A 72,089-nucleotide genomic window follows, 5' to 3' on the forward strand; every position below is an offset into this window, starting at 1 on the left:
AATTGAGGGGAGGGAGACCGGCCAAAATGGGCAGAGCATGACAATGGATTGCACTCTAAGTAGACACGGGATACTACAGTTATCTTCTACGAATTACCCTCATGAAGACTAAAGAAAATCAATGTGTTATGAAACACATATTAAGGCACAGAGTGGTATCCGCTGTACAGTGTATAAAAACTACAAAGAGGCCTTATAATGAGACATCAACTACGGCATACTGAGGCGAGGAGAGTAGTGAGGCATAATGAAATACACAACACAATGTAATAATGTGGTGTAATGAGATATGAGGTACAGAAAAGCATGAAGAATGATGTAGCAGGAAATACAGGAAGGATAAGATCGAGGGTATAGTCAGAATTATGTTTGCGGGAGTAAGGCGGATGTCGGTAGCAGTACATAATATACATAGCATATATACATAGTACATAGCATGCCAATGTTCTAGTGCCCCTAGTATTGTATTGCCCTTTTCCAGTACTCCACCATTCCTTACCATAGCAGTCAGTGGGATCAGAAGCAAGAACATGTCCTTCCACAATATTGAAAATCACTGGCATTCTAATGAGAATATATACATTACACTTTCTTCCCCCGCTAATCAGGACTGGTGCTTACATAAGGGCAAACTGGGCAATTGCCCAAGCCACAGAGCCTGTAGCCCCCCGCCCCCCATTGGCATAGCTAAGGAGCTATAGGCCCCGGCAGAAATTTTACATTGGGCCCCCCAAGCGCTCTATACATATTGCACCAAAACCTGCAAAGGACAACCACAGTGTCTAAGGTGCACAAAGGGGATGGGGAACAGTTTGATAATGATTGCCACTATTTAAAGCACCTGTAGAAGTGAATATTACCAGCGCAGGACCAATAGAGAGCTAATACTGCGGCTGAGGGAGGGCCCCCTGATGCGGTTGCAACCTCTGCACCCCCAATTACTATCCCACTGCCCCCCCCCCCCCTCCTGTTCCAAGTCACTCCTCTGTCAATGGCTATGGTGGTGCAGCACACACTGGGTGTCACTGTTATAAGGGTGACACCTGGGAGTTAATGCAGAGTAATCACAACATAGTGTAATATTTCACCTGTCTGCCCGGCACACTCTTTGGCCTGGAACCCACTAGCAGCCCTTTTATAAGCTTTTTCTTAACGCTTTGTGGTTTGAAAAGCTCTTGCTAATGTAATGCTATGGGTGTGATTCCACCAGAAGGATGTGATTTTATAAAAATCCCCCATAGCATTGCATTAGCTTTTTCAAATCACTAGCACTTACAAAAGGTTGCTAGTGGATTTGAGCCTCTTCTTCTTACTTCCCTAGTGCGTCCCCTAAACTACATGGTTCCTCGATGTGGCATATCTGCCCACCATGACCTTCCAGCATGATACCATGCTGTGGAAAAGATATGCCAGCGAAGAGATATAGGAGCCTGGAATGCCCTGAGGGAGGAAGAAGTGGGAGCATGGAGCAGGTCAGGTGAGAAATTACACCGCCGTGTTTACTCTGCATTGTTCAGAGTAGGAGCGGGAGGCAAAGACCACCTAATACTGCTATCTAGAGGAGTGTGTGTATGTGTGTGTGTGTGTGTATGGGGGGGAGGGGGCACCTTTCATTGCTATATGAAGGAGGGGCATAAAGGCCAGTAGTGGAGCAAAAAGAAATGTGTTTTTTCCTTTGAATGATATTGATATGTATTACTGTGGTGATGGGGCTACTGACCATAAAGCATAAGGTCCAGGGAGAACTGAGGCATATTGAGGTATGAGGCTCAGAGTTGAATAAAGTATTTGGAGGTATAAGGCACAACGCCTAATGATGTATGATTAGTAATTAATCTGCCCAGATACATTATACAGTAGCTTTGTCACCAGTTATGTAAATTCATCAGCTGCACTGGGAATAGGGAGTGACAGGCTGCAGGCATACACGTCACTGTAAACAGCCTGCAGCGTCATCACCTCCCACTGCCTCCTTACACGTCCCCGACCTGGCTGTCCATGGCCGCCCGCAGCTATGTGCAGCAAACTCAGAAGCAGGGTGGCCGCGGATCGGGTCTGGCCAGAGGCGTAGCTAGGGTTTTCAGCGCCCGGGGACAAAGACTATTAATGCGCCCCCTAAGGTGAAGGGTCGTGACCAAATGTGGTTATGGGTACTCCACATTTGGCCACGCCCCTTCAAATGTACATGGAGGTTAGCAGGCTCACGCTCACCTACCCTCCCTCAGTATGTACCTTCCAGCATGTTCCAAGACAAATTCAGCAATCATGAGCCCCCCCCCCCATCAAGACAAATTCCGCAATCATGAGCAAACATAAGGCCCCCAACAAGACAAATTCAGCAATCCTGAGGCCCCCAACAAGACAAATTCAGCAATCATGAGGCCCCTAACAAGACAAATTCAGCAATCATGAGGCCCCTAACAAGACAAATTCAGCGATCTTGAGGCCCCCAACAAATCATGAGGCCCCCAACAAGACAAATTCAGTAACCATGAGGCCCCCAACAAGACAAATTCAGCAGTCATGAGGCACATAAATAGACAGCATTTCACATAAATAGGCAGAATGTCCCCTTAATATGGTAGACACCTCTCACCTGGCAGCAGTTCCCCAAAATACACTCAATCTGACAGCAGTGCTTGCCCAAAAATATGTAGCCCCAGGTCTATAGGTGTCCCCAGAATAGGTGGCCAGCAGTATAGATGTCCCCAGAACAGGTAGCAAGGGGTAGAGATGTCCACAGAACAGGTAGCCAGGGGTATATGTGACCAGTATATGTAGGCAGGGGTATGTGTCCCCAGTATATGTAGCCAGAGGTATATGTGCCCAGTATATGTAGCCAGGGGTATAAATGCCCAGTATATGTAGCCAGGGGTATATGTACCCAGTATATGTAGTTAGGGGTATATGTGCCCAGTATATGTAGGCAGGGGTATATATGCCCAGAGTAGGTAGCCAGGGGTATATGTGCCCTGAGTAGGTAGCCAGGGGTATATGTGCCCAGAGTAGGTAGCCAGGGGTATATGCCCAGTATATGTAGGCAGGGGTATATGTGCCCAGAGTAGGTAGCCAGGGGTATATGAGCCCAGAGTAGGTAGCCAGGGGTATATGTGCCCAGAGTAGGTAGCCAGGGGTATATGCCCAGTATATGTAGGCAGGGGTATATGTGCCCAGAGTAGGTAGCCAGGGGTATATGAGCCCAGAGTAGGTAGCCAGGGGTATATGTGCCCAGAGTAGGTAGCCAGGGGTATATGTGCCCAGAGTAGGTAGCCAGGGGTATATGTGCCCAGAGTAGGTAGCCAGGGGTATATGCCCAGTATATGTAGGCAGGGGTATATGTGCCCAGAGTAGGTAGCCAGGGGTATATGTGCCCAGAGTAGGTAGCCAGGGGTATATGCCCAGTATATGTAGGCAGGGGTATATGTGCCCAGAGTAGGTAGCCAGGGGTATATGTGCCCAGAGTAGGTAGCCAGGGGTATATGCCCAGTATATGTAGGCAGGGGTATATGTGCCCAGAGTAGGTAGCCAGGGGTATATGTGCCCAGAGTAGGTAGCCAGGGGTATATGTGCCCAGAGTAGGTAGCCAGGGGTATATGCCCAGTATATGTAGGCAGGGGTATATGTGCCCAGAGTAGGTAGCCAGGGGTATATGTGCCCAGAGTAGGTAGCCAGGGGTATATGCCCAGTATATGTAGGCAGGGGTATATGTGCCCAGAGTAGGTAGCCAGGGGTATATGTGCCCAGAGTAGGTAGCCAGGGATGCCCAGTATATGTAGGCAGGGGTATATGTGCCCAGAGTAGGTAGCCAGGGGTATATGTGCCCAGAGTAGGTAGCCAGGGGTATATGTGCCCAGAGTAGGTAGCCAGGGGTATATGCCCAGTATATATAGGCAGGGGTATATGTGCCCAGAGTAGGAAGCCAGGGGTATATGTGCCCAGAGTAGGTAGCCAGGGGTATATGCCCAGTATATGTAGGCAGGGGTATATGTGCCCAGAGTAGGTAGCCAGGGGTATATGTGCCCAGAGTAGGTAGCCAGGGGTATATGCCCAGTATATGTAGGCAGGGGTATATGTGCCCAGAGTAGGTAGCCAGGGGTATATGCCCAGTATATGTAGGCAGGGGTATATGTGCCCAGAGTAGGTAGCCAGGGGTATATGTGCCCAGAGTAGGTAGCCAGGGGTATATGCCCAGTATATGTAGGCAGGGGTATATGTGCCCAGAGTAGGTAGCCAGGGGTATATGCCCAGTATATGTAGGCAGGGGTATATGTGCCCAGAGTAGGTAGCCAGGGGTATATGTGCCCAGAGTAGGTAGCCAGGGGTATATGTGCCCAGAGTAGGTAGCCAGGGGTATATGCCCAGTATATATAGGCAGGGGTATATGTGCCCAGAGTAGGAAGCCAGGGGTATATGTGCCCAGAGTAGGTAGCCAGGGGTATATGCCCAGTATATGTAGGCAGGGGTATATGTGCCCAGAGTAGGTAGCCAGGGGTATATGTGCCCAGAGTAGGTAGCCAGGGGTATATGCCCAGTATATGTAGGCAGGGGTATATGTGCCCAGAGTAGGTAGCCAGGGGTATATGTGCCCAGAGTAGGTAGCCAGGGGTATATGTGCCCAGAGTAGGTAGCCAGGGGTATATGCCCAGTATATGTAGGCAGGGGTATATGTGCCCAGAGTAGGTAGCCAGGGGTATATGTGCCCAGAGTAGGTAGCCAGGGGTATATGTGCCCAGAGTAGGTAGCCAGGGGTATATGCCCAGTATATGTAGGCAGGGGTATATGTGCCCAGAGTAGGTAGCCAGGGGTATATGTGCCCAGAGTAGGTAGCCAGGGGTATATGCCCAGTATATGTAGGCAGGAGTATATGTGCCCAGAGTAGGTAGCCAGGGGTATATGTGCCCAGAGTAGGTAGCCAGGGGTATATGCCCAGTATATGTAGGCAGGGGTATATGTGCCCAGAGTAGGTAGCCAGGGGTATATGTGCCCAGAGTAGGTAGCCAGGGGTATATGTGCCCAGAGTAGGTAGCCAGGGGTATATGTGCCCAGAGTAGGTAGCCAGGGGTATATGCCCAGTATATATAGGCAGGGGTATATGTGCCCAGAGTAGGTAGCCAGGGGTATATGTGCCCAGAGTAGGTAGCCAGGGGTATATGCCCAGTATATGTAGGCAGGGGTATATGTGCCCAGAGTAGGTAGCCAGGGGTATATGTGCCCAGAGTAGGTAGCCAGGGGTATATGTGCCCAGAGTAGGTAGCCAGGGGTATATGCCCATTATATGTAGGCAGGGGTATATGTGCCCAGAGTAGGTAGCCAGGGGTATATGCCCAGTATATGTAGGCAGGGGTATATGTGCCCAGAGTAGGTAGCCAGGGGTATATGTGCCCAGAGTAGGTAGCCAGGGGTATATGCCCAGTATATGTAGGCAGGGGTATATGTGCCCAGAGTAGGTAGCCAGGGGTATATGTGCCCAGAGTAGGTAGCCAGGGGTATATGTGCCCAGAGTAGGTAGCCAGGGGTATATGTGCCCAGAGTAGGTAGCCAGGTCAGGTGTCCCCCTCCCCAGCAGGAGGGGAGCAGCGCAGAGAAGAGCTGCTCTCCCTTCCTCGCTCTCCCCTCCAATGTCCGGGTGGCTCAGGCTGGCAGCGGCGGGCGGAACTTACCTCCGTCTCGTCGCAGCGCCGGATGGATCTGCCACTACTCTGGTCTGGTCCAGACCAGAGCAGCGGCTGCGCACCCGAACTTCTGGCCGGCGCTGGAGCGAGACGGAGGTGAGTTCTGCCCGCCGCTGCCAGGCCAGCCACCCGGAGGACATTGGAGGGGACAGCGAGGGAGGGAGAGCACCTAAGGTGAGGGAAGGAGGGGGGAGATGGCCCCCCTTCCCCACCGTCCGCACAGCTCTCCCTCTTCTCTGCGCTGGCCCCCTTCCCCTCCGCCGCAAAAAAAAAAAACCCCGCAGCTCAGCCAGGCTGAGGGCGCCCTCGGGGACCAGGCGCCCCGGGGCACTTGTCCTACCCCGACCCCCCCTAGCTCCGCGCCTGGGTCTGGCTGGCTGCACAGAACACCCTCCACAGCACACAGACAGGACTATACCGCAGTCAAGCAGTCTCTGCAAGGGTGAAAATCGCCCTTGCTCTTTCAGGCACCCTAGGCCACAGCCTATGTTGGCTAGGCTAAAATCCGGCCCGAGAAGGGGCACACAGGTCACATGGGGAGAAGGGGCACACAGGACACATGGGGAGAAGGGGCACACAGGACACATGAAGGAGACGGGCACACAGGACTTGTGAGCAGACAGGGTACACATGACGAGACGGGGCACACAGGAGGGAGACATGGGGCACACAGAAAGACACATGGGGCATACAGAAGGACAGATGGGGCACACAGAAAGAGACAGGACACATGGGTAGACATGCGGGACACCATTTGGGGGATAACGTGTACAAGACTCTCCAGGTTTAGTATATATTTTTTTCCCTGGTTTTTGCCCTCTAAACCTGGGTGCGTCTTACATTCCAGAGCGTCTTATACGGCAGAAAATACGGTATACAGTACATTCTACATTAACACTGCAATCCTTATTGGGTGCGTTGTCAGCTGTGCATCATTCCAAAGGAATCCGCAGCAAATGATATTGCCCATTGCAACATAACGCAAGTGATGCAGTGTGAAAGTTGCCTTACTGAACTCCAGTACAACAAACCTAGTATTAGCACTTTGCGATCTAATATAGAATAAACTCCAGCCATATGTTTATCATGTATTGTACCTATCCTCTGAGTCTGTATGATCTGAGAGTGTATTGCAATCTGTAATTCTTTCACATTTCATGTTAAATTGTAGCGTGCCACCACAAGAATTAAAGATCACGGCCTTAAAAGGCTATTCGTTTGTGTGCAAGAACCTTGCATGTTTGCTCTTTAAGGAAGTTATAGCTCTATATATTGGAAGGTGGTTTCCTGCCCTATTTAAAACAAATCACTATATGAAACCATAGACATTAGAGGCATTAGAACAGGTAAGGCTATTACTATATGGCAACATCTTTATGACAAATAAATATTTGGTTACTTAATTACCAAAAATAATTATTATCATAACAGAATGTTGTTTATTATTTAAAAGATCTGCATTCTAGGGCTGTTTTCTGATTTGTAACATTATTTATTTTGCTGATTGATCTTGTTGACTTACATTATTTTCTTAAGTTAGAGTGCAGTTAGCACAAATTATATGTCCAGGGATAAAATTTGAATATAGGAATTCCAGAGATTTTTTAACATGGGAGGCAGTTTTGAGTCATTTATAAAGAACTAAAGTTGGTTCTGCTTTCTTTTGTGTATTGCTAGCTATATTTTTGGCACTTTAAAGCGAAGTTTAGAGAAGTCTGAGTGAACAGTACGAGACAATGCCAACATTCTTTTTGCATTAATTTTCATGAAAATAATGTAAAATTCACTTTTTAAGTGAAAATACCTTCAAAATGTTTGTGATTTTTATTGGTTTTCTCGATTTTTCGTTTTGAAAGGTGTGATTTTTTTGCTTTGAAAAGGTGTAATTTGCCCTTAACTCATAAATGACAATTTGCGGTTTTGGCCAAAATTCACATTAAGAAAATATGATGTATTTTTGAGAATATATTTTTGAAATTGAAAATAGCATTTTCAATGCAAAAATTACTTTGGCAAAAATTCACAAGCTACTCTATGAGTGAACTTTAAGTAAGCCATGGATGAAATAAGAACCTGTACTGTAAAGCTAGGTATCCACAAGGCCAACAGAAGATGGATTGGGGAACCTTGGGCAACCAATAATCTACTGTATTAATAAGTGGAGTAATATACCTTGGTATCCTCTTTTTATGTGCCTAACAAATGACATGTTGCCAAAATTAGTTTTAGCCCATAAATGCCAAATAACAATAAACATAGCCCTATATCCCACAACAAGGTTGGCTAATTATTCATATGTAAGAATGGAGAAAGCATTCCTATTTTATGCTGAGATATTTTCCATGATAGATGTGTGATTTTTTTTTTTTTTTAGCATGCTGCTGTACCTGTGTCAGTATATACCACTTTAACCTCTTGAGGACCGCAGTGCTAAACCCCTCTCGTGACCAGGCCATTTTTACTAAAAAAAAAAAGGCCACTGCAGCTTTAAGGCTAAGCTGCAGGGCCGCACAACAAGTGATCCCCCCCCCCCCTTTTTTCCCCACCAACAGAGCTCTCTGTTGGTGGGGTCTGATCGCTCCCCCCATGTTTATTTTTTTTAATAAATGTTATTGTAATTTTTTTTTCATAAAAAAACCCCTGTTTCTTTAAAAATGTTCCCTCCCTCCCTCCTCCCTCCCCACAGCCAGCCAATTATGGCGATCGGCTGTCATAGGCTTCTGCCTATGAGAGCCGATCACTCTCTTGTCCCCCAGGGGGACAGCCGTGTGACACGGCTGTCCCCAGTACAGCGCTGCTGCCGATCGCAGCGCTGTATATGGAAATAGACGGCGATCACACCGTCTAACAGTCTTCCTAGTGGCAATAGCCGCTCGGAGACTGAAGGCGGGGCGGAGCTCCGCCCCCCAAGCAGGAGATGCGCGCGCAGCCTGCGCACGATCTCCTGCAAAACAGAGCCCCAGGACTTTACGCCAATCGGCGTTAGGCGGTCCTGGGGCTGCCGCCGCAGCCACGCGCATCGGCGTGACGCGGTCGGCAAGAGGTTAAGGCATATATGGCCATTGGCCACACAAACACTTTTCTTTATATGTTTATACCAATATCACTTTTACAAAGCAACAGCTAACAATGATTAATATCCAATAAATGTATGTAAAATGTAGCTTGTGGCTGCAATTTTTGTAGGATTTTCAATTCTAGCACCAGAATATATTTCAAAGTTCTACTTAATAATCTGTATACAGTACTATAAAATGCATCAGACTTTCATATGTATATTTATGTTTGGTCTTTTGCTAATGTGGCATTTGCTGATCCTTCTTCTTAGTGGGATCTAACTGATTTCAAGGTATTTTTGAGATAAGCATTCAATGTAAAGCGTTAATAGTGAGAAACAGCAGAAACCATAGCAGCCAACGCAGCTGCTCTGACGTCAGCAGTGTGGGCAGAAAGAACACACTGGGGGAGCAGTTCAGAGGTTTTACTGAAGAAACGGATAACTATTACAATCATGATGAATGAGGAAAATTTGAAAACAAAGAAGAAAATTGCAACGAGTCAGCACTCAGAAAATAGTCTAGCACAGAATATGCAAATAACCAGACTCCAGGTTTTTTTTTCACCCATTCCCCTATGTAAGTGCAGACGCATGACCCACTCGTACTTCACTCTGCTGCTCCACAACACTTGACTGTGGAACCTGCAAGCTACAGAGGTGAGCGACTGCGCTAAGTAGGTCTCCACCTGGGCACCAGGGACATTTTTTGATGACTATGCAGTTAGTGTTTATGGCATGGTGTGCTGTGTAGGTGCCCAACAATGGCCTCAATTCACTAAGATCATGCTGGAGATAATACGGCAAGAGAAAACTTGACAACACACAGTGAGAGAGTTATCTTATCTCTTCATTATTTAATTCACCTCCTCTATAGTTATTTTCACATGCAGTTAATTAACAGCCTATCTATCTTTAACTTTAGAATTCTGGAGTTATTTTAAGGATTGAAGAGTTAACTTAAAGGGACACTTAAGTCAAACAAAAAAAATGAGTTTTACTCACCTAGGGCTTCCAATAGCCCCCTGCAGCTGTCCGGTGCCCTCGCCGTTTCCCTCCGGTCCTCCTGGCCCCGCCAGCAGCCACTTCCTGTTTCGGTGACAGGAGCTGACAGGCTGGGGACGCGAGTGATTCTTCGCGTTCCCAGACACATTAGCACCCTCTATGCTGCTATATGGTATATGATATATGCTATAGCAGCATAGATGGCGCTATTGTGGCCAGGAACGCGAAGAATCACTCGCGTCCCCAGCCTGTCAGCTCCTGTCACCAAAACAGGAAGTGGCTGCCGGCGGGGCCAGGAGGATCGGAGGGAGACGGCGAGGGCACCGGACAGCTGCAGGGGGCTATTGGAAGCCCCAGGTGAGTAAAACTCATTTTTTTTGTTTGACTTAAGTGTCCCTTTAAAGACAGAAGACTTAACTTTAGCTTTGCCTGAGGTAAAATGTTTCCTGAATACTACATGCCTCATCACCATGGTGATAACTATAGAAATGTTATTAAAGACAGGAGATAAGCTTAGTGAATTGAGGCCATTGTCACTAAGGGCTTGTTCACATTAAGGGCGTTTGCGGGTGTTTTTTCAGTGCAGGCGATTTTAGAAATCGCCCTAAAAGCACTTGTGCAATGATTCCCTATGAGAGTGTTCACATACGAGTGGTTCGATTCCGATCTGCTCACCAAAGCGCTGTCTGTACCATTTTCAGGGTGATTTGCCTGTACTGGAAGGTATAGGGAAATCGCAAAAAGCGCTTGAAAAAGCTCTTTGTATAGCGATTTCCCGAGCGCTTTTAAGATTAAATACATTGGGCTTGATTCACAAAGCGGTGCTAACCTAGTTAGCACGCCTAAAGACTTTTGGGCGTGCTCAGCATTGCACTAAGTAGGTTAGCACCGCTTTGAGGGAAAAACTTGCGTGAAAACTTCGGTGCGCGCGAAACGTCGCATAGGGTTTAATGGCGTTGTGCGCATAAACTTTGCGCGCAGAAAAGTTTACGTGCATAAAACTTTACGCGCAAAACTGCGCGTGAGTTTATTTTATCACGCCTAAACTGAGTTTAGGCGTGATAATGGGCTTTTCACCAGCGTGCTAACAGTTAGCACGGCTTTGTGAATCAAGCCCATTATATTTATTCTTTTCCAGGTCAAAGAGTTCACTTCTTGACTGACATCAGGAAGTGAAAAAACAAATCGCTCTTCAAAAGCTCTTAGAAAAGTGCTGTACAAAAAAAAAACCTAACATGCAGGTAAGCGCCAGGAGGCGCTAAAAAAAAATTGTGCACAAAATCGCAAAACGCTGGCGTTTGCGATTTATGATGTGAACAAGGCCTTATGCTACTACTTCAAGAAACCTGAAGTGTGAAGCTATTGCTATTGTTTAATGTGATGTGGCAATGTGTTTGGGTGAATTTGTTTAATAAAATTAAATAAATTAGAATTAAATTGTTGGTATGACCTTTTCTTGGATCGCCTGATCCTGGATACATGTGCTTGCCGGTTGCTTGAGCTGACTGAGGAGGAACGGAGTGGCTGAGGGTGAGCAGTTTGTTTATTGTGTGTTGAGCTGCCGCATGTCATATGAGAAGAACATTAAATGAAACAGAGTAAAATGTTGGGTGCTGTGCGATCAAATCAGGGGGAGGGGGGGGATCCTCACAAGTTTGTCTTAGGAAGCAAAAAGTCTAGAACCGGCCCTTTGTACTGGTAGTAGAGGAAGAGTAAATGCAGTATACTTACAAGGCAGGGTTACCTCTCAGGCAGCCACTGTTTAATGCCGGTGAGGAGATTAGACCTGACCCCACTCAGGCTTAAGAAGTCTCTCTCTCTGTAGATAGGAAAAAATGGGGAAAAACACCCCATCTCCAAGGGTGGACTTGTACAATGTTACAGGTATACAGAGGCGCCAAAAGAATAAAAGTATCTAAAAAGTTTAAAAATGGAGGAGACAGTGGTGGCCTTACATCTCCAAGCAGACACAAGATAATATTGATGTAATATCAATAAAGCAGTTTATTTACATTGGAATGTGAAAGTTTGGACAACCTTGTTAATCGTCATGATTTTCCTGTATAAAACGTTGGTTGTTAAGATAAAAATGTCAGTTAACTATATCATATAGGAGACACACACAGTGATATTTGAGAAGTGAAATGAAGTTTATTGGATTTACAGAAACTGCGCAATAATTGTTTAAATAAAATTAGGCAGGTGCATAACTTTGAGCACTACACAAAAGAAATGAAATCAACCTCTAAACGCTTCCTGTAGGTTCCAATGAGAGTCTGGATTCTGGTTGAAGGTATTTTAGACCATTCCTCTTTACAAAAGATCTTATACAGATTATATGCATATGCATAGGCACAGGATTGAGAGGAAAATAGGAATGAGGACAGCTAGCTGGGAACAATAAAAGGGGGACCATGGTATACATAGCATAGTGAAAGGCAGCCAAAGGTCACCGACAAACATTATGTTGTAAATAGCAGATCTATACACAACTACAAGGAGAAATTCAAATCTAAAATGAGGAACAGCAGTTTACAGGAAACTGGACAAGCCAAAATCTTCGTTGAGACCATGTGGTGCCAAAGTATTCAATCTGAAGATCCGCCCTGCCTCTAGCTGATGTAATTTTTTGTCTATGCCTATGTATAAGAGGATGAAGTCAGCCATCTCCTAGCCACTTCTCCTGCCACCTCCAGCCCCCTAGACCCTGTGCCATCCAACTGCCTCCTGTCCTCACCTCTCTGTTTAACCTCTCCCTCTCCATGGCCACCTTCCCCTCTGACTTCAAACAGGCCACTGTACTTCCCCTACTTAAAAAGCCCTCACTAGACCCCTCACTTCCATCCAGCTACCGCCTTATTTCCCTACTCCCTTTTGCATCTAAACTCCTGGAGCGTCTAGTCCACCAACGCATGACCCATTACCTTGACTCCAATTCCCTGTTTGACCCCCTACAATCAGGATTTTGGTCAGCCCACTCCACCGAGACTGCCCTCACCAAGGTCGTCAATGACCTTACGCTTGCCAAGGCTGAAGGAAAATACACTATCCTTCTCCTCCTAGACCTATCATCAGCATTCAACACTGTCGATCACTCCCTGCTACTCCAGTCCCTGCAATCTGTGGGTATCCAAGACCTTGCCCTAGCATGGTTCTCCTCCTACCTCTCATATCAATCCTTCAAGACCTCCTTCAATGGTTCCTCCTCAACCTCCATCCCACTTTCAGTTGGGGTCCCCCAAGGCTCTGTTCTTGGTCCCCTGCTGTTCTCCATTTACACCACCTCCATCTGAAAACTCATCTCCTCTCTGGGTTTCAACTATCACCTATATGCAGATGATACCCAGATTTACCTCCATACCACCCCGTGCTGCCTCACCCCCCACTGACCTCTACGTCACTGTCAATGGCACAATCATTCATCCAACCACACAAGCCCGCTGCCTGGGTGTCACCCTGGACTCGGCCCTCTCCTTTACCTCCCACATCCAAACCGTAGCTAGGGCCTGCTATTTCCACCTATGCAACATCTCCAAGATCCGGCCTTTTCTGACCCCAGACACTGCCAAACTCCTTGTCCATGCCCTCATCATCTCCCACCTGGACTACTGCAACTCCCTCCTGTCAGGCCTCCCTCAAAACCGCATAGCCCCCCTACAATCCATCATGAACGCAGCAGCCAGAATCATCTACTCCTCCCACCGCTCTGTCTCCACGACTCCCCTACGCAAATCCCTTCATTGGCTTCCAATTCACTTCAGAATTAGCTTCAAGGTCCTATGTTTGGCCTACAAATCCATACACAAGTCCTGCCCAAGCTACATCTCTGACCTGGTCAGCAGATATACACCTGACCGCCCACTTCGCTCATCCAACAACCTCCTCTTAACCACCCCACGCATCTCGCACTCCCATGCACGACTGCAGGACTTCACTAGAGCTGCCCTCATCCTGTGGAACTCTCTCCCACTGCCCATCAGGCTCGCTCCCACCTTCAACACCTTCAAAAAAGCACTCAAAACTCACTTCTTCAAGGAGGCCTACATCAACTCAACACTGCCCTAATCCTTTCTGCCAATAACTTCTTGCTGCACCCCCTCCTTTTGTGTCACCAACCCCTCCCTCTAGATTGTAAGCCTTTGGCAGGGTCCTCTCCCCTTGTGTATCATACTTGACTGTGTGCACTTTACCCAGAATTTGGAACTTGTTACCACTACCACTCCAGTTTATGATCTGGCATTGTACTACTGTCTGCATTGTGTTGTGTATCTTTTTGCTAATACCTGTATTGTTGTATCTTTTGTCTATTACCTGTATTGTTCTGTCACCCCTGTTATCATTGTCTGTAACCTTATTTATTGTACAGCGCTGCGTAATATGTTGGCGCTATATAAATCTAATAAATAATAATAACTTGCAACTCCACTAGCAGACCAAGTGATCAAATAGTGACAAAATCTAGTCACAGTGCACAATAAGGTTAAGACCAAGGGGCAAAGTGTGCAATATACTGTAGGTTTAACTGTACAAAATTATTCAGTGTGTTTTGAGTCATAGTCTGCTTCCTCAGGTCAATACAAAATGCCTTGATAGCATAGGGAATAAAGTGCCGGCGCCTCTAATAGCTATAAGCTAATAGCTATTAGAGGCACCTGCAAAAAAGTTTCCATATTTCTGGTGAAACATGATACACAAAACATGGATAATTCACATCATTTTTAGCTTATCCTTCCGCATGTTACCTGTTTGTTTACATAAGGGAGGTTTACATACTATGTCCCAGTGTACACAGTATGTGGTCATCAATCCTAATTAGCAATTCAATTCAGCAAAGGATCTTCACTGGTGTCAATATGGATTTCTCTGTATACAGAAAGAGCTGATCCTGTTTTAGTATAAAAAAGGAAAAGGCAATACATTTGTGAGCCACTAAGAGTGCTTACGCAGGAATTGGGAAGTTATTAGTGGCACAAATGCTCACAAGGCTGGGTTGCACACTCAGGAAACCGCAAGTGGAGAGATTACTGTCTTCACTCAGACATGGATCCTCAGAGGTTCTCCTGGTAGGTCACTCTCCTAAATATATTTGGCTACATGATCCATTAAGCAGTAGTCATAAATATAAGTGTGTAGGAAGCCCCCCCCCCCCCTCCAAGGCACAATAAGTACCCCTGATGTTGTCACTCCTTTTTCTATTTTAACACTTTCATCATTGTGAGACACATCCTACTAGTGGTTCTGTATATTCGGTCTCCTGTCATGTTTTAAACGTTTTTTTTCTGGTGCAATGTGTATGTTTTAACTCATCTGCAGAGAAAAAAGCATTATTATAGTTGTGGCTGGTACGAAAAGGATTTTAAACTTCTTTTGGGTGTGTATTACTGTCTATATAACCATGTGAAAGAATTTTGCTTATTTGTTCTCCGGACAGGAAGTGGGCAAGTCAGCAGACTCAGGTGGCAGCAATGTTTCAATATTTCTCAATCTCAATGCAGTTAATATTTCATTATCAACAGCTAACATGATCTTTATTTTTTATTCTTGATTGAGATAAAATGAAAGCACACAGGGCTCTCTCATGCCATCCCCAGTGTGTGGGTGTGGGGGGATTATTTTAAAGCCTGCCTAATATGGTATAAAGACTACCACTGGTTCTGACATTCCCATGTCCCTGGGGCTACAAAGGTTTTTACTGAAGTCTTGAGGCAGAAGGAACATTCTCCAGTATAGACATAGACAGCATAGATTCTAACCTCTCTTCAAGATCTTTTGCTCCTCTTATGTAATCCTACTTACTGAAAATGAATTTGGGACTGACCTGGTACCTAGGACTAATCAAATTTGGGATCTGCTCCTTAATAAACCCACAGCTTGATGAGCCTAATTCTGGGAATACACCATACATTTTTTCATCAGATAGATGGTTCGATAGATCATTTCCGACATGTCCGATCTTATTTTCGAATGATTTTCTGATGGATTTCTCATAGAAGTGAATGGCAATAGATAAGAAAAGATAACAAAGTCGAATCGGAAATTGATCAGAAAATCTAATCGGAAATCAATTAAAAGGAAAATCGACCAAAAAAAACGGATCGTGTATACCCAGCATAAAGGTGCATACTCACTCATGAAGATTGTCAGTGTCAGTAATAATTCCCATGTGCTGTAAAAACAGTGCAGGAGATTTGGGGCGCAGAATTTATGGCTATAGCGGCGTTCAGTGAGTAATTTGGGCGCTGTCAAAATACGGAGCACAAATTACTACAGAAACACTGTAATTCGGCCGCCTGCAATAGCTGGAAGCAGAATTACATAATTCCCCCACTATCCATGGTGGCCTGGAGGGGGAAAAGTAATTAACGCAGCCAGGACTTGGGCAGGAGCAGGGTTAGCCGTTCATCGGCTTTACCCTGCAACCAAATTTCCTGACAGCCGTTTAATAGGTACACATAATACTACCTCTGGCAGAACAATAAAAATTGCCAAACTGTCACCAGAGATGGCCCGAACGGTTTGCCGGCGAACGGTTCCCGGCAAACTTTGGTGGTTCGCGTTCGCCAGCGAACGCAAACTTTTCCCAGAAGTTCAGTTCGCCCCCATAATGCACCATTAGGGTCAACTTTGACCCTCTACATCACAGTCAGCAGGCATATTGTAGCCAGTCAGGCTACACTCCCTCCTGGAGCCAATCCCGACCTCATAAAAGGCAGGCAGCACCAGCCATCATACTCACTCGTGTGTCTGCAATAGTGAGAGAAGGGAAAGCTGCTGCAGACTCTCTCATAGGGAAAGATTAGTTAAGCGCTTGTAGGCTTCATAGCTTGCTCCTTGCTGATTCTTATTGCTAAAAAAGCCCCCCACAACAGCTCTTTTGAGAGCTAATCTTGTTCTTGTGATCTATTTTTTTTGTGTGTGTGTGTGTGTGTCCCACTGACACTTGTGTTGCATAGACAGCCTTGCTAATTCATACTGTGTGTGTGCCACTGCCAGGCCCAGCACATTCAGTGACTACCTGTGTGTGTGACAGGTGCACATTGTAATACCCATTACTGCATATACCTACCTACCTGTTCACAATGCACCCACCTACCTACGTGAGTGCACGCAGAGTCACTCTGCCTGTCCGGTATCTGTCTGTGTGTGACAGGTGCACATTGTAATACTCATCACTGCATATACCTACCTGTTGTGTTGAGTGCACAACCTCATCACTGCATATACCTACCTGTTGTGTTCAGTGCACCAACCTCATCACTGCATATACCTACCTGTTCTGTCTAGTGCACCCACCTCATCACTGCATATACGTACCTGTTGTGTTCAGTGCACCCACCTCATCACTGCATATACCTACCTGTTCTGTCTAGTGCACCCACCTCATCACTGCATATACGTACCTGTTGTGTTCAGTGCACCCACCTCATCACTGCATATACCTACCTGTTCTGTCTAGTGCACCCACCTCATCACTGCATATACCTACCTGTTGTGTTCAGTGCACCAACCTCTTCACTGGATATACCTACCTGTTGTGTTCAGTGCACCCACCTCATCACTGCATATACCTACCTGTTCCGTCTAGTGCACCCACCTCATCACTGCATATACGTACCTGTTGTGTTGAGTGCATCCACCTCATCACTGCATATACCTGGCTGTGCAGCGGAACAACTTGTGACACCTCCACGGCTTGCAGGCAGGCCTCCTGTCACCTCCTCTCCACCTGCTACATCCTATTCGCTGTCGTCATCTCCTCCTCCTCCTTGGCTTGTGCCGCAATCTCCTCTCCAGCTACACAGCAGCATCTCCCCAGGGCCTATGCTGCTGTGTAGCTGGAGAGCAGTGAAGACACCATCAGCGACTTGATCCCGTAGGCTTACTTCCTGGAGCGTGCCGTGCGTAGAGTGGTGGATCAAGCTGTGGAGGAGCGTGAAGAGGAACAGTTACTGGTGGAAGCGTTGTGGGATCAATTCACATCAGACCCAGGTGTTTCCTCAACACCTGCGGCAGCACAGAGGGGGAAGGAGGAGGAAGAGTCGTGTGGGGAAGAGGAGTCAGACTCAGATGATGAGGAAGGTGTTTCTTTGGAGGAGGAGGAGGCGGCGACAGAAGAACAACCGCAGCAGGAGTCGCAGGGGGCTTGTGCTGCTCGACGTTCCCATGGTATTGTTCGTGGCTGGGGGGAGGAGGAGGACTTACCTGATGTCACTGAGGAAGAGCGAGAGGAGATGGATAGTAGTCTGGATCCAACTTTGTGCAGATGGCGTCTTTCATGCTGCCCAGCCTGTTGAGGGACCCCCGTATAAAAAAAACTCAAGGGGAATGACCTGTACTGGGTAGTCATGCTACTAGACCCTCGGTATAGGCACAAAGTGGCGGACATGTTACCAACTCACCTGAAAGCAGAAAGGATGCAGCACATGCAGAACAAGCTGTCAACTATGCTTTACAATGCGTTTAAGGGTGATGTCACAGCACAACGCAATAAAGGTACCACTGCCAGTAATCCTTCTCCCATGTCCAAGCAAGTAAGGACAGGACGCTCCAGCAATGTTATGGTGATGTCAGACATGCAGACATTCTTTAGTCCAACGCCTCACCTTAGCCCTTCCGGATCCACCCTCCACCAACGCCTGGACCGGCAGGTGGCCGACTACCTTGCTTTAAGTGTGGATGTAGACACTGTGAGCAGCGATGAACCCTTGGACTACTGGGTGCGCAGACTTGACCTGTGGCCAGAGCTGTCCCAATTTGAAATCCAACTTCTGTCTTGCCCTGCCTCAAGCGTCCTGTCAGAAAGGACCTTCAGTGCAGCTGGAGCCATTGTCACTGAGAAGAGAAGTCGCCTAAGTCACAAAAGTGTTCAGTACCTCACCTTTATCAAAATGAATGAGGCATGGATCCCGGAGGGCTACTGCCCGCCCGAAGACTAAGTCAGTCCCCACACAGCATCTCTGCCTGCATGCCATGTGACTGCCTGCCCCAAGACTAAGTCAGTCCCCACACAGCATCTCTGCCCGCAGGCCGCTTGACTGCCTTCTCCGCCACCACCACCAACAGGGTCCAGGACACCAGGCGGATTCCTGAATTTTTAAGGCCGCTGCTCGCAGCGGCTGCTATAATAATTTTTCTGGTGCGTGTGCATGCCTGCCTAATTGTTCTGCAACAACAAAACAAAAGGTATTTACATGTGCCCATTCCCCTTTGTGATCATTACCTTGCCGCGGTGCAGGGGCTTGCGTATCACAATGAAGCAATGACCGATGGCTAGAGTGTCTCGGGGGGGCGCACACCCAAGATAATAAGGTCATTGCTTCATTGTGGACAGACCAAATTTGATCAGCTGGACAGTCACTTTTCTGTCATTCAGCTACCTCAGCCCGGCGACCATATGGGCTGGAAAGTTGCCTGCACTCTCGCCATGGTGCGCACCAGTCCAGCACGGCCGTCACTACACAAACAGCGGTTTGCGGTGTGTTACACAGTGAGTTTGGTGTGTCAGTGTGAAGCAGTACTCTACACTCTCTGATTGATGTATACACATGCAAGATGTTTTAAAGCACTTTAGGCCTGCAATTTAGCATTCAATGTGATTTCTGCCCTTAAAACGCTGCTTTGCGTCAAATCCAGATTTTCCCCGGGACTTTTGGCATTTATCTCACTCCACCATGCCCTGCTCCAGGTGTTAGACCCCTTGAAACATCTTTTCTATTACTTTTGTGGCCAGCATACATTTTTCTAGTTTTCAAAGTTCGCCTCCCCATTGAAGTATATTGCGGTTCGCGAAAGTTCGCGCAAACCGAACTTTCAAGGAAGTTCGCGAACCGAAAATCGGAGGTTCGGGCCATCTCTAACTGTCACTCTTCTTCTGGCCCTAAGTTCAGTCAACCAACCAAAGAGAACGCTAGTTGCAACATTTCCTCCAAAATATCAGAGTACTGTATATCTGATATACTTTCTCCTGGAAATGCTGAAAAACAATAAGGTTCCCTGTCCTGAAACATGATACATTGTGTAAACTAATTTTACACTTAGAGGCATTTTTAAAGCCCTGAAGACCTCTGACCAGGGCCGAGCCTGGGCGGGTGCTGCGGGTGCAAGGCACCCAGGCGCCTGCCTCTGAGAGGCGCCGCCCGGCCGCCGCTCTCCCCCTGTGGCCACCGCTCGCTCGCTCGCTCGCTCGCTCCCTCCCTCCCTCCATCTAGCCGCCGGCGCCGCGTCAGACCTCGATCAGGCGGGCGGGCGCTAGGACCTAGCACGCCGCACTGATATGCGGAAGTGACATCACTTCCGCATATAGAGCGGGTGCTCCTGGCGCCTTCTTACTGGTCGGGTCGCCCGCTGATTGAGGTCTGAAGCTGCTGCAAGGTGAGGGGGGAGCGGCGGCGGCAGAGGCAGCAGCGGCGGGAGGGGAGGGTTGGGTGCGCTCCTGTCACTACCTAAACGGGGACCCTATACCCCCTGGCTACCTATCCTGGGCACATATTACCCCCTGGCTACCTATCCTGGGCACATATTACCCCCTGGCTACCTATCCTGGGCACATATTACCCCCTGGCTACCTATCCTGGGCACATATTACCCCCTGGCTACCTATCCTGGGCACATATTACCCCCTGGCTACCTATCCTGGGCACATATTACCCCTTGGCTACCTATCCTGGGCACATATTACCCCCTGGCTACCTATCCTGGGCACATATTACCCCCTGGCTACCTATCCTGGGCACATATTACCCCCTGGCTACCTATCCTGGGCACATAATACCCCCTGGCTACCTATCCTGGACACATAATACCCCCTGGCTACCTATCCTGGGCACATATACCCCCTGGCTACCTATCCCGGGCACATATACCCCCTGGCTACCTATCCCGGGCACATATACCCCCTGGCTACCTATCCCGGGCACATATACCCCCTGGCTACCTATCCCGGGCACATATACCCCCTGGCTACCTATCCCGGGCACATATACCCCCTGGCTACCTATCCCGGGCACATATACCCCCTGGCTACCTATCCCGGGCACATATACCCCCTGGCTACCTATCCCGGGCACATATACCCCCTGGCTACCTATCCCGGGCACATATACCCCCTGGCTACCTATCCCGGGCACATATACCCCCTGGCTACCTATCCCGGGCACATATACCCCCTGGCTACCTATCCCGGGCACATATACCCCCTGGCTTCATATCCTGGGGACACTGGCTGTTTGTCATTATGTGCATTTGCTGGTGAAAAGCAGTCTCTTGTTATGTGCATTTGCTGGTGAAAAGCAGTCTCTTGTTATGTGCATTTGCTGGTGAAAAGCAGTCTCTTGTTATGTGCATTTGCTGGTGAAAAGCAGTCTCTTGTTATGTGCATTTGCTGGTGAAAAGCAGTCTCTCGTTATGTGCATTTGCTGGTGAAAAGCAGTCTCTCGTTATGTGCATTTACATGGGGAAAAGCTGTCTCTCGTTATGTGCATTTACATGGGGAAAAGCTGTCTCTTATGTGCATTTAGTGGGGAATTTTTGTCAGTAAAAATAATCTTTTGTCAGTAAATTTTTAGGTATTTGTCAGTAAAAAATAACGTGAAAGGTTGGCAACACTGGCAGGCTGTGTGGCGCAACGGGAAAGATACAGGCAGCCCACCTTGGGCTTGGCAGGGGGGAGGAGCCGACGTCAGCGAGAGTAGGGTGGCCGCAGGCAGCCATAAATACGCAGTGTGTGACTGCGTCGCACTCGCAGAGCCTCTCAGCCTGAGTCAGTCCAGAGACTAGCAGACTCGCAGGAAGCCAAAGCCAGCCAGAAGCAAGCCCATGGAAGAGGGGTAGAAATGGGGTATCACATGCATGCGTAAAGAGGTGGAAGGTGTGGGTGTGATTAGGAAGGACATGGGTGTGGTTATGTGGTTGGGCGTGGTTAATTTAACCACTCCCATAGGCGCCAGAGAAAATCTTGCACCCAGGTGCCAGGCACCCCAGGCTCACCCCTGCTTGTGGTGTTGCCTGATTACGTCCTGTGGTGAGGTTCTCTTCTTACTATCACGTAGATGTGTTTGTGTTTTTTCTTGGTAAAATGATTTGCTTCAGTCCTTAATATATTTAAAGTCACATTAGTTCCTCTGTAAAGGAAGCTTAAGTCCTTATTATATTTAAGATCACATCAGTTCCTCTGTAAAAACATCAAACAGAAGCCACATAAGTTCAGTGACCTATTCAGTCATCTTTCTAACCCATATATGAAGTCCAGTTTGTCAAAACCATATTGTTTCACTACTAATTTGTAATAAATAAATTAGCATTTTTATATGCAAGAGCTACTGTGTCTGTTTACTATGATTGCACTGAACTTGAGAAAAGTAAAGAACAATGAAGAACACATCCTCCTGCAAACTCAGGCTGGATTTTTTAAACTGGCTCATGTCCAGTGCCATTTCTTGCAAAGATATGGACATCTAGGAATCCTGTTCTTAAAAACCCAGTCTAGATCTGCTGTTCTCCAGGTCAGTAAATCAACCTTATATCATTCAATAGAACATTTGCGAATGATCCAAATGTTCAGAATACAACTGGACTCATATACCAATCATTTACTAAGTATTTCCAAGTAAAACCTGACTTTAACCACTTCACCCAGTGGGTTGTTTTCACCTTATGGACGAGAGGAATTTTCCCATTGCAGCACTTCTCCCATTCATTCCACAATAACTTTATCACTACTTATCCCAACAAAATTATTTATATCTTGTTTTTTTTCGCCACCAATTAGGCTTTCTTTGGGTGGTACATTATGCTAAGGATTATTATTTTCTAAATGCATTTTAACAGAAATAATAAAAAAAATGGAAGCAATTCATTATTTCTCACTTTTCGGTCATTATAGTTTTAAAATAAAACGTAAAACTGTGGATAAAAGCCACACATTTTCTTTGCCCATTTGTCCCGGTTATTGAAAAAAGTTTAAATTATATCCCCAGTACAATGAATGGTGACAATATTTTATGTGGAAATAAAGGTGCATTTTTTCAGTTTTACATCCATCACTAATCACAAGCCTATAATTTAATAATAATATACCCTCCTGACATGCATATTAAAAATTTTATTCCCTATTGTATGTAGGTGTAATTTTACTATTTGGCTACAAGATGTCCTTGCGCATTATTTCCTATAAACGTACAATAAGTACGCTAAATAGGAAGTAATGCATGGCAGTGTTACTTCGGAAGTGACGTAGGCATCTCGTTGATGCCGGCGATCACGGTGGCCTACGGGGAGATGAATGAATGATAGAGGATCAGTAAGACAGTAAGGCAACTGGTATAGTTTAAAAGGAAATACACATGGAAGCCTCCATATCCTTCTTACTTCTAGTTCCCTATAAGTCCAGAAGGCATTGGTTCAGGAAATCTAATCTACCCAAGATTGGTTACTGCCTAGGTGCTAAATTTGAAGATCTGAGTAAAGGATTCCTAACCGTCTGCCACATATAACTCATCCTCTCATTTGAGCAACTAATTGCTTGATCACAATTACCTTAGTCCTTAGTGCAGCATGCTTTATTACTATTCCTTTTATATAAGTGCTAAGCAATGAAGAACATTTTGTCAGATTTTTATATTGGAATAGAGAAATTACTCCACAGTTCAGATTTTTTCACCGCCTGTGGGTCAGGACTCAGGAGGAAGCTACAATTCAAAGGAGATTACATGGCTGAGCGTTAAAAGATACCCGAAGTGACATGTGTTATGATGAGATAGATGTATGTACAGTGCCTAGCACACAAATAACTATGCTGTGTTCCTTTTTTATTTCTCTGCCTGAAAGAGTTAAATATCAAGTATGTAAGTGGCTGACTCAGTCCTGACTCAGACAGGGAGTGACTACAGTATGACCCTCACTGATAAGAAATTCCCCTTTTTATCTCTTTCTTTCTCTCAGAAGCCATGTTCTGCTAGGAAAGTGTTTTATAGATGGAATTTCTTATCAGTGAGGGTCGCACTGTAATAATAATAATAATATCCGAACATTTGTATAGCGCTTTTCTCCTGTCGGACTCAAAGCGCTCAAGAGCTGCAGCCACTGGGACGCGCTCAGGAGGCCACCCTGCAGTGTTAAGGAGTCTTGCCTTGAACTCCTTACTGAATAGGTATTTGACCTAGCCAGGATTCGAACCCTGGTCTCCCATGTCAAAGGCAGAGCCCTTAACCAGTACACTATCCAGCCTGTAGTCACTTCCTGTCTGAGTCAGGACTGAGTCAGCCACTTACATACCTGATATCTCTTTCAGACAGAGAAAGAAAAAAAAAGGAACACAGCATAGTTATTTGTGTGCTAGGCACTGTACATACACACGTCTATCTCATCATGTCACATGTCACTTCGGGTATCCTTTAAAGACAAACCATAACCAAGGATTGAACGTCATCCCAATCAGTATATTACCCCCTTTACCATGAAAAATCTTTTCCTTTTCTCAAACGTATCATCAGGGGGCTATGTATGGCTGGTATTTTGGTGAAACTCCTCCCATGCTGACATCACACTGTGGGAGCCTTGTTGCATTGTGGGAAATAACAGCTGTTTCCAAGTGCCAAAAATGCATCATCTCTTTCCACAGACATCACCTGCCAGCAGTAAAAATATCGCCATGTGATAAATGTCAGAATGTAAATCAGGGAGAGGAAAGATTAGGCAAACATTAACTAAATCATTTATAAATAATTATTGTAAAAATTAAGCACTTTTTTTCATTACATTATTTTCACTGCAGTTACTCTTTAACTACTTGCTGCATGCCATGCAGTATATTCACGGCCCTGCAAAATTGACAGGATGCACCAGGGCCGTGAATACAAGTCTGCAGCGGCATGCAGCCGCCGCTTGCTCCCGTTCGCCTGCACGCGCGCACCGCCGTTACTGCCGCTTAGAGGGGGAGTTAATGGAACTGCAGGTGAACTGAACTGAACTGAAAAAATGCACCTTTATTTACAAATAAAATATTGGCGCCATACATTGTACTAGGGAAATTTTTTAAACGTTGCAATAACCAGGACAAATGGGCAAATAAAATGTGTGGCTTTTATCCACAGTAGAATGTTTTATTTTAACACTATAATGGTCAAAAACTGAAAAATAATGCATTTTTTCATTTGTTTCTTATTATTCATGTTAAAATGCATTTAGGATAAAATAATTCTTAGCATACTGTAACTCCCAAAGAAAGCCTAATTGGTGGCGAGAAAAACAAGATATAGATCATTACGCTGTGATTAGTAGTGATTAAGTTGTTGGTTAAAGAAAGGGAGGAGCGCTGACAGGTGAAAATTGCTCTGGTCCACAAGGGGAAAAAAAACCTCAGTTGTCAAGTGGTTAACAGAGCACACGTGTTGCTTAGAGGAAGAAAATAATAAAGCTGCACATGACTCACCTAGGTTGTGGTGTGGTGAGTGTGTGATAGCAATCTGTGAAGACATGTGGTCCAAGCTTTAAGACTATATGAGCACAAAGAAGAATGGTTGTAACCGGGGAATGCAATCTATACATAAAGACATTTGGGATATAAAAAACGTTGCCCTGACTCATAATTGCGTCCAAAGTTGTCCTACTTGCCTTTGACTCAAAGTAATGCTGGCTTCATGAAAACCACAATTCTCTCCTAGTCACAGCAGCTAATGTGGAATTAGCTATCTTTTATAATAATTCAGTTGCTATATGGCTTGTTTAGTGACAGCATATGTTATACACGCCTAGGTTCTCAACGTGTGGTACGCGTACCCCAGGGGGTACTTCTAATGGTTCCAGGGGGTACTCGGGCTTGATATACTTAGCCAAGAACAACAAATTTAGAGTTTTAGAAAATGATAAATCTTATTTTAAACAACCCCAAATTAGTATTTTAGCTAATTAAAAGCAATAGTAAAGGCTTGGAAATGGTTTAGAACCAATTATAATGTACTACAATTAAATATATATTTGTCAAGAGGTACTTGTGATAATGTTTACTATGCTAGGGGGTACTTGGTGAGTTCAGGGTTTTAAAAGGGGTACACACCGATAAAATGTTGAGAAACACTCTTATACAGCATTTAATACTAACACAGAGTTACTCTTTAAGCAATTTTTTTCTGCAAACACTTAGTAACAACAGCCAATATTGGGTAGGTTTCATTTCTTTGCGTCGAGCTTGACATCACATGATGGTTTGCAAAAAAAAGAAGTAGGAGTATGAAGAATGAACAGAGAAAGAAAGGATGAGAAAATGAGAAAGAAAAAGGAAAGAACGAGGAAATCCTCTACCAGAAATGCTTGCTAATGAAGGCTAGTTACCGGAAAGTTTTGCAGCTTCTGTCATCTAATTTGATTTCTGGATATGAGTTGAGGAAGCAGAATGAGAGTTCATCGCCTCTAGTTCAAGCAGAGCAGAAAATCTGTTTTTGAAGTATCCAGATTCGGATTCACACCTATCTTCCAGTGCTCTGCAATCTTTTGGTATTCAGTGAAGCAAAAAAGAGCAAGTCAGAGGATGGATCTGAAGCAGAAGGAGGGGCAGATCTGAATATTGCTAATATTATATTAAAGTAGAGCTTAAAGAGACACTGAAGCGAAAAAAAATGGTATAATGAGTTGGTTGTGTGTAGTACAGCTAAGAAATAAAGCATTAGGAGCAGAGACATAAGTCTAATATTGTTACCAGTACAGGAAGAGTTAACCACTTCCCGACCGCCGTATGTACAATTGGCGGCCGGGAAGTGCACCCCGCAAGGACCGCCGTATAGACAAATGGCGGCGGTCCTTGTAGGGGCATGGGCGGAGCGATCGCGTCATCCGTGACGCGATCCTCCGCCTCCGCCTGGCGCCGCTCACCTGCCGCAACATCCCGCCGGCCATACGGAAGCGCCGGCGGGATGTTAACCCGACGATCGCCGCATACAAAGTGTATAATACACTTTGTAATGTTTACAAAGTGTATTATACAGGCTGCCTCCTGCCCTGGTGGTCCCAGTGTCCGAGGGACCACCAGGGCAGGCTGCAGCCACCCTATGTCGCACCAAGCACACTGATTTCCCCCCCCCCCCGCCCCAGATCGCCCACAGCACCCATCAGACCCCCCCTGCCCACCCCCCAGACCCATGTTTGCACCCAATCACCCGCCTAATCACCCATCAATCACTCCCTGTCACTAACTGTCAACGCATTTTTTTTTATCCCCCCCCCCCCCCTGCTCCCTCCTGATCACCCCCACCCCTCAGATTCTCCCCAGACCCCCCCCCCCCCCCGACCCCCCCCCCATGTACTGTATGTATCTATCCCCCCTGATCACCTGTCAATCACCTGTCAATCACCCGTCAATCACCCCCTGTCACTGCCACCCATCAATCAGCCCCTAACCTGCCCCTTGCGGGCAATCTGATCACCCCCCCACACCAATAGATCGCCCGCAGATCCGACATCAGATCACCTCCCAAATCCATTGTTTACATCTATTCTCTCCTCTAAACACCCACTAATTACCCATCAATCACCCCCTATCACCACCTGTCACTTTTACCTATCAGATCAGACCCTAATCTGCCCCTTTGCGGGCACCCAATCACCCGCCCACACGCTCAGATTGCCCTCTGACCCCCCCTTATCAATTCGCCAGTGCATTAATTACATCTGTTCTTCCCTGTAATAACCCACTGATCACCTGTCAATCACCTGCCAATCACCAGTCACCCCCTGTCACTGCCACCCATCAATCAGCCCCTAACCTGCCTCTTGCGGGCAATCTGATCACCCACCCACACCATTAGATCGCCCGCAAACCCGCCGTCAGATTACCTCCCAAATATATTGTTTACATGTTATCTGGTGTAAACATCCACTAATCACCCATCAATCACCCCCTATCACCACCTGTCACTGTTACCTATCAGATCAGACCCTAATCTGCCCCTTGCGGGCACCCAATCACCCGCCCACACGCTCAGATTGCCCTCAGACCCCCCCCCCCCCCCTTATTAATTCGCCAGTGCATTAATTACATCTGTTCTTCCCTGTAATAACCCACTGATCACCTGTCAATCACCTGCCAATCACCTATCACCCATCAATCACCCCCTGTCACTGCCACCCATCAATCAGCCCCTAACCTGCCCCTTGCGGGCAATCTGATCACCCACCCACACCAATAGATCGCCCGCAAACCCGCCGTCAGATTACCTCCCAAATGTATTGTTTACAGGTTATCTTCTCTAAACACCCACTAATTACCCATCAATCACCCATCAATCACCCCCTATCACCACCTGTCACTGTTACCTATCAGATCAGACCCTAATCTGCCCCTTACGGGCACCCAATCACCCGCCCACACGCTTAGATTGCCCTCAGACCCCCCCCTCCCCCCCTTATCAATTCGCCAGTGCATTAATTACATCTGTCCTTCCCTGTAATAACCCACTGATCACCTGTCAATCACCTGCCAATCACCTATCACCCATCAATCACCCCCTGTCACCCCCTGTCACTGCCACCCAACAATCAGCCCCTAACCTGCCCCTTGCGGGCAATCTGATCACCCACCCACACCAATAGATCGCCCGCAGATCCGACATCAGATCACCACCCAAGCGCAGCGTTTACATCTATTCTCTCCTCTAAACACCCACTAATTACCCATCAATCACCCATCAATCACCCCCTATCACCACCTGTCACTGTTACCCATCAGATCAGACCCTAATCTGCCCCTTGCGGGCACCCAATCACCCGCCTACACGCTCAGATTGCCCTCAGACCCCCCCTTATCAATTCGCCAGTGCAATATTTACATCTGTTCTCCCCTGTAATAACCCACTGATTACCTGTCAATCACCTATCAATCACCCATCAATCACCCCCTGTCACTGCCACCCATCAATCACCCCCTGTCACTGCCACCCATCAATCACCCACTGTCACTGCCACCCATCAATCAGCCCCTAACCTGCCCCTTGCGGGCAATCTGATCACCCACCCACACCAATAGATCGCCCGCAGATCCGACGTCCGATTACCTCCCAAGTGCAGTGTTCACATCTGTTCTCTACCCTAAACACCCACTAATTACCCATCAATCACCCCCTGTCACTGCTACCTATCAGATTAGACCCCTATCTGCCCCTAGGGCACTCAATCACCCGCCCACACCCTCAGAATGCCCTCAGACCCCAGCCCTGATCACCTCGCCAGTGCATTGCTTGCATCTATTCCCCCCTCTAATCACACCTTGAGACACCCATCAATCACCACCTGTCACCCCCTAGCACACCTACCCATCAGATCAGGCCCTAATTTGCCCCGTGTGGGCTCCTGATCACTCGGCCAAACCCTCAGATCCCCCTCAGACCCCCTTCCGTTCACCTCCCCAGTGCATTGATTGCATCTATTTTCCCCTCTAACCACCCCCTGAGACACCCATCAATCACCTCCTGTCACCCCCCTAGCACTCCTATCCATCAGATCAGGCCCAATACAACTTGTCATCTAAAAGGCCACCCTGCTTATGACCGGTTCCACAAAATTCGCCCCCTCATAGACCACCTGTCATCAAAATTTGCAGATGCTTATACCCCTGACCAGTCATTTTGAGACATTTGGTTTCCAGACTACTCACGGTTTTGGGCCCGTAAAATGCCAGGGCGGTATAGGAACCCCACAAGTGACCCCATTTTAGAAAAAAAGACACCCCAAGGTATTCTGTTAGGTGTATGATGAGTTCATAGAAGATTTTATTTTTTGTCAAAAGTTAGCGGAAATTTATTTTTATTGGTTTTTTTTCACAAAGTGTCATTTTCCACTAACTTGTGACAAAAAATAAAATCTTCTATGAACTCGCCATACACCTAACGGAATACCTTGGGGTGTCTTCTTTCTAAAATGGGGTCACTTGTGGGGTTCCTATACTGCCCTGGCATTTTAGGGGCCCTAAACCGCGAGGAGTAGTCTAGAAAACAAATGCCTCAAAATGACCTGTGAATAGGAAGTTGGGCCCCTTAGCGCACCTAGGCTGCAAAAAAGTGTCACATGTGGTACCGCCATACTCAGGAAAAGTAGTATAATGTGTTTTGGGGTGTATTTTTACACATACCCATGCTGGGTGGGAGAAATTTCTATGTAAATGGACAATTGTGTGTAAAAAAATAAAACAATTGTCATTTACAGAGATATTTCTCCCACTTAGCATGGGTATGTGTAAAAATACACCCCAAAACACATTATACTACTTCTCCTGAGTACGGCGGTACCACATGTGTGGCACTTTTTTACACCCTAAGTACGCTAAGGGGCCCAAAGTCCAATGAGTACCTTTAGGATTTCACAGGTCATTTTGCGACATTTGGTTTCAAGACTACTCCTCACGGTTTAGGGCCCCTAAAATGCCAGGGCAGTATAGGAACCCCACAAATGACCCCATTCTAGAAAGAAGACACCCAAAGGTATTCCGTTAGGAGTATGGTGAGTTCATAGAAGATTTTATTTTTTGTCACAAGTTAGCAGAAAATGACACTTTGCGAAAAAAAACAATTAAAATCAATTTCCGCTAACTTGTGACAAAAAAATAAAAACTTCTATGAACTCACCATACTCCTAACGGAATACCTTGGGGTGTCTTCTTTCTAAAATGGGGTCATTAGTGGGGTTCCTATACTGCCCTGGCATTTTAGGGGCCCTAAACCGTGAGGAGTAGTCTTGAAACAAAAATGACCTGTGAAATCCTAAAGGTACTCATTGGACTTTGGGCCCCTTAGCGCAGTTAGGGTGCAAAAAAGTGCCACACATGTGGTATTGCCGTACTCAGGAGAAGTAGTACAATGTGTTTTGAGGTGTATTTTTACACATACCCATGCTGGGTGGGAGAAATAACTCTGTAAATGGACAATTGTGTGTAAAAAAAATTAAAAAATTGTCATTTACAGAGATATTTCTCCCACCCAGCATGGGTATGTGTAAAAACACACCCCAAAACACATTATACTACTTCTCCTGAGTACGGCAATACCACATTTGTGGCACTTTTTTGCAGCCTAACTGCGCTAAAGGGGTCCAAAGTCCAATGAGCACCTTTAGGCTTTACAGGGGTGCTTACAATTTAGCACCCCCCAAAATGTCAGGACAGTAAACACACCCCACAAATGACCCCATTTTGGAAAGTAGACCTTTCAAGGTATTCAGAGAGGGGCATGGTGAGTCCGTGGCAGATTTCATTTTTTTTTGTCGCAAGTTAGAAGAAATGGAAACTTTTTTTTTTTTTTTGTCACAAAGTGTCATTTTCCGCTTACTTGTGACAAAAAATAATATCTTCTATGAACTCACCATGCCTCTCAGTGAATACTTTGGGATGTCTTCTTTCCAAAATGGGGTCATTTGGGGGGTATTTATACTATCCTGGAATTCTAGCCCCTCATGAAACATGACAGGGGGTCAGAAAAGTCATAGATGCTTGAAAATGGGAAAATTCACTTTTTGCACCATAGTTTGTAAACGCTATAACTTTTACCCAAACCAATAAATATACGCTGAATGGGTTTTTTTTTATCAAAAACATGTTTGTCCACATTTTTCGCGCTGCATGTATACAGAAATTTTACTTTATTTGAAAACTGTCAGCACAGAAAGTTAAAAAAATCATTTTTTTGCCAAAATTCATGTCTTTTTTGCTGAATATAATAAAAAGTAAAAATCGCAGGAGCAATCAAATAGCACCAAAAGAAAGCTTTATTAGTGACAAGAAAAGGAGCCAAAATTCATTTAGGTGGTAGGTTGTATGAGCGAGCAATAAACGGTGAAAGCTGCAGTGGTCTGAATGGAAAAAAAGTGGCCGGTCCTTAAGGGGTAGAAAGCCCTAGGTCCTTAAGTGGTTAAGAAACTCTAGTTATCTATGCAAATTGCCATTGAGCTCCAGGACTTTCAAAGACACAGAGAGCTATGTCTTCTGAAGCTTTTCATCTTAACTGTATTGTTTTTTCTTTTGCAGAAAACAGTTCAGGACAGGTCAAAAGTTCACTGCCTGTTCAGTAAAAACATTTAGAATGCTGAGTAGCGTGTAAACGGCAAATATTAGAGATTGATGCAATGTTATAAAAAAAGCTGTATAACTGAAAATAAAAATATGAGATTTTTTTTTGCTTCTAATGTTCTAGTATTTATCCGTGCTACACAACCAATTCATTATATAATAAAAATGTTTTCGCTTCAGTGTCTTAAAGCTAGTATTTTCGTTAAACAACTCTTTCAGCATCTCTGAATTCCAGGACAGGATTACCAGATGTGTTAAACAATTCTTACATTATCCCATGTCCTATTTAATTTAGTTTGCACCTGTGACCTCTTATAGGGTGGGTTTCCTAACATACACCTACATTCTGTATGCTTTTAGGAGCATATAAACCTACACACTCACCATGTGACCATTGGAGATGGCCATTGAAATGCTAATTTTCGAAGTTGATATGAATTCAATGCAGATTTTCTGGGCTAATGATGATCTATATTCTATCGATTTGCATATCTTTGCATTTTGTTTTAATTTACATTTTACGTAGCCCCCCAACTTTATTTTAGAAATAGATTCTGCCATCTTTTTTCTTTGTAAAAAACCCTGTTAGGATAAAATTTGCAGCACTCAGTATAAAGCACAAATAGAGGTGCACCACACATTAACTTTTTATTTTATTATTTTCATTTTATGTTTCTTTCAAGTATCTGGGGAAAAACAGCATCAAATGTAACAACAGCAGAGTGATTGAAACATACATAAAACAAGGTATAGGCCATATTTTGATGAAGCTTTAGTTTACTCTCCATTTTTGAAACCTGTAAAAGTTTCCCTAATCCCTATTTCCTATAAAACAAATGCAATGCAACTTGCTGACATAGACAAAGAAGTTGCCAATCCCATCAAACATGCTGTGTTGTTTGCTTAATTTAAAATAGAGTCCCCTTTTTCAAGGACACGGCTCAGTTGATCTAAAGGCTTTTATCTGTGAACTGTAGGCAGCCATACACTAGTCGATTGCCACCAGATCGACCAGCAGATAGATCCCTCTGTGATCAAATCTGATAAAGGAGGGATCTATTGGCTGCCTACACTGCAAACAGATTGTGAATTGATTTTACTATGAAATCGATTCACAATCTGTAGAGCTGCCACCGCCCCCTGCATACATTACCTGATCCAGCCGGCGCGAGTGCCCCGGTCTCCGCTGTCTCTTCTCGGCTCTGGGCTTCAGCTTCACTTTACTTCCTGTCGGGAAGTTTAAACAGTAGAGGGTGCTCTACTGTTTACACTTCCCCCGACAGGAAGTAAGTGAAGCCAGCCGGAGCCCAGCGCAGAGAAGGGACTGCGGGGACAGCAGGGACACGCGCCGGCAGAACAGGTAATGTATTGCCGCTAGCATCAAATTTTCCGTGCGGCAGATCGACAGGATCAATCGATTTCGGACAGAAATCAGTCGATCGGTCAGCGTTTGCGCATCGATTTAACAGCAGATTTGATCACAGTCATTGAATCTGCTGTCTATCGGCAGGAAATCGTGTAAGTGTATGGGCACCTTAAAAAAGCACAGTATAGACAAGAGCCACATTTTTTATTTTTTCCAGTTTGATATCTTTCAGGTATGGTGATGGAGAGATGGTGGAAGTCACTGGCGTAACAATAGCCCAGGACCACCACCATCGTGGGGGCGGGGGGAAGGTGCTAGGGGGTAGGGGGCCCAGTCCTTGAGCAGGTTTCTTGTGTGCACTCCTGACTCCTAAATTCTCTTTCTCCCACCACGAGTTATGTGGCAGCTATGGGCCATACCCAATTCAAGGTGATAAGTAGCTTGCAGATGCGAGGCATGAAAAGGGCTATTGGATAGCATGTAAAGAACTCCCTGGGGGATTATATTGCCCAAGCGAGTTCTTTTCCACCTGAGGGTGTTAAATTTAATAGGATTAGGTGATGCTCCCCTTGCCTAAATGAAGAACTCACCAGCGTTCAGCAATAGAATATGGCCCTGTTTGTAAGCTCTCTAGTCCTTACTCCCGCATCTCCATCTCCCCCAAATTCTGCAGCAGAGTGTATACCTTATTCCAGCTGGACTGGTCCTCTGTACCCTTTGTGTAGATGCACCGTGCAGCTTATTCGCTTGCGGCTTCCTGTCACATGACATGCTGTGTCGGGAGAGCTGCAAGCTAATAGGCTGCACGGGGTGGCTACATTGAGGAGTGAAGAGGACCTGTTCCGCCGGAATGAGGTTAATGGTGGCCATACATGGTACAATTTTTTCACACAATCTTACCATTTCTATGTAGTATAAGGGTAAATTAAGTGAATATACTGAAAGGATAATTTATCAGTTCCCTTATAGTACATAGAAATGGTAAGATTGTATGAAAAAATTGTACCGTGTATGGCCACCATAAGTATTACGACTCACTGTGGCTGCCACTGCTCTGCAGAATTTGGGGGGTGCTGGATGGAGTTGAAGAATCTGGAGGGCATGCACACAGTTTCCACACAGGCTCGCGGTGGAGGGCTCCTCTGCTAAATTTTGCTGAGGGGCCCAGGCTATGTAAGTTACACCCCCGGTGGCAGCAAAGAAAAAGTTTTACATTTCTCTCTATAAATGGTGGCCATACATGGTACAATTTTTTCATACAATCTTACCATTTCTATGTAATATAAGGGAACTGCCTAAATTATCCTTTCAGTATATTCACTTAATACTACAAAGAAATGGTAAGATTGTATGAAAAAATTGTACCATGTATGGCCACTATAAGAGCAATATTTTAGTAGCAGGAAAGATGTTGCCTACAATAGTGTGTGTGTGTGTGTGTGTGTGTGTGTGTGCGTGCGTGCGTGCGTGCGTGCGTGCGTGCGTGCGTGCGTGCGTGCGTGCGTGTCTGAAGTTATCTAGTCAGTCAATTGTGTGCAGCAGGAAGTGGCCTGAGTCTGGGCTCCTCATAATCACTTTTGAAGTACCTGATCAAGGGCCCATACACTGGCCACTTCCTTCTGCACATACATCCACTTATCAAACCAGACGCAGTGACTTCTCAGTAGGAATATTGTTGCTGTGAGGGTCAGAGAAGCCTCAATATCCCACTGGCTATAAACTGACCAGTCTGAATGCAGTCAAACATCCAGGGTGAGCGTTACTCCACTGGGTGTTCTCTGGGGTGGTGGTACAGACCCTACAGTGTTGTCATCACTTTGATGTCATCATTTTACTAGAGGGTGGTGAGAGTTGACAAATATATAACCTTTGCTTTCTCAAGAAAATGTCAGCCTGCGAGTAACTCGGACATTTATGGTTAAAGCCCCAATGCAGGGGCCTTTCATTCAAGTATTTAACAGATATTGCATACATATATTTGGTATATTTAAGTTTTTACTTAAAATGTTTTAGCTTTTGCAGTAAAAAAATAAAAAAAAAAAGTGTGTAGCATCTGAAGCTGCAGCCTGCAGATTTCCAGGACTTGCCCCTTCCCCTTTCTTAAATAGAGCCCCCTAAAACCTGAATGCTACCACTGACTGCTGGCCGCTGTATAGACAGACAGTCGGTATAGAGACATGGTACCATGGAGACAGCTGATGTACCCTCCCCAGTTAGGAGAGCCCATATGGGGAACACAGTCACAGGCTCAGAACTGAAATGTAATTATAATAAAGCAACTACAGGAGTCAATTCCAAAAATCAAAGAAAAGTTAAATATTTTAAAGCAATTCCATAGAACAGTGTTTTCCAAACTGGTCCTCAAGTCCCTCCCGCCAACAGTATATGTTTTGTGGACACCCACAAAGAAAGCTAATTCACAATGCTGAGACTTTAGTAGTCCCATCTGTGCATAAGTGAGGTTGCTTACAAAAACAATTACTGGGGGAAGGCTACAGTACAGGTTGGGGAAACATGGTTGTGGTGGACCACCACAGTACAAACTGGTAGTAAGCCTGCATATTATTCAACCTTACCACCCTCCATCCATTGACAAGGATGTCAAATAGAGCCCCCAAAGCCCCTTAGTAGGTACCTATAGTAGGATGAAAATGAACACCTTCTCAAACAACATTACTCCTGCACCTGCAGCATCCCTGATCTGGATTTACATATAAAGTTCACTAAACTATTTTGGAGAGAGATGTAGAGAAGGAAGAGAGATTTCATTATTATATAATTACCGCTAACTTTTAATTTTATTTAAAAAAACAAACTTGTGTAATGCTAACCTAGTAGGCCAATGTGCAGGATAAGACTGCTTTTGTAGAGCAATCAGGGAAGATTTAAAAATGCACAAACCTTGTAGCCTTGAACCACTTCAGTACCAAAGCGATTTTCACATATCAGCACTAATTCGCCAATAAAGTTATTACTACGAATCACACATAAATGATCTATACTGTATATTGTTTTTGTCAGGACAAATTAGGTTTTTAGTGTGTGATAATTTTGTTTAGTAATTACCTTATTTTTAATGCATTTTAAAGGGAAAAATTGAAAAAAAACACTTTTTCTCCATTTACATCCATTATAGCTTTACAATAAAAAGTGACAACTATAAGTTAAACCGACACATTTTATTTGCTTATCTATCCTGATTATAACAATGGAAATAAAGGTGTTTCTTTTTCTGTCTTTCGTTTTTTTGCTTTCTCATTGTACACTATTGATGATTATAAGACCTTATTTGCAAAAATAATAGCAATATAACCTTATGGCATACGTATTTAAAAAGCCAGGTTCCTAAAGTAACAATGTATATTTCTTCTTTCATATTCTGTCACTTTGTTTTCATTTTGCAAGTCTTTTATTTTGGTACAGAATATGTGAAAATGTAATTGCCTTTGATTCAGTTTGTGACTAAAAAGAATACACAAGACGTGGGCCTCAACCATAAAACTCTCTTAACTCTATTCTACTACTTATCACGGGTTAAAATGTTACCACATATGTCTCTTGTAGTTTTGCTAAAACTTTCCCAAGTTTGATCATAATTTTGAAAATAACTTTTTTATGTTGGATTGATTTTGTCAATACCTATTTTTATGTGACGTGTGTCCAAGCTTTAGGACCCACCAAAATGTATTCTACAACTCGTCACGGTTAAAATGATACCACATGTGCCCCATTTAGTAACAAACTGGTGAAGAACTCTCCACAAATACAAGGTCATTATATATACTAGTGGCCTTTGCCCGTTTAAAGAGTAACTGTCGGGCATAAAATCAATTCTTTATTTTTATCTGGTAAACAAGTAATAAGGATGCTAATCAGGCAATCCAAAAGTTAAAATCACTATTACTTTTCTTGTTGATTAATTATCATTGCCCAGTTTACATGACTCTTATTTGGTACACAGAAAATTTGGTACACAAAAGAGAAGTTGCAGGGCATGCTGGGTTGTCTTTTTTTGCTTCTCTACTTCCCCTCAGATTTAACTAATGCAGCCTGATTGGCTGAAGCCTCCTTCCCTCCTGTTTTCCCCTCCCACACCTCTGTTCCTCTCTGATTGGCCAAAATTTCTCAGGCTGAAACAATGCACTTTCTATAGTGAAGGGTGGGCAAATCAGGCAGAGGAGACTAAGGGCGGATATTACATCAGGGCTGGCTTCAAAATAGCCACAGTAAATATGGAAACTGTCTAGAATAGGATTCTCTACTTTTCCTTTATAAAATTCACAGAAATCATAACATGGACAGTGCAATACATATGTTATGCAAATAGAGCAAGTATTTATCTACTTATATATTTGTTTTTTTCCCCCTGAGATAGTATGGCTGACAGCTCCTCTTTAAAAACGGGCTCTAGTAATCACCACATGCCAGGGCGCCCCCGGCCGGCCCCCTGGAAAGTCCTGCTCCTCTCCTAGGCTGTCCGTGCTGTGCACATGCGCAGTATAAAAACACAAGGACACAAAGACAGTGATGATGCATGGACACCTGCGGTTTTATTATATAGGACATACGTCCTGTGGTCATTAAGTGGTTAAGTGTAACGATCTGTGAAGATCAGTGTCACACCTAGAGCCTTGATTATTGGTGATCCGCAGAATCACCAATAATACAAGGATTGACCCGATTATATAGCAATCAGCGGAATTGCTAATAATACAGGCAGATCAAAAAGGGAGTAGACACACGAACAGTGCAACAAAATACAATGCAGAATAAATACACAAGTTTGTGGAAATGTCCACCACTCGGTAATTCCTCAGAGGTGTGGTTACCTCTGAATGGGAACTCCATGTGTGAGATTCTCCAAGGAAAGCAGTGGAGGAATCTCGACCTCTGGCAGTAACGGTCTGCTAGGGCAGGCGTCTCAGAGAGGCAAGCCTCAGCTACTTACTCTACAGTGGGAGACGTTCCACTGAAGGGTGAAAGGTCAGACAAATAGAGGTTCGGCAACAGATCAGGCGGCAACAGTACAGAAACGTGAGACGAGAGAATAGTCAGAAACCAAGCCAATAGTCGATAACGGTACGGGCTGGAAAAGTACAGAATCAGAAGGCAGAAGGATGGTCAAGACAGGCACAGAGTCATACACAAGAAATCAATACGGTTCAATATGCGTATATACTGGCGATAAACCAGTATATAACGCAATATCAAATACAAGACTGGCTAAGTGTAACAAGAGCTGGGGTCCTGCCGGATTGTCACACGGGAACTGACTAGGTCTGAGTGCTGACACAGGGTATCGCAAACACAGACGAAGTGTGACTGAAAAGCACTTCCTTATATACTACCTGGGAGAGAAGTCTCCACCCCATGCAGCAACCAATCAGGGCAGGCAAAAAACGTCAGCTGACCTCCAGGTCAGCTGACACACTTTCTAGGGGTATAAAGGCGTACTTGGCGCGCGCACCCCCTAGAGGCAAGATGGCAGAGCCCTGATGTGCAGCACGCCGGTTAGTTTGGCGCGGTGCGCCCGGAGGATCTTGCGCGGCGGATGTGGACAAATTTCCGCATTCCGCATTGGAAAGTCTGGATGCCGGAACGGCAATCCGTCCGGCGTCGTGGAATTTTCGTTACATTAAGCAAATCTTCAAAACTCCCTTTTTCAGGCAACCATACAGTATAACCCAGGCACTTTCAGCCTCTGGTCAAGCTGTGAGTCTGAATATAATGTAATACAACAACCCTGGTTGAAAAACGTATGTATTGCTCCTCCCTTTGTTTCCTCTCTATTCATTTAGATCGTAAGCTTGCAAAAAACAGGGTTCTCTCTTTTTTGTGTCTGGTTAATTGCTGTTTATTTTTGTCAATCGCTATACAATTTTCTCTTTAACATAATTTATTCTATTTCTGTATTATTTACCAGTCTCTATTTTTATGTATACCAATGTCTGTAATTTATGGACCTATGTTTGCTCTTGTACAGCATCACAGAATGGAACTATATAAATTAATAATCATTACATAACGTTTGACAATCTGAGCTCATTTATATACACACATTGGTGTTGCACACTTGCAGCACTATTGGAATATGCTTTTGCCACAGCACTGACATATTGTTTTAATGTCAAAGTACTGTGGGATTCTTTTCTATTTTTAATGATGCAGCTGCTTTGACATACTTTTGTGCAGATTTTAATCTTAGTCAACCAATCTACCACAGGTACCTTTTCTTTTCCTTTGATTCTGCCTCCTTTTTTAAACTACCACAGCATGCCACGTTAACAAAACTTTTTGCACTGTTCTCACAGATTGTGCTCCACAAACCAGAAAACAGCATTTGCTCTTGTGCACAATAACATATTGTACTTCACATAACAAAGATGCAGTAAAAGAAAAGAAAAGGTTTTGACCCAATTCCAAATAAAGAATTGTTCCACTTTTGTCCACAATGGTGCAAGAAGGCAACAATCAGCAACATCAACAGAACCCTTATACTATTCACAGTACTCTTCCAACCTTTCTTTTCTAAAAACAACATTTTTTTTTTTTGCTAAAACAGAAAGTATTTGCAATAATTCAGGTTGGAGTGAGCTCCGAGATTTCTCCCAGTGCATCACTGCTGAAATATTCAAATTACCCATGAACTGACAAATCCATGAGGCACCGCAGACATGATTTGTACAGGGTCAGGTTACCAAGTCATCAAGATAATTCAATACTGGCTTCATTAAAGGGAGAGTGTTTTACATCATAAGTAGGCACCTTTTAGATAATATTGGAAAATGTCTATAATTCCCCAAAGAAGATGTGTTAAGTTCTTGGGGAAAAAATATCATGTTTTATATATATATGCATCTACAGTGGGGATTATGAGCATTTTTGACTGCTAATTTACTCTTTTCCAGGTAGGGTTATGTAAGGAAGGAGTCTTTTGTGAACACAAGACGCAAAGTGTATGTGCAGTAAAGATCTTCCCTACTCCTGTCAATTTCTCATTGTACATTCTTGCCACCGGGAAATAAGTGAGTACATTTTATTTAAATAGTGATATTTCTCAAAATGTATTTTATCTATGTCTATGCATAGATATGCTGTATGTCTCTGTGGCATTCTGTGGCTTTACTCTTAGGCTGGTTTCACAGTGGGACGTTACAGGCGCACATTAGAGCAGACTGTAACGCACCCCAACGCACAGCAATGAAAAATCAATGGGCTGTTCACAGTGTCCATGTTGCGTTACATTGTAACGCAGTACGTCTACATAACGTACTGCATGCAGTACTTTACACGCGGCTAAGCCACGTTAGACTGTTTGCACATGCTCAGTGGGGGGGCGAGAGGAGGCGGAGAGATGCCGCTACAGTAGCCGCGCACATGGCTACTTAATATGCACTGCACTGGCGGCTGCTGATTAACCGGCGGGACCACGTGATGCAGAGTGTCTCATGCGGATAGAGCCGCGTTAGGTGGCTCACTCTAACATCCTTTCCCGCACCACCAGGCGTTGCGTTAGGGGCACGTTATGCGACCATGGTGTGAAACCAGCCTAAAGCTTGTGAATCATAGATGTTAAGTTCCCAGTAAAGAAAGCCAACCCTTGCTTTCTTTAGGTTTTCAGGCATTTAGCAAAACTTAAGCTACCATAAATATTCTATAGTGGATGTGTTATGTGCATTTTCTCATTTATAGCATGTTTTTTTTTATTCTAGGCAAAATAACATCTAGTAAAACTTAATGTGAAATTAAACCTCTGTATTTCATAATTGTAGGTGTTATAGATGTGCCAAAAAAAGGAAAAAAAAACAAATTAAAATTTTAAAATGACAGTAAGTGAAACAACTTTTAATGATGTTAAAGGGATTCAGAAGCAAGAGTTATATGGATGCTGCCATATTTATTTCCTTTAAAACAATACCAGTTGCCTGGCAGTCATGCTGATCTCCTTGGCATCAGTGGTGTCTGAATCAAAAACCTGAAACAAGCATGCGATTAATCTTGTCAGTTTTTTGCCAGAAACATCTGATCTGCATGTTTGTTCAGAATAAATGGCTAAAAGTATAAGAGGAAGATGGGCAGCAGGACTGCCGGGTAACTGGTGTTGTTCAAAATAAAATAAATATGTCAACCTCCATATCCCTCTCATTTCAGGTTCCCTTTAAAGAGACTCTGAAGTCTCTAAAAAATCATCTTTTTATAATAAAATCCTGTGTAATATGACAGCCCTACCTAAACCGCCGCATCCCCGCCGCTCTAATCTAACTAAATCCCCCCAAACTCCCGGGGGGCAATCCGGGGAGCACTTCAGTGAGAGGCAGAGCTATAAGCCACAGCTCTGCCTCTCAGCGCGTCTGTCAGCCCGGATCGCCGCCTTTCCTCCGCCCCTCTCAGTCTTCCTTCACTGAGAGGAGCGGGGGAGAGGCGAAGATCCGCCGCCAACAGACGCGTGTGAGGCAGGGCTGCAGCTCATAGCCTCACACGGAAGAATAGAGGGCAGCGAAATCCACGACCAAGAAAGTCGTGGATTTTGCGGGGGAGAAGGAGGGGGGAGTTAGGAGGGATTTAGATAGATTTCAGCAGCGGGGATGCAGCGGTTTAGGTAGGGCTATCATATTACACAGGATTTTATAATAAATATGATTTTTAAGAGACTTCAGTATCTTTTTAAGTCTGTACTACAGATAAAAAAAGCTTTGTTGATACTTTGCAACGTGTTTCTCCGGATTCAGTCCACTTCCACAGGCCTCATGCTTAGACGAACTGTATACCGTAAAGTAAATCATGAAATGCATTACATTACAGTAATAAACAATACACAATTCAACAAGGAAAGATTTAGTAACAAGCGTATACATGGGGAGCTTAACTACTTAAGGACCTTAGAAACTGAAATCTATGCCCTGTTTTGATGGCTACCTGGCTGCCAGGGCGTAGATTTCAATCCACCGACGCCGCGGCGTTCTCACCGCTTTCGTTGCTCCCAACGATCTCGTCACTGTCTCCCCGCCGCAGCTCGTTCGCTCTGCTGTCTCTATAATGGCAGAGCCCTGTGAGCTGGTCAGGAGCCGATTTCATTGGCTCCTGACCCTGTCTATCAACGTAAGCGGCTCCCATTGGCTTACATTGATAGGCAGGGTCAGGAGCCAATGAAAGCGGCTCCTGACCGGCTCACAGGAACTCTGTCATCATAGAGATGACAGAGTGGGTGGCCCAGGTTCCTGACATGTGGCGGTGATGGCGATTGCAGGTATGTGCGGCGATTCATCGGTATTCGTCACTATTCCGCTGTTTCTTGTACCAGCGGTCTCTGGTCCTTAAGGGGGCAGAGACCGCTGGTACTTAAGTGGTTAAGAGAAACAATATATTACAATAATTATAATATTTATATATAATAATAATTAACCAATGAAAGCTTAAATAAACTGTGTGTAAGGCTTGGCAGACTATTTGCCTACGGATCAGCTCCAATGCCCCAATCTGACACCACCATCTTCACCCTATGTGGCACTATGAGGTGAGAAGACAACACCTGCGGACTACGGTTACACCCAGGCCTTTAAGGTGCAAGGTATTGGAGCTGAATGTAGAGATGACAAATAATCCACCAGAACCAAACATTTAAACAGAAGCAATCCAGAAACAGTCCAAGTTCATACACAGGAGATCAAAAATATCGAGGTACAGAATGGCTAGGCAAATCCAGGTCTAAGAGCAATCCAATAGGTCAATCCAGGCTGCGATCAAGGGGAATCCAAAAACAGGCTGAGGTCAATGCAGGCGGCAGACAAGAATGGTCAGGAACAAGCAAGGTGTAAATCCAGGTAATCACAATATTAATACAGGTAGAGTGCACCCAGCAGCTAGCAAGCTAACACTATCATGGGCAATGATCATGTGAGCAGAGCAGACTTTTATATCACAAGCACCCAATCAGTGGCTGGTCACACTCTCAACAACCAATCAGACAACAGCAGCACACCTGCCTGAGTGTCAGCTGACTAATGGATCAGCTGACACTAACTCATCTAAGCCTGGCTAAGTGTCAGCTGACTAGCGAAGTCAGCTGACACTGAGATTTCCTGTGTCTGAGCACGTAAGGCTGATGCCTAAAACTGTACGCGTGCTCCCGTCCTTGCTGAAATGTGTGTGCGCAACCCCATCGGGAAGGACGCTGGGGTTGCAATGCGCACATGAACACCTGGAAGTGCGCGGATCAGATGGACTGGTGAGAGGGACGGCTGCATCGCAGGACACCTCAGGTAAGTTCCTAACACTGTGAAATAAAAACACTGTAAAAGAATAGAGCTTCGTACAGGCTCATAGAAGTACACTATTAATTTGTTATTGGTCTAAAGGCATAGTTTCTTTAGTAAAATGAATAGAAGATTTTCTTTAAACATTAGAAGGGTCTTTAGTAAAGAAGGGAACTCTAAGGGCTTGATTCCACTATGTCCTGTATGTTAGTAATTAATAATCATAATTCTGATATTTCTAAAAATAATAATACTAACAAAACACCATGCAAAAACCATAAAGGAGTGACAAGCAAGGCTTTGTCGCTCCAATAATTACAGTATAACACCATAAAAAAGGGGTAAGGAGATAGTGCTGTTAAGAGGAAGTAAAACATTAACTGAAGTATCAAAACATCAAATAAAGTTACCGGATTTTTCGGAATACAAGACGTACTTTTTCTCCCCCAAAGTTGGGGTGAAATGTTGGTGCGTCTTAATATTCCAAAGACACAGAACAAGAGTGCAGAGTGCACAGGGAAGCTTTTGCCACAATTTACCTGCTCTTGCCACTGCAATCTTCTCCCACTGGCTCTGGGTCTTGCATCTTCCGCGATCATCTCCAGCATGCCTTCTCCCATCCTCTTCTCCTGGCAGCACCCTCATTTTCAATGGCAGCAGTAGGCAGGGACACCAGCCTCCTACTGCTGATCAGAACAGCTGGGTCCTCCTTACCGCTGCCTCCATACATGCCATCCCTGTACACTAGTTGCGCATGTGCGCCGGGGTCATGCATGACTGCCATGTACAGCAATAGTAGCAGTCACAGTAAAATGATATTAATAGCAACAATAAAATATAGAATAAATACAAAATAAAATCACAAAAGATTTAGGATATACTAAAGAATAATAAATAAATAAAATATTCATAAAGCAACAATTTCAAGTACTTAATTAAGGCATTCTAGTAGTAATGTACTCAGTCTAAAAATCCAGAAGGTTTTTATGTTTTTAGGGGCTTGATTCACTATGCAGTGCTAACCCAGTTAGCAAGCCTAAAGGCTTTGGGCATGCTAACTAGGGTGCTAAGTACTTAGCATGCACCAGTGAAATTTAGAATGCGCTCAAAGTCCCCCACAGCGCAGTGCACGCAAAACTTTGCATCGCGTTGCGATGAAAACGGCGCACCCGATGCGCCTATAAGGTCGTCGCACCGCAATGCAACGTTTGCGCGTGAGCGCTAGTTGGCGCGACCAAACTGACTTTAGGCTTTTCACAAGCGTGCTAACAGTTAGCACTGCTTTGTGAATCAAGCCCTTAGTCTTTTGAGCTGATTGAGGCCTTCATTGGTAGAAAGAGGGTCTAAAATGTGGACCTTTTCAAAGTGTCTTTAGACATTTTGGAGTTAAAATCATTTTATGATGGTCCGATGGTGTTTGCCCAAATTTGTCTTTTTTACTGGGTGGTGTGGCCTATAGGCTGCAGGAGAATTAAATGATATATAAAACATGAAGTTGAGAATGTGATAAAGTCTTTATATTTAAAAGGCTCCTTACTTACTGTTGAGGAAAAATTATAGATATTCTCCCTCATAAAACCAGTGGGAACTATTGCATTCGAAGATTCCTCTTGGTAATTGGATAGACTCTATAGTGCTGGAGATGTTTTAGGTGGTACTCTGCTAGCTGTTTCATATTTCTAAATGGTTCTAGTTCTCCTGTAAATGCACTGTAGCCCGTTATTAAAAGTGTCTTTGAGGTATAAGTTTACTCTCAAGATCTGCCAATCCAATGATTCCTCCTTCTTAGCCAGTGTGATCCAGCAGTGGGACCTCCAAACAGTCCACAACAATAACAATCCAGTTATGTGTCTTGCACAGACGCACTAGCAGCATAAATAGGTGAGCCCGATAGGGTCCACTCTACTGTACAAGCGCAGATGGCTCACACCTGCGCAGTAGAGCAGACCTGATAAGGCTAGGCTATTTAGAGCCCAAGTGCTTAGTCGTGCCTGCGTGACATGCCACTGGATTATTATTGTCCTGGAGCCTGATAACTACTGCGCCTGCAGGAGACAACGACGAGCATTTGTTGCTTGACTTTCAGAGGTACCAGCACTGAAACGGGACTGCAGAGAAAGACAAAGGAAGCCACTTTAGAATCCAGAGGCTTCCACCTCTTGAGGTAAGTACCCCCTAGGGGCACTTTTCTCCCTTCAGGTACTCTTTAAAAAACAAGTATAATCAGAGTTTTATTTCTTATTTATCTTCCAAATAAAAATCAAGTCATCTATTTACTGTCTTGGCCTGGTGGAATGAGTTCAAAGCATCTTATAGTGAGATTGTGTAATTGGGCACAAAACTATAACCTATAGTCATATAAACAATTCTGATCATGATGAAAAACATTATGAGTTAAATTGAATTTAAAGCGGGTCAGTAAAAACCATCTTCAGTCTTAATGTTGCAATAACTGATTAATTACCTCTTGGCCAAAGTCATAATTAACGTGTCTGTAAAAAAAGAGGCCACATCAAGGGAGGGTCATACATAATCCAAATGCCAAGTTAATCTCCTTAAATTGTGTCATGAGTATTGAATTTTTAAGATAAGGGTTGTAGTAGTGTATCAATGTATATTGAAAGATTCGATATGAGCATGTTTATCCATGAATTCATTGCTCGTCCTCTTGGTTTTTTTATATAATAAAAAAGTAAGTCTAGTGATGGAATGTAACTGTATCATATCTATGTTACTAGTTGCTACAAACGTCTTTTAGTGTGTGGACCTTTCTGAGTTCTATAGACAGCTCCATATTCTTTTCTGCCCAGAAGAAATTCTGCACTTATTGGCTGCACTTAAAAAAACAAAACAAAAAAAAACTTGGTTAAAGCAATTTATAAGCAATAAGATGACAGAATTATTCCTACTAAATTATATTTCACATACAGCAGGAATACATGCGCTATAGATGAAAAAAACATGCTATGCCACCTCAGTTCAAAAGCTAATGAAGACATTTATTTTTCAAAGTCATTTATTGCCTTTAATAGGCAGCAAAAAAACAAAATAAGTAGGCTAAAATGTCTAATTGACTGACTTAAAAAAACAAAAACAAATGTAGTGCATCATTGTTGAGTAATCCTCACATTCTTGTATGTTTTGCAGTCTTCCACTTGAGGACAGTCATCAGTTTACGTGACTCTGCAACTTGGAGTTTTGGCGGACACTAGCAACTTGAGCGCAATAAACTCTGGCACAGGTGAGATGGTCTCTGTGACTAGCTTAAAGCGGACCCAAACCAAACATTTTTTTAAATCAAAATAATTAGTTGCACCACTCTGACACATACAAAGATAAATAAACACTCCTTCAAGCCTATGAGCATTTCAGTGCATGCTTTTCACCCTTCTCTTTTCATAACTAGGGTTATACAGGTGGCAGCCATTAGCAATTCCTCCTTTGCTGGACACCACCTACTCCATCAGTTTGCCGGATTCTGTCCCGGCAATACGAAAGGAAGGGAGGGGTTCCCCCAATAAATGTAAAATAATTTATATTTGTCATCATGCAGCTGAAAAAAGGCTGCTATTTATCATTAAAATTTAGAAAATAGATTTTATTTCTGAAATCTTGTATTTTTAATTTCACTTAATGATTTAATTTTTTAATTTCACTTTAATGATTTTGAGAATAAATTCAAACACCAAGGAAAAAAGAACTGGTTATTCACTGCCATAGTAGTCAGGCCCTCCATTTGAAAAATCGGTTGTTATTGGGACTGGAAAAAAATCTTGAGAACTTAAAAAAGGGTCACCAGCAATGTGCGTCACCATAAATAACTAAAAAGTAGTTGTAGCAACCACTGAGTTTGGGAATCCAGGATCAGTGGCAGTGGTCTGAAGTAATAAGTGACTAGAGGCTTGGAAAGCAGAAGTCTATTTACTCAGTAAAGCTGTGAGACAAATGACTCCCCGATTCGAATCCCACCCAGGGCACTATCTGCAAGGAGTTTGAATTTTCTCCCCGTGTCTACGGTTTCCTCCAACATCCCAAAAACATACAGATAAGTTAATTGGCTTCCCCCAAAATTGGCCCTAGACTATGATACATACACTACACAATACATACATAGACATATGACTATGGTAGGGAATAGACTGTAAGCCCTTCTGAGGGACGGTTAAAGGGGAACTGAAGAAAGAGGTATATGGAGGCTGCCATGTTTATTTCCTTGTAAGCAATACCAGTTGCCTGACTGTCCTGCTGATCCTCTGCCTCTAATACTATTAGCCATAGCCCCTGAACAAGCATGCAGCAGATCAGGTGTTTTAGACTTTAAAGTCAGATCTGACTAGACTAGCTGCATGCTTGTTTCTGGTGTTATTCAGATATTACTGCAGAGAAATAGACCAGCAGGGCTGCCAGGCAACTGGTGTTGATTAAAAGGAAATAAATATGGCAGCCTCCGTATACCTCTTACTTCAGTTCCCCTTTAAGTGAAAAGACAATATATTCTGTACAGACTTGAGGAAGATGTCTGTGCTATAAAAATGCTAAATAATAATAATAATAACCAGGATGCCACAAGGAAGATAAGACTGGTCTTCATCTAGACAAGGCTGGATTTCTGGCAAGACCACCTAGGCCATGGCCTAGGGTGCCATGTCAGCATTGTTTAGGGTGGCTGAGGGGCAGTTAAGTGTTTGCAGTGCAGAGAGGGAGTAAACAACATCAAAGCATCTGACTGCGCTATTCATGTTGCTGGCACACTGCCCTGCACCCTCCTCCCCTTTCTCCTGCCAATACCCAGTACACACACTCTGCTAAAGGCCGCCAGACCCAGTCCATCCGCACCTCGCCTGTGTAGGTTTACAGATAATATGCTAGCAGCGGGCAGGCTGGACAGCTGGGTCTGGTTGCACATGACTCACTTGTTATAAATGTGGCGGTAGGGGATTAAAGGTCCTGGCGGTACACTGGGAGCAGGCAGCGATTATGGTGGACTGTCTGCACTTTTTCCAGCCCATTGCTCTAGAGCAGGGTGAGATTTCAGCAAATGGGGAGCGAGCAGGGAGGTCACGTCTAGCCTGGACTTTTTTTTTTAAATCTCCCCCCCCCCCCCCCACTCCTTCCTTGGCATCATGTTAATATGGAGCTGCTTATGAAAGAGCCTCTGCACTGCTAGCTCTACCCAGTAGAGAGGGAGAATAGAGGCTGGGATGATATTTGAGACCGGAGTGTGTCTGCAAATCTGTAACACCATCTGTGAATTTACACTGTGCACTTGTAGCCAATTATACTGCAGTCTTTCCTTCTCAGTTAGGGCCTGAGCCCACTGCTGCGTTTATAAAAACGCATAAAACCATACGCGTTTTTAAAGCATTTTGAAATGCGTTTTTAAAGCATTTGAATGCGTTTGAACACGTTATAACGCCTTTGAATGCGTTAAAATGCGTTCAAGCACATTGTAAAAGGCTTAAAAAATGCATGCATTGCAATACGTTTTTAAAAACGCAGCAGTGGGCTCAGGCCCGTAGTGTAGCACGGACTCTGCAGGCAGTGTCAGGAATGTCAGGCATGTGTGAGGCTGAGGGCAGTGACAGGCTGCTCCGCATTGCTACACTCTGAAACTTCCTCACAGGGGGCAAGACAATGTTTAGGGGAAAGACGTGCAGACATTGTTTTTTGTACTGTGTGTGGGATGTTGGTGGGGTGCTGTAAAGGCAGAATGATTATGGTCTGCAAATAGACTTTTACAGATGGCATATACTTGTAATATAACTAAAGCTAACATAACAGTCAGGGGTGTTGCTATGATCCTATGAGATCCGGGGCACTTTTGGGCACTCCAGCCAAAAAATGGGTGTGGCCACAGAGCAGAATGTGGGTGTAGTCATGGTTGGAGCCAAATGTACATGAACTTAACGGCAGTCTAAGTAGGCTTGCCTAGCAAAATGTTGGACATGGACGTTGACATCTTCTGCAGTACTTTACAGAGGACATACACATCACTGACTATCCTCAGAGGAGCTTACAATCTTATGCTACCATAGTCATAGTTTAATGCCCTGCCAAATTACTATTATGTATTTATATAGCACTGACATCGTCTGCAGATCTTTACAGAGTACATAGTCATGTCACTGACTATCCTGAGGCGAGTTTACAATCTAATCCTACCATAGCCATGGTCTAATATCCTACCATATTCTTATAATGTATTTTAATAGCACTTACATCTACTGAAGCACTTTACAGAGTACATAGTCATGTCCCCACCTATCTCTCTACACTGGCCTTCCAAAAAAGGTCTTATACCGCCTACAGCTGATACAGAATACTGCTGCCAGACTGCTCACCAATCAACCCGTCACTGCCACATAACGCCAGTCCTGCACTTCCTTCACTGGATACCTATAGAATGGAGGCTCATATTCAAGATCAGCCTACTGACATTTAAATCCCTGAATAATCTGGGCCCTGGATACATGAAAGAAATGTTGCAGCTGCGTAGCAATCCCCGCATTCTCAGATCCACAGGTTCTAATAATCTAGTCATACTCAGAGTCCACTTGGAAACTTTTGGTCCCAGAGCCTTCTGTCATGCTGCCTCTACGTTTTCAAACTCCTTACCTCAACAGATCAGGACAGCTCCATCCCTGGACGTGTTTAAATCCAGACTGAAAACCCACCTGTTCAGTTTGGCATTTGCAGAAATATAACTTTTGTTGTGTAAATACTTCATCCTACTACCAACTACTGAATCTGAGAGAGCCTAAGCGCTTTGAGTCCTATGGGAGAAAAGCGCTATAGAAATGTTATTGTATTGCATTACAGGAGCTCAAAATCTTATCCCTACTACAGTCATAGTTAGGCCAGTTTTGTGAGGGGGTCAGTTAACGTAACATTCTTGGGGATGTAGGAGAAAAACACAGTCGACACAACCTGCCATGGGCTATAATCAAACACATGTACAAGCTTCATTTAGATGTGTTTTGTAAGAGGGGGGGGGAGGGGGGGTTGCATTCTGGTGATAGCAGGCCTTGGGTGTTGAAAAGTAGAAATACTGCCCTGCATCTAGAGGCGATTGCTACATTAACTCAGATAGGAACTGGGAGCTTAAAGCAGAACTACAATAATGATCTATCATACCAATAGAAACTTGTTTCCCAACTTCTCATTAGATGTATAATTAGCCTATCTGTCTGGATTCAACCTCCATTCTTGTGAAAATCACAATCTGCCCAATGACATGCAGTATCAATCTCTGAACATTACTGTTCATACGAAAAATTAAATAGGAGATTTCTCATTCCAAGTGTGAGAGAACGCGGAAAAGCCGCCGCGTGTGCTGCTAAGGAGGCGGCTGATTCCGCGTCCAATGTGGCGGTTTGCACGCGGAAGCGTGCGTCTGGTAACAGGGCAGAACGCGGAAAAGCCGCCGCATGTAACAACAGTAAGGCGGCTGCACGCGGCAGCGTGTGTCTGGTGTGGCTGAGTCTGTTAGTGCACACAGGCTTAGGAATACGCGCACGTGCGCTGAGAGGCAGAACTCTTATACTGGGCAAGGAGAGATCAGCTGATCACGCCGATCAGCTGACTTCAGAGCAGCTTACTATTGGTTGATCAATTATACTCCATATATAGTTACTGCTGGTCAGTCTCAAGTTGTCTGCCGTTGCGAACACTACGTGGAAGCACTCAGACCTTAGTCAGATCCAACAGTGTGTTTGAACCAGGAGGACATGGGAATTCACACTGAGCCAGATTACTTGTACTGTTATTCTGTTTATGCTTAGACTAGTTCCAGGGTGTAGAGACCACGGGCCTCACACCCAGACTAGGGAACTTGTGTTATCTATCTGTTATACTTCAGACTAGTTCCAGGGTGTAGAGACCACGGACCTCACACCCAGACTAGGGAACTTGTGTTATCTATCTGTTATTCATCAGACTAGTTCCAGGGTGTAGAGACCAAGGACCTCACACCCAGACTAGGCATTGTTGATATCTGTTATGACTTACTGCTTTCCTGGCTATCTCTTTGATCTCTGATTCGGTACCTCGCATATCTGATATTCCGTTGCCAGACCCTGCTTGCCTAGGATACCGAATCAGCCTTCTGTCTTTGTACTTAATCTGTCCGTGTGTTGCCGACCAGGCGTGCCCGACCTCGAGAGCTATCTCTCCTCTTAAGAGATAATCTCCAGATCAGATAGTGACATCCACCTTCAGGTGTCACTCACTCTCTGGTCCTTCCTATCTCCAGCCTGACTCCACCCCTTGGAGAGTCTCAGGCTGTTGGAAGGTTCCTGTGCCCTCAACAGCAGTATTCCTTTACTGCCTATGATCACTTGCTCAGCAGGTGCATTACTCAAAGTACTACTGTTACACCAAACACTCACATACCTATAGGTGTCCAGAGGTTAGCAATATATCTGTATTATCGGTGATTCTGCAGATCATCAATAATCAGGTATATATCTGCATTCTTGGTGATACTGCAGATCACCAATAATCAGATTCTCTCTGCGTGCTGACACCAATCGTTACACCAAGGTGTTAAGAAAAATTGCTGCATCCTTTATTTTGGTACACTGACCTGTCTTTTACAACTCAAGCCAAACCCTTCAAAAGAACAATACAAAAGACACCAGAGTGCATTGAAACAAAATATCTACATGGATCAGAGCTGGAACAAGGTCCTCCAGCACCCAAGGCTGAGACACCAAAGTGTGCCCCTCCATTCCTAGCACCCCAGCCGTCACACACTGATTGCTATTAGACTAAGAGGTGACCCAGGGCCCCCAACACCTTAATCTATAGTTATCTGGCTTGCAGTCACTGCCATGTATCCCCTTCTCTTATTTCTCTCTGCTTCAAACACAATAGGGGAATGATAGCTGAGTGAGTTGTGCACCCCCTCCTACACTGCGCTCCAAAGCTGGAGCCTCTCTCGCCTCTGCCTGGCCCTGACATGGATGCAAGTTTAGTATGAATGAGCTCTAAGCATCTCAAAATCTTTAAAAATTTGACATGTCACACTATAAATTATCTTTTGTTTAAATTGCAGGCTGGGGTTAACTTGGGCTCTGAAATATGATGAACGTGACTACATACATGTATGATGACTACTATCCTACAGAAGACGACCAAACATTTTGCCGTATGGACAGTGTTAGAGGATTTTTGAAAGCATTTGGACCTCCTGCATTTTCATTCATATTTGTGTTTGGGCTGGTGGGTAACATAATGGTAGTTATAACTTTCAGCTGCTACAAGAAAAGTAGGACTATGACAGATGTATTTCTTCTGAACATGGCTATTGCTGACATTCTGTTTACATTTACTCTTCCTTTCTGGGCCGTATACTATCATAAAAGTGAGTGGATTTTCAGAGATTTTATGTGCAAATTGGTAAGAGGCATCTATGCAATTAATTACAATTGCAGCATGCTGCTGTTGGCATGTGTGGGCATTGACAGATATGTGGCCATTGTTCAGGTTACAAAGTCATTTAGGCTCAGGAGCATTGCACTGGCTTACAAAGGATTGCTCTGCTTGTCTATATGGATTGCAGCTGCCTGCCTCTCCAGCATCACATATGTATATACCGAAGCTTATAAACAAAATGAACAAAATGAACTTTCCCCTTATGTTTGTGCAGCAAAGTACCCAGAAAAATCAGCAATTCAAATGAAAGTTGCTGTTTTATTTGTGGAGGTCAGTGTTGGATTTTTAATTCCTTTTCTTGTCATGGTATTTTGTTACACATGTATAATTATAACATTGCTGCAGGCAAAAAATTCTCAAAGACACAAGGCTATCCTTGTTATTGTCATCGTAGTGGTTGTGTTCCTGTTATGCCAGGTCCCACACAACTTAATGCTTTTGAAAAAAGCTTTCACTTTAGGAGACAAGAACGGGAATTGCACAGATACAGAAAACGCAGAGTATGCATTACATATAACAAAATTCCTAGCTTTTTTACACTGCTGCCTGAATCCAGTAATTTACGCTTTCATTGGTGTAAAATTCAGAAACTATTTTGTGAAAATAGTGCAGAACTTTTGTCGCTTGCACAAGACTTCTCTGTCTAGAACACGCAGCTCAAGATTTTCCTCTGACATGTATTCATCAAGGAGAACAAGTGAAGTCTTCCCAAGTGAAGGTGGATCTTCTTTTACTGTATAACATTGCAATGATCTAATGCTATGCCTTTTTGCTTGCACACATTAACTCCCAGCACACGTCTAGTAAGTTAAAGTGTACCTGAAATCAAAGAGGTTTTATACTTACCTGAGACTTCCTCCAGCCCTCTTGAGACCGCTCGGTCCCTCGCCGTCTCCCCAGGCTGCTCCTGTCTCCCGCTGGACGGCCCGGTATACTGTTTGACTTGCGTTGTGTGACGCACGCGCGGCCCAGCTGTGCAGAATGCTCCCGGACATGGGAACACAATAGGTGAGCGTGCGTGGCCAGGCATGGGCAACAAAGCGCAACTCGGCCACAGTACCGGGCAATCCAGCGGGAGACAGGAGTGGCCCAGGCAGACCGCGAGGGACAGAGAATCCTCATAGGGGCTGAAATAAGCCCCAAGTAAGTATAAAACCTGAGACCTCATTGGTCTCTGGTTTCCTTTAAAGTAAACCTGTGAGATCCTAAGGAGAAAAAGTTAGATACTTACCACCGTAAAGAGAAGCTTCTGGATCCTCCAGAGCCTTCCCACATTCTCCTCGAGGCCACCGCTGGATGTCAGGATCTCTGGATATTCACAGCCATGCTCCTGTCTGTGAATGAGCACAGCTGCACTGCAGCACAAAACACCAAGCCTGAGTGGCTCTATGCTACTGCACAGACAGGAGGCTTGTTCTTGGATAGGGGCATGGCCGCATGCAAAGCTCACCCTTGTCAATGGGATTCCGAGGGTTTAAGCACTGAATTGATGGAGGCAAGGGGGATGGGGAACCCTCGCAGTACCCATTTGTCGCCCTTTTTTTCATTTCAGGTACACTCTAAAGAGTTACTCTGATTGACTCCCTGTGTCCTCTTTTTGCGAGGATTCAGAACATTAGTTAGTGATGGATTTTTCCTTCTTCTGAGGGACTCTGCACCATGTTCCAAATTATTATGCAAATTATATTTTTCTGTTTTCCCTAAATAGTGGATGCAAGTGGCAGTCAGCATCATCTTTTAGTCATCAACCATTAGAGCATAATTCAAATGTTACTGAACAAACCTCCTCATTATAATGGGATGTTTAAAAAAAAAAAAAACAACAACAAAAAAACAACAAAAGAAAAAACTTAAAATATTACACACAACAGAGTTTTAAAACATTTTATAGGCTGCAAATATCCGAAAATAGTCATCTGTTGAATTTGCAGCATTAGGAGGTCATATTTACTATAATCAAAAATATCTTTACAAGTCAAGTTATGTTAACTTAAGACCCCTTATTAGATAACAGCTTCAGAATTCTTGCATCCATTGAACTTGTGAGTTTTTTGAGAGTTTCTGTTTGAATTTATTTGCAGGATGTCAGAATAGCCTCTCAGAGCTGCTGTTTAGATGTAAACTGCCTCCCACCCTCATATATCTTTTGTTTCAGAATGCTCCAAAGGTTCACACTATGGAGGTGAGGACGAGAGCCACACTAGGAGTTTCTCTTCTTTTATGTTGATAGCAGCCTATGATGCAGAGGTATTCCTTGCAGCATGAGCTGGTGCATTGTCATGCATAAAGATGATTTTGTCACCGAAAGCACGGTTCTCCTTAAAGTACCATGGAAGAAAGTGGACGGTCAAAAACTCCACACACTTTTCAGAAGTAATTTTCACACCTTTAGGGGCGGATCAGCTCTCTTCCCATGATTTCGACCCAAACCATGGCTCTGCCACCTTCTTGCTGATATCCCAGCCATGCTGTGACAAGGTAGCCGTCCAACAACCATCCACCACTCCATCCATCTTGACCATCCAGAGTTGCATGGCACTCATCAGTAAACAAGAAGAAAATTCTTCTTCTTGCAGTTCTGGACCCACTGCAGCCATTTTTGCTTGAGAGCATTGGTTAGGGGAGGCTAAATGAATAGAAGGTTTCTGCATGACTGCAATCCTCTGGAGGATCCTGCATGTTTTTTTTAGCTGCACAAGTCCGTGTGTGCTGCGAGTCAGCCAGAAATCTTTTAACAGTACGATGTTCATGCTTAAGTTTTCGTGAAATATAAAGGTTTTCATACCTTGTCCAAGGCATTTAACTATTTCACACTTTGCAGCACTAGAGAGATCATTTTTCTTATCATATTGCTTAAAAATGGTGGTCTGCTTTATAATGTGGAACACACTTTTTTTTTAGTAGTTTTTCTTTTAATTGTGCTCACCTTGCAAACTAATTATCAGAGGTGATCGTTATCAGAGGTGATCAGAGGCTCAACAGATGAGATACAGTACCATCCATGAGTTTCATTGAAAAACAAAATATTTAATCTTTATGACACTTAAATACAATTTGCATAATGATTTGGAGAGCAGTGTAAGTGTATGCTATGTATTGATGGACCCAATAAGCACGTTGCATGCAACATGATGAAGTAGAGAGAATATACAGTATGCGATACCAGCATTTAACATGCAAAGCAATAAATCCAAATGGGTCATAGGCAACTAGCACCTTTTAAAAACTTTCTAAATCTTTATTTTAAACGACGAAATAAAATTCACAAAGCCCCAGTTGGCAGTACAGATAAAGTGAGGGTTCCCAGAAAACTAACAAATAGATTTTCTGAAAAAGTTGCAATTTGGATTGACACATTTCACATTAAAGTTTATCCCAGATGAAAAACTAACTAGAACAAGTAACTTGTCTATATATCTAAAGTTTAGATATACACAGTAAATCTAGCTGCTAACAGCTTCAACAGTATATGATTATTTCTTCCTGTGATACAATGAGAGCAGCCATATTCTGATTGTCATCCTTACACAGGCAAGCTGCTCTGTATCTCCACCCCTCAGCCTGTGAAAACTCCACTCCTCTCCCCCTCTCTGTCCCTTAACTCTGAAATCTCTGTTTGGTAACGCCTCCTCCTTCGGGAAAAACCTCCTTTTCCCCAGACTGAGGTCCCATGAGCACTTGCTACATGGGACTCAGAATGCCTAGGCGCTGGAGGAGCTGTGGGCGACGCTTGTTTAGTTTATAGGGAAGTAGGGTATTAAAACAAACAAAACAAATTTGGCTTGAGGAAAGCCCTATAAACTGTATGTAAGGGGCACGATTATGCAATGAGTAAAAGTTTATCGAGGAAATAATAAAGGACAATTATCACAATTTTAGAAAAAAATGTAAAATACATACATACAAATGTACATTTCTCCCAGAGTAAAATGCAATCTGATGAGTTGATTCATTAAAGGAATACTATCGATTCACATATTTTTTTCAATTGACACAGGAATTGTTTGGGAAGTGCTGCTAAGTACTGGTGTATACATTTTAGTAGCAACTTCTTTGTTTACTGTTAGCAAAATACATTCAAACTTTACTGACGCCAAAACTGACAGCTGACTGAGCCATGAGGAGAGGGGAAATTCCCCTCACACTTGATCAGTTAACTCTATGTGTGACAGAGAAGAGAGCTCCCAAGAGCTGCAGCTCCTGTGTCCTGTGTTTCTGACTGACTTGTCTGAAGAGAGCAGAGGAAATGTAACTAATTGTCACAGCTTATCATACTGTTTTTGCTTTCAGAGTTTGATATGTTTGATGTTTGCTTTCTGTAGTCTGATATGCAACTCTGGCTGTGCATTGAAGCAGACACCCCTTCTGCAATTGATTTGTCCCAATATAGCTAAATCCTACCCTCAATAAATTACAGTTTTTGCCTCTGATATTTAACATGAAAAGTAGGAAAATGTTTACACAGCTACTTAGACATTATTTGTACATCGTCATTTTAGAATACTTGGATATCGATAGTATTCCTTTAAGCTGTGCTGCTGAAGCAGCATAGCTTAATGAGAGGAGCGAGAGTTATGCGCACGCTACTCACGGTAGTGCAGCGTAGCGTGTGCTGCTAACTTACTTGCGCTCCTTAGTAACAGCCGCTCCACTGAATTGCCCTGTGCCCCGGCGGGTCCAGTGGCTTTAATGGATGTGATCCCCGCACTTGAACCATTTCTGCCGCCCAGACGTGAAGCTCACGTCCGGGCGGCTGCTCTGCTGCGGTGCCACGCTTCGGCGCGCTCCCGTGCGATCGCGGCCGTGCCCCCGTGGTGTCCCCTGGTAGCCCTGGGATCAGTGAATGGGAATATGGTTCCCGATCACCAATCCATGTCCCCCGCAGAAAAACCGAAGCGCTCATACAAGAAGCTTCAGTCTTTCTGCGCGTCAAAATTTCCGCATCCCCCTTGTGCTTCCGCTTAGCGAGAAGCACAAGGAGGGAAAAAAACTGAAGGTGGCCATCTTGTGGCCAAATAGTAAAACTACATCTACATATTTTTTACATTACAATTTACACTTATAACAACATTAAAAATTACCTGTTTATTTCCCACACCAAAATATTACCCAAATAAAACTAATGGAAACAAAAAAATTACAATTTAAAAAAAAATAAAATAAAAGACAGTTACCTAAGGGTCTGAACTTTTTAAATACAGTATGCATTTGAAGGGGGTATACTACGAACATTTTTTTAAATTATAAGCTTGTAAATAGTAATGAACGCAAAACGGAAAAAATGCACCTTTATTTCCAAATAAAATATTGGCGCCATACATTGGGAGAGGGACAACATTTAAATGGTGTCATAACTGAGACAAACGGGCAAATAAAATACATAGGTTTTAATTATGGTAGCGTAGATTATTTTAAAGCTATAATGGCCAAAAAAATAATTCTTAGCAAAATGTACCACCTAAAGAAAGCCTAATTAGTGGCGGAAAAAAACAAGCTATAGATCAATAAATTGTGATAAGTAGTGATAAAGTTATTAGCGAATGAATGGGAAGTGAAAATTGCTCTGATGCATAAGGTGAAAAATCCCTGCGGGCTGAAATGGTTAACTGGCCCAGTAGGCGGCTTGTCACTTGCAAACGAGTAAGGAAACCGGCCAACACCTTTGTATAGTGTTTATTTAAAGTGTAACTGTCCGGCATAAAATCAAAAATCTATTCTTTATTTTTATCTGGTAAACAAGTAATAAGGATGCTAATCAGGCAATCCAAAAGTTAATGCTGGGTTGTCCTTTTTTGCTTCTGTAGATAATAAAAAATAAAGAAATAAAACAGCAAGAAAAGACAACCCAGCATGCCCCGCAACTTCCTTTGTGTGGCAACGTACCAAATAAGAGTCATGTAAACTGGGGAATGATCATTTATAAACAAGAAAAGTAATAGTGATTTTAACTTTTGGATTGCCTGATTAGCATCCTTATTACTTGTTTACCAGATAAAAATAAAGAATTGATTTTTGATTTTATGCCCGACAGTTACACTTTAACCCATTCAGGTTCCGTGGTTTTCACGAGAGAAATGTTCACCTCCCATTCATTAGCCTATAACTTTATCACTACTTATCACAATGAACTGATCTATATCTTGTTTTTTCCGCCACCAATTAGGCTTTCTTTGGGGGGTACATTTTGCTAAGAGCCACTTTACTGTAAACGCATTTTAACAGGAAGAATAAGAAAAAAATGGAAAAATTCATTATTTCTCAGTTTTCAGCCATTATAGTTTTAAAATAATACATGCCTCCATAATTAAAACTCACGTATTGTATATGCCCATATGTCCCGGTTATTACACCGTTGAAATTATGTCCCTATCACAATGTATGGCGACAATATTTTATTTGGAAATAAAGGTGCATTTTTTCCATTTTGCATCTATCACTATTAACAAGTTTAAAATAAAAAAAATATAGAAATATTTCATCTTTACATTGATATTTAAAAAGTTTAGACCCTTAGGTAAATATTTACATGTTTGTTTTTTTTTATTGTAATGGTTTTTTTTATTTATAGTAAACATTTTATTTGGGTAGTTTTGGGAGGGTGGGGGGTAAACAATAGATTTATAATGTAAATGTGTGTTGATTTTAATTTATTTTCATTTTCAGGTGTAGTATTACTTTTTGGCCACAAGATGGCGGCCATGAGTTTGTTTACATGACGTCACTCTAAGCGTAACACATGCTTAGAGTGGCGCATCAGGAAGGGAACGGCCAGAAAAGGCGCAGCTTCCGAGAGAAGCTGTCGCTTTTTCAGCGGGGGAGAGGAATCAGTGATCGGGCTTCATAGCCCGATATATTGATTCCCTGACTACCGAATCCGCGGCCGGGAGTGCGCGTGCACGCGCGCGATCGGCCGCGGGGGCGCGCGGTAGCGCACATGGTTTCTGGACGTAGTTTCTACGTCCAGAAACCAAAATAGGTTAAACAATAAAGGTAATGCTGAGAATCACCCATGAGAAGATGTACTACTTCAAAATCTGTCAGCTTTTTATTACCTACCGTAAGTGACAGCAACATGGGTAGAAAGTAAAGTGGGAGAAATACACATTTTAATTTTTTACAATTTTTCACAATAGCTGTCCTTTAACTCTATTCAGACAGTAAACATTACTAATGGTATTTTAAAACATTTTAGCAATGTATAACAATGTTTTTCTGATCACCATTTTTGGAGAGAAGCCAATGAAGAGGTGACTGAAGAAGTGAATATGTGACTGTTACATTCTTCTTTTAGGCAAAACTGTTTGCCAACCTGAGTGCCCATGTCTGGGGTGACACTGTGTACCTGCACAGGACCTCCATTCCACGTGGGGGGCCACCACATGCGCGCACAGAGGAATGACCTGGCCACTGTGGCTGCACACGCCAGTGGTTCAGGTCACAGTGACAAGGCATTTAAGTGCTGTGCCAGGACCTGCATGCATCACTAGTAAAGGCACTGTCTACAGCCTAGTTGCCGGGAGGTTCACCCCATCAGCCCCGCCCCCAGCAGCGTGGAGAATGGACGGCACATGCTGAGACAGTTAAGCATTTGTGTCATGAGCACAAGGTGGCCTATGCAGTGTCCTCAACAGATGTGCTCTTTTAGGGCTTTTTCACACTAGAGGCTGCGGTAGAAAAGGCTGAAAGTCAGCCTTTTGCTTAACGCCAATACATAGCGTTTTCAAAGCGTTTTCAAAGCGTTTTGAAAGAGTTTTACAGCTCATATGAAAACGTCCTTTTTTTTTTTCTTCTATGAAAATAAGTGAACAAGTTAGCTGTAAAACGTTTTGAAAACGCTTTGAAAACGCTGAAGTTGGCGTTTTCCATTGACTATCATTGAAACGTCAACAGCCAACTTCGGCTGTAAACAGCCATGAAAAAGCTCCTGGGAGCGTTGAAACGCAACGCTCCAAAGCGCTGAGTTAGATGTGAAAGGTAAAATGAAAGTTTATGGACTTTCTTTTACCTAGCAAAACGCCAACTTCGGCCGTGGCGTTAAAACGCTGAAAAATCCCTCTGGTGTGAAAGGGCCCTTACCGTGCCACCCCTGTGGGCACTTCACAATTAAATATAGTCAATAGGTCAGATCATGCTTATATATCAAACCTATCCTATCTATTATCAAATAGTGCTCCTAAAAATTCTGCCTTTAGAAACACATGCATTCTGCATACTGCTCTGGCAGCAAGCAGATGCGGAACAGGGCATTCCCCACCTCTCTGGTTAGGGATAAATGTGGGGGGACAGAGTGGGACTCGGGCAGTCACCAAATACCACTCGGGCAGTTACCAAAGGGAAAAAAACAAAGATTTTCTGTTAATCCAGTGACTGTGTCTAACTGTGGAGAGGGTTAGGGGCACTGTAGTTAGCTGGGGTCTTTCCCTCATGATGTAATATTGTACTATGCCACCATTAATTCTGAGTGGGGAAGGGTGCATTCCCTACGCTTGGCTTATACTCGGGTAAACCATTTTTTCCTGTCTTTTAAGGTAAAGGTTGGGGGGTCAGCTTATACTCGGGTTGGCTTATACTTGAGTATATCTGGTAACCTCTGGAAGAAAGAAGAAAACATTTTCAAATCAGGCTTACTGTTCCCCCAATGCCATCATCTGAACCTGTCCAGTCATGAACCTCTTCTCAAATCCTTATGCAACTCTTGCTCAAACCACTTTCCCATTTACTACGAAGGACCGTGACAAAAAGAGATTGCATAAGCACTTTATGAAGGCCTGCAGCTGTGAGCAGCTTCAGGCAGTGATAGTGGTAGTGGGAGCTGGTCATCCTGCATTGTACCCAGGGGCGCCTCTAGGCATAGGCAGTACAGGCCATTGCCTGGAGTGCCATTGGTCCTGGGGGGCGCCATGTTGCTGAATTAAGCCCCGCCTCCAAAGCCGCACCCTGGTATAAGCCCCGCCCTGTGAGTGTTCTATTACTTGCTTCTGCTGCATCCATTTAGTGCAAGTTGCAGGCAGTGGCCACCTCTGTGCTTCTTTCTTCTTTGTGGTTCCTTCTGTTCCTTTTGTGCCTCCTGTCTCCTTGTGCCTCCGTCAGTCCCTTGTGCCATGTCTGACCCCGTCTGTCCTGTCTCCCTTTGTGCCTACTTCTGTACCTATGTGCCTCCTTATGTTCCCTTTGCCTTTATTTGTCCCCGGTGCTACCTCTGCCCCATTTCCTCCTTCAGATCCCACTCTGCCTCCTTCTGTCCTCCTGTGCCTCCCTTTGTCTCTTCAGTCCCCATGTGCCACTTCTGTCCCCTGCGCCTTCCTCTGTCCCGGCTTCTGTCCCCCTCTGGCTTCTTCTGTCTCCCTGTGCCTCCTTACATCCCCCTCTGCCATCTTCTGTCCCCCTTTTGTGTCTCTTTCTGTCCCCCTTTGTGCCTTCTATTGTCTCCCTGTGCTTCCTTCTGCCCCCATTTGTGCTTTTGTCTGTCCCCCATTGTGGCTCCTTCGGTCCCCTGTGTGCCACCTTCAGTCCTCCTGTGCCTCATTTTGTCCCCCTTTGTGCCTCAATCTGCCCCAATTGTGTCGCTTCGTTCCCCACTTTGTGTCTCCTTCTCCCCCACTTTGTGCCTTCTTCTGTCCCCCCATGTGCCTCCTGTCCTCTTTTGTGCCTCCTTCTGGCCCTCATGCCTTCTTCTGCCCCTCTGTGTACCTCCTCCTGTCCTCCTGTGCCTTATCTGTCCTTTGTATCTTATTCTGCCCCCAATTGTGCCTCCTTTTGTCCCCATTGTGCCTCATTCTGTCCTCCTTTGTGACTTCTTCCGACCCTCGTGCCTCCTTCTGTCCCCCTGTACCTCCATATGTCCCCACGTGTACCTTCATCCTTACATGTATTTTCTGGTGAAATGCTGCCGTAATAAGTAATTTCTGGTGAAACGCTGCCGCATTACAATTATTTTCTGGTGAAACATTGCCACATTATGGTTATTTCCTGGTGAAACGCTGCCGCATTAAGATTATTTTCATGGTGTGGGGTAGTGCCATGGGGGCGGGGGGCGCCACAGGTTTTCTCGCCTGGAGTGACAAAATGGCTAGAGGCGCCCCTGATTGTACCACAGCAGAACAGCACTGTACCTATGTCGCACCTGGCTGAGTTTACTAAAGACACAGCAAAACTTCCAATATAACAGAATATAGTTGGGAATGTGTTGCAGACCACCCAATAACAAAAAAAATAGTTCAAAATAACCACTTTACTGAAAATTCCTGTGTCAATCTCGCTATGGGCTGTCATTTGGAACTTTTGGATCCCAGTTTCAACAAATATCTTCTTAAAAGTCTTTGAAGATCTTCTAACACAATAAGTCATAGTGCTGAGAATGATTTCAGGAGGGTGTTTAATTGCTTGCAGTTTTGACATTATAAAGAAAGGTCCAAAAAGCCAGGTAAATAAAACACATGCTAGGACTACATGACCTAGATTTGCTGCTCATGATCAAGGGGGCACTGGCCTACTTGAAGAATTTTTAGTAGAGTTAAAGTGAACCTGGAGCGATGAAACTCTGTAGAGGGAAGGTTTTAGATCCCATAGAGTCTGCCCGATCCTCAATCTGTTCCTTCATTCCTCTGCTGTCCCCTGCTCAATGTATGCATTTTAGAGACTCCTTTGGAAGCTTCAGAAGCACTTGCATACAAGTACTTCTGAAGATGGATTCATTTATACTGTACATGCGCAGTACAGATTCGCTCATCTCAGGTACGTGAATACTTTCAAAGTCTGCCCGAGGCATTGTTCCACGGGCGCAGCGGTGGAACAATGGGAGAGAAGCCTGGAAAGACTATGGAATCCAGAGCCTTCCCTCTGCATAGGTATCTATTTTGTCCCACTCCAGGTTCACTTAAATGAATTAATTCTCTTGGCCACAAATTATCAACCTCACTTATGTTTTAGGCCCATACACACAGGCAACTACTAGCTAGGACTAGGTCTCAATACACTTTAATGAAGCTGACAGCAATAGCATCTAATTTCTAATGTAAAGGGCTAGTTGCTAATGACCCAGTCAGCCATATGACAGCGCCCTTAGGGTTCTGACTGAAAACTGTACGTAGGCAATTGTAGGTGCTTCTACTGTATCCAAGCACTGTATATTTTGCTTTACTTTTTTTGTTAACGTAGTTCTATATTATGGTCTCTTTTTTTATTGTTCCGGTTTAAAACACCAGCTACCTTTCTTTGTTTGTTAACGTAGTTCTATATTATGGTCTCTTTGTTATTGTTCCTGTTTAAAACACCAGCTAAATATTTACCTCCAGTGAGCCTAATAAGACAGATATGTAACGTATATATTTTAGATGGCAAAATTCTGTGATATGTCTTACTGCACAAATGATACTCTTACTTTTGATGCTGTTATTTTACTAACTGATGCCTGTGCTTTAAAACACCAAAATAAAATTTACATTGAAATCAGAATCTAAAAGTATTTTCATGTTAGCATCAACAAAAGTCATGCATAGGTAGATGAAATGTGATTATATATATATATCTCATTTTTTGGGGGGCAACAATGTACAAAGCAACTTCATTTAGTAGGATATAGACTAGAAAAAAGATCATTTTAAGAATGTTTCTAGCTTGCTCCTTGGAGTATTGTTTTTTTTGTTTTGCAAATAAATATAACACACTTTATGACTTTTAGAAGCTATGCCTATGCTGACATCAGGAACAACAACGTCTAGATATTTTTTCATCCATATACTGTGTGTATATATATTATATATATATATATATATATATACACATATATATATATATATATATATATATATATATATATATATATATAAAGCTTTTATCTCTTTGCAATTGAAAAAGTACCAAAAGGCCAGTGAAAATGTGATATCAAAATTATTTTGAGTATTTTCTGGCTTGTTAGAGGTTCAAGATACATTTTATGGTCAAGGTGTGAAAATATCACCTAGGAGAAGACTCAAGAGAAAAAAAACAATTGCATATGGGCCCTTGGCGTATGAAGTACCCCAAACAGCAATGGAAGCAGTCCCCCAACATTAACAGATGGTACTGTGATGTGTATTTTGCATTGAAGTCTAGAGTGCTGACTTTCATGGCAAGTTTATGGGGCCATCTAACTCTCCGTGGGGATGATAACCCTATACCTATTTGATCTGCTGGGGGAGGGGGTGTAATGTGACATAGGAAGGCCCCCCATGATGTAAAAAAGGGGACTTTTAGTTTCAACCATAAGTTGCTGCCTGGGCTTGTGGCAACAGTAATTTCCACCTCCTCTTGGTACCTGCCCAGAGATAGGATGACCTTGTTCAAAACCTTTCACAAGGGTACAATGTGGTGGGAAGGTAAAGTTTCACTGCTTCTCCTCTGTAGAATGCACCCTAATGTTACGGATTCTGTTGGCTAGAATTGCTCAGGGGTGGAACCCCATGCTGTCAGGTTCAAAATCCCCTTGGGAATACAACCCTGCATGGCAGACAAGAGGTTATAAGGGCTTAAGAGGGTGGACCCTATGTTGTCCATTTCAATTGTTAAAGATCCCTTTAAATGTTAAGTCACAGATTGCCCAGCAAGCTCATAGTGAACCAAAACTCCTATGCTCACTCAGACTTGAATAATCGCAAATACCTTCTGTTTTAAGTAAGCAAATTTCTGTTTTCCATTTCAGTAAGCGGTATTTTTGGTATATTTTAGCCCCTTACACACTCCTAGGATTTCTGGTTCACCAGGAGCTTGCTGGATACTCTGTAACTCTGGGTGTTTTAAATGCTACCAAATAGAGCCACGTTAATCCCTGCCATGCACTGATCAGGATCAACCAGTCTGAAACAGTCTATATGCATGTTGGATTAACTACACTACAAACCAGCGGTTAAGGATGCGCAGCCTAAGCCTTGCTTCCAGTCAGACTTTTTGGTCCTCACTAGGGATGGCCCTGATTAGGAGAACTCCTAGAGAAGCATGGGATCAGTTTGATCAGCTGATAGATTTGTAAGGTCCTGATTTGCTGTGATGACTTCCTGGTTTAACATGATCAGGACCAGCAAATCAGAACCTTAAAAATCTATCAGCTGATCAAACTGATCACATGCTTCTCCATGAGTTCTCCTAAGCAGGGCCATCCCTAGTCTTTACCAGTGCATGGCATGGATTGATATGGCTCTATAGTATAGGGCTTGAAGCAGTACTAAGGAATATCCAAATAGCCCTCTATTAAAAAACAAAGCTAAATGTAATGTTGCCTTCTTAAAACAGAAGGTATTTGCAAAAATCCAGCTTTAAGTGAGCAACTGTGGTTTCCCATGATTCATCACTCTTGAATATGCAATATTCAGGGTAGATATATACCCAAGTATAGGGAAGGCTCTGGATACCATAGAGCCTTCTCAGTCCTTGAACCATCCTGTCATTCTTGCACTGTTCCCCACTTGAAGTTATACGACAGGCTGAGGTACTTGGTACTCCTCGGTTTGCTTTTGGAAGTATTTGTGTCTCCAAGGAGTTCCAAAGATGAGCTTACCCATACGGCGCATGCTAAGTTCAGAGTCGCACGTGTACAGTATGTCTTCTGAAGCACTCGAGGATGCGAGTACTTTCAAAGACTGCTTAGGGAGTGCCAAAGAGCTATTTGGCTCAGTAGGGGACAGCACGGGAATGACAGGATGGACCGAAAACCGGGAAGGCTCTATGATATCCAAACCAATCCCTCTACTCAGGTAAATATATAGCCTGAAGCAAGTTAAAACAGTGAAGTTTTCAATTTTCCAGCTTTACAAAAATTATCAGTTTTGAACTAATGTTGGGGACAACTTAGGTTCTCTTTAATGGGTACATCTTAAAATGATTAAATTGTCCATAATAATATGAATTCAGTAACATATTCATAATTCCCTAAGTGTCTCTGCGTCCCATGTCCGTGTGTGTCCCTTTTGCGCTCTGCACATGTGCAGGGACGCAGAGACACTGAGGGGGAGTGATGCGCGGCAAGGGATGAAGGGGAAAGGGGTGGACAGGCTGGTAGGCGGGAGTGCACGAGCGGACGGCAGGCGCATGTGCAGTGACAGACCTAGCCTGTTTTTAAACGGGCTAAGGTCACTAGTAGTAGTATAATGTTTTATGGGTTTTTGATTGACCATCTTTGGATAAGACAAAATTCCAAAATTACCCACAACTTACAAATAAAGTTAAATTGCCCAACCCCCCCCCCCAATTTCCAAATTCAATGATTATAATCAAATCGGCTGAAAATTGGTACTGCCAAGGGCATGCTCAATCGACGATTGGACCAGTTTTGGCCCAAAATGTGTTGATCGGACATGCTGCAAGATATCAGGCCAATGTGCTCGATCAGTTGCGCAATGGTAACATTGTGCAATATCGGGATAAATCAAGGAAACCCCAGCGCTGTTTCCCCCAGTGTAAAATGTGCCCCTACCCGGTGCCAGTTTGTGAATACTTTACCTGTTGGTGTCCATCTGCGCAGCTGACAGATCTTTCTCTGATCAGATTCAATCAGCAAGAATTCTGTCTCTAGATCGATTCTGCCCATTATCGCTAGATGTATGGCCACCTTAAAGGGAACCTTAACTGTCGAAGAAAAAAGTTTCACTCACCTGGGGCTTCCCCAACCCCCCTACAGCAGTCTTGTGCCCTCGCAGCTCCTCAAGTGTCCTCCTGTCTCTGCCACGGCTTAGTTTCATTTTCGGCCGACTAACAGTCTTTGCCTTGCCGCTGACAAGCGCGTCATGTGCAAGCGTACTGTGCATGTGCATGACGAGCTTGATTTATTTATTTATTGTATTTATAAAGCGCTAACATATTACGCAGCGCAGGGAAGGTGAAGAAGAGGACCTGTTGCCTTTTCTTTTTCCTTCGACAGTTAAGGTTCCCTTTAAGTGGTGAATCAGTAGACAAGGGGTAAACTCAAAAAGAACAGTAAACTTAATGTGTGCAGATGGGAGATCTTAACCACTTGGCGACCGCACAATGCCAAAGTGCGGTGGCAAAGTCGCATGCCCAGGACCACGCAATGCCAATTGGCCGTCTGTAAATCACCTGTCAATCACAAATCAATCACCTCCTGTCAATGCCACCCATCAGCTCAGACCCTAACCTGCCCCTTGTGGGCACCTGATCACCCGCCCACACCCTCAGATTGCCCGCAGACCCACCCTCAGATCACCTCCGAAAGTGCATTGTTTACATCTGCTCTCGCCTCTAATCACCCAGTGATCACCCATCAAACACCCTGTCACCACCTGTCACTGCTACCCATCAAATCAGACCCTATTCTGACCCTTGAGGGCACCCAATCACCCGCCACACCCTCAAATAGCCCCCCAGACCCCCTCTGATCAACTCGCCAGTGCACTGCTTGCATATATTCTCCCCTGTAATCACCTACTGATCACCTATCAATCACCCCGTCACCACCTGTCACTGCTACCCATCAGATTAGACCCTAATCTGCCCCTTGCGGGCACCCAATCACCCGCCCACACCCTCAGATAGCCCCCCAGACCCTCTCTGATCAACTCGCCGGTGCATTGCTTGCATATATTCTCCTCTGCAATCACCTACTGATCACCTCTCAATCACCCCGTCACTGCTACCCATCAGATCAGACCCTAATCTGCCCCTTGCGGGCACCCAATCACCTGCCCACACCCTCAAATAGCCCCCCCAGACCCCCTCTGATCAACTTGCCAGTGCATTGCTGCATATATTCTCCTCTGTAATCACCTACTGATCATCTATCAATCACCCCGTCACCCCCTGTCACTGCTACCTATCAGGTCAGACCCTAATCTTCCCCTTGCGGGCACCCAATCACCCGCCCACACCCTCAGATAGCCCCCCAGACCCCCCATCTCCCCAGTGCATTATTTACATCTGTTCTCCCCTCTAATCACCCACTGATCACCCATCAATCACCCCCCTGTCACTGCTACCCATCATACCCATCAGATCAGACCCTCATCACCCATCAGATCAGACCCTCATCTGCCCGATCACCTCCCCAGTGCATTGCTTGCATCTATTCCCCCCTCTATTCACACCCTGAGACACCCATCAATCACCTCCTGTCACCCCCTAGCACACCTACCCATCAAATCAGGCCCAAATTTGCCCCGTGTGGGCTCCTGATCACTTGGCCAAACCCTCAGAGCCCCCTCAGACCCCCTTCCGATCAACTCCCCAATGCATTCATTGCATCTATTCTTCCCTCTAATCACCCACTGAGACACCCATCAATTACCTCCTGGCACTCCTATCCAGGGCCGGCCCGCTCATGAGGCGGGGTGAAACTTTTGCCTCAGGCGGCAAATTTCCAGGGGCGGCAGTGCGGCACCCGCCCGTCCGTGGGTGCGGGGAGCCGGCCCGCCGAGCTGGAGGGGTAGCTGGCAGGACGGGGGTATTGGGCCAGCGGCGGGGAGGGGGGTCGGACCCCCCCACTCCCTCGCCTGGGTCCCCGTCCTCTGCTCCCTTCCAGCCTAAATAGACGCAGCCGAAGTGTAAGAGGCACGGGCGGGGAGGACACTCACCTCCTCCTCGCTCCAGCGTGCGCTCCACTGACATCACTTCCTGCAGGACGCTGCAGGAAGTGACGTCAGTGGAGCGCACGCTAGGAAGAGGTGAGTGTCTTCCCCGCCCGTGCCTCTTACACTTCGGCTGCGTCTATTTAGGCTGGAAGGGAGCGGAGGACGGGGACCCAGGCGAGGGAGGGGGGGGTCCGACCCCCCTCCCCGCCGGTGGCCCAATACCCCCGTCCTGCCAGCTACCCCTCCAGTTCGGCGGCCCCCCAGAGCGCGCCCCCCCCCCTCTCGGGGGGGGGGGAGGGGCGGCGGTGGCAATTTTTTTAAAATTTGCCTCAGGCGGCAAAAAGTCTAGGGCCGGCCCTGCTCCTATCCATCAGATCAGGCCCTAATCTGCCCCCCTGCGGGCTTCTGATCATCCGGCCAAACCCTCACCTGCCCCACCGCAGTGACAGATTTTTTTTTTTTCTGATCACTGCTGGTACGACTTAATTGTGGCTGAGACCAACCGTTATGCCACACAATACGCAACCGCCAATCCAAGAAGCTACTATGCCCACCCTTTTCCGTGGAAGCCACTCCAAGTTTCCGAATGTAACATTTTTTTGGGCCTTCTCCTTAACATGGGTCCAGTCAAAAAGAATGTATTGCGGTCTTATTGGTCTACGCACCCAATACATCACATGCCCATGTTCTCTGCTGCAATGTCCAGGTCACGATTTGAGAACATCCTGCGCTTCCTGCACTTCAGTGCCAATACAACCTGTCATCTAAGAGGCCACCCTGCTTATGACCGGTTTCACAAAATTCGGCCCCTCATAGACCACCTGTCATCAAAATTTGCAAATGCTTATACCCCTGAACAGTAATTTTGAGGCATTTGGTTTCTAGACAACTCCTCACGGTTTTGGGCCCCTAAAATGCCAGGGCCACATAGGAACCCCACAAGTGACCCCATTGTGGAAAGAAGACTCCCCAAGGTATTCCGTTAGGTGTATGATGAGTATATAGAAGATTTTATTTTTTGTCACAAGTTAGCGGAAATTGATTTTATTTATTTTTTTCACAAAGTGTCATTTTCCACTAACTTGTGATAAAAAATAAAATCTTCTATGAACTCACCATACACCTAACGGAATACCTTGGGGTATCTTCTTTCTAAAATTGAGTCACTTGTGGAGTTCCTATACTGCCCTGGCATTTTAGGGGCCCTAAACCGTGAGGAGTAGTCTAGAAACCAAATGCCTCAAAATGACCTGTGAATAGGACGTTGGGCCCCTTAGCGCACCTAGGTTGCAAAAAAGTGTCACATATGTGGCAATGCCGTACTCAGGAGAAGTAGTATAATGTGTTTTGAGGTGTATTTTTTCACAGACCCATGCTGGGTGGGAGTAATATCTCTGTAAATGGACAATTGTGTGTAAAAAAAATAAAACAAATATCATTTACAGAGATATTTCTCCCAACCAGCATGGGTATGTGTAAAAATACACCCCAAAACACATCATACTATTTCTCCTGAGTACAGCGATACCACGTGTGACACTTTTTTGCAGCCTAGGTGCGCTAAGGGGCCCAAAGTCCTATGAGCACCTTTAGGCTTTACAGGGGTGTTTACAATTTAGCAGCACCCCCCAAAATGTCAGGACAGTAAACACGCCCCACAAATGACCCCATTTTGGAAACTAGACATCCCAAAGTATTCAGAGAGGGGCATAGGGAGTCCGTGGCAGATTTCTTTTTTGTTTGTTACAAGTTAGCAGAAATGGAAATTTTTATTTATTTATTTTGTCACAAAGTGTCATTTTCCGCTAACTTGTGACAAAAAATAAAATCTTCTATGAACTCACCATGCCTCTTAGTGAATACTTTGGGATGTCTTCTTTCCAAAATGGGGTCATTTGGGGGGTATTTATACTATCCTGGAATTCTAGCACCTCATGAAACATGACAGGTGCTCAGAAAAGTCAGTGATGCTTCAAAATGGAAAAATTCACTTTTTCACCATTGTTTGTAAACGCTATAACTTTTACCCAAAACCAATAAATATACACTTATTGGATTTTTTTTATCAAAGACATGTAGCACAATACATTTGGACAAAAATGTATATAGAAATTTTACTTTATTTGAAAAATGTCAGCACAGAAAGTTAAAAAAAATCATTTTTTTGACAAAATTAATGTCTTTTTTGATGAATATAATAAAAACTAAAAATCACAGCAGCAATCAAATAGCACCAAAAGAAAGCTGTATTAGGGACAAGAAAAGGATGTAAAATTTATTTAGGTGGCAGGTTGTATGACCGAGCGATAAACCGTTAAAGCTGCAGTGGTCTGAATGGAGAAAAAGTGTCTGGTCCTTAAAGAGAACCCGAGGTGGGATTTACTTATGCTAGTGGGGCACAGAGGCTGGTTGTGCACACTAACACCAGCCTCTGTTGCCCCATGGTGTGCCTCCAAGACCCCCCCTGTGCGCCGCTATACCCCCCGCAGTGCTGGCATGTCGCCAGCACAATGTTTACCTCTCGCCTGTCTGTTAGCGCCGCTCCCCCGCCTCCTCCGTATCGGCGCTACCCGCCCGCGCCACTTCCCGCCAATCAGGGGGTCTTGGAGGCACACCATGGGGCAACAGAGGCTGGTGTTAATGTGCACAACCAGCCTCTGTGCCCCACTAGCATACGTAAATCCCACCTCGGGTTCTCTTTAAGGGGT

General features: G+C 44.4%; 1 protein-coding gene across 3 annotated transcripts; it reads left to right on the top strand.

Moving 5' to 3' along the window:
• Window positions 1-6,987: 6,987 nt before the first annotated feature.
• CCR6 (C-C motif chemokine receptor 6) lies at window positions 6,988-53,569 on the top strand. Of its 3 annotated transcripts, XM_068231761.1 has the most exons (4): window positions 6,988-7,018; window positions 40,049-40,165; window positions 46,541-46,634; window positions 52,449-53,569. In XM_068231761.1, the coding sequence occupies exon 4, from the start codon at window positions 52,475-52,477 to the stop codon at window positions 53,567-53,569; it is 1,095 nt and encodes a 364-aa protein (XP_068087862.1). In that variant the 5' UTR covers window positions 6,988-7,018; window positions 40,049-40,165; window positions 46,541-46,634; window positions 52,449-52,474. The 3 variants fall into 3 exon arrangements, with proteins under 3 accessions (XP_068087862.1, XP_068087861.1, XP_068087863.1); XM_068231760.1 differs by lacking the exons at window positions 6,988-7,018; window positions 40,049-40,165 and adding an exon at window positions 42,330-42,387; XM_068231762.1 differs by lacking the exons at window positions 6,988-7,018; window positions 40,049-40,165 and adding an exon at window positions 43,356-43,399.
• The last annotated feature ends 18,520 nt before the right edge of the window (window positions 53,570-72,089 follow it).

This window comes from Hyperolius riggenbachi, chromosome 4 (genome assembly GCF_040937935.1).
Source record: "Hyperolius riggenbachi isolate aHypRig1 chromosome 4, aHypRig1.pri, whole genome shotgun sequence".
Taxonomy (NCBI): domain Eukaryota; kingdom Metazoa; phylum Chordata; class Amphibia; order Anura; family Hyperoliidae; genus Hyperolius; species Hyperolius riggenbachi.

Excerpts from the sequence above, each read along its gene's own strand:
- CCR6 (XM_068231761.1), top strand. The coding sequence starts at position 52,475 with ATGATGAACGTGACTACATACATGTATGATGACTACTATCCTACAGAA.